This window comes from Dendrobates tinctorius, unplaced genomic scaffold, assembly GCF_039654945.1.
Source record: "Dendrobates tinctorius isolate UK_male_01 unplaced genomic scaffold, ASM3965494v1 ptg000155l, whole genome shotgun sequence".
NCBI lineage: Eukaryota > Metazoa > Chordata > Amphibia > Anura > Dendrobatidae > Dendrobates > Dendrobates tinctorius.
In genome coordinates, this window is record NW_027361822.1 from 7,848,852 (window position 1) to 7,920,940 (window position 72,089).

Consider the following 72,089-nt stretch of genomic DNA (forward strand, 5'->3'; position numbering starts at 1 on the left):
TGTCTTGACCATGTCTACATGCCTAAATGCACTGAGTTGCCGCCATGTGATTGGCTGATTAGAAATTAAGTCTTAACACACAGTTGGACAGGTGTACCTAATAAAGTGGCCAGTGAGTGTATGATGGCATGCTTAAATGAGGAGGGAAAGATACCAGAAGAGAGAGAGAGGTTAAATATTTTAGTTAGGTGAGGAGTGACAGCAGGGGAAAGGGACAGAAGGAGATGTGGCGAAAATGGGTCACTGATGCAAGTGGTTGGGCAAGAAGATGCAAAGATCCTGCTTACTTCTCCTTCTGTGACTGGTTCAAAATCAGAGAGTTAGCTGGATGCAGTGGGGGAGGGAGGACAGTGCATGGTGTTATGATTGAGTCACCGTAGGAGGCAAAAACAGGAATACTAGCTAAGTCCAGAAAACCAGAGAAGTTGGCAGCTATCGGATTGCAGACCCCTGAACCTAACAACAACTAGCAGTAGCCGTGGGGGGTTCCTACGGTGCCCTAGACCCCTCGATCACAGCCGGAGAACTACATAGCCTAAAGACAGAAAGGGAAATCTAAACTGCCCCAGAGCAGACCCCAAAGCAATAGGCAGCCCCCAACATATAATGACGGTGAAGCAAGATGAAAAAACACTCACACAGATAGAAAGATAGGCTGAGCAAATGATGGGGCCCAAGCTAACTAAATAGGACAGAACAGAAAAGCTGCTGTCTGCAATCCGCCAAAACCCTCTCAAAAACAAGAGCCAACAGGCTGATAGGGAAAAATGCCCTGAAGACGCTAGGCTTCAAAAAGACTATATCAGTACTCAGGTATTATCTGAAGACAGAGCAAAAAGGAATTCAGCTCACCCAGCAGGGAAAGGCAGAAATCCAGAAAAACAAGGCAAAACAAAACCAAAACACAAATGCAAAAAGTAGAGCAGAAAACTTAGCTTTTGAGGAGCAGAAATCAGACTGGTCTCCAAGAATCCCTCAGAGTAATCACCCGCAAGGCAGAAGGGCGTCGGCTGCCTTATATCCAGTCAGCAATCCCAGTCACCCAGTCATCATCATTCTGCTCAGGTGCCTTGTAATCAGCCTCACTACCTTCCTTCACCAGAAGAGGGAGTTCATCAGACCTCAATGGTGAAGGGGAAAATGAACTCACAACAGCATGGTATGGTGATTGGGAGATAATTTCCTGTCGAATCTGTTTTTTTCTTTGAAGTAATTGGCCAGATCGTCAGCTCGGAGTTCCGTAGTTGGGGCCTGTACTCTTGGGTTGAGTAGAGAATGAAAAGTGTCAAAGAGACGTTTCGGGTTATTGGACAGTGAGGTGATGAGGGTGTTGAAATAGGTTTGCTTGGAGAGGTGAAGGGCAGTGTTGTATGTTCTAAGCATAAACTTATAATGGATGAAATCTTCGTGTAGATTGGATTTTCTCCAAAGACGTTCGGCGCACCTGGAGCACCGCTGTAGGAAACGTGTTTGCAGGGTGTACCAGGGTTGTTGCCATCTGTGTTGTGGTGTTCTATTTATAGGGGGTGCAAATTCATCCAGGGCACTTTGAAGTGTTTCGTTGTAATGCTTCAGTGCAGAATCAGGACATGAGAGGGAGGAGATAGGGGCCATTGAAGACTGCAAGTTCTTCATAAGTTTCTGGGTGTTAATGGCCTGTATGTTTCTATAAGTATGGACAGTAGGGGTGACCTGAGCAGCCTGGCAGTTCTTGATAGAGAATGAAAGAACCGTACTAGACTATCACTCTGTAAATTTTCCATTTAGCACTTTTCAAAGCAGAACATCTTCAAAACCATCTATAGCTTTTACTATGCCATGCTTAATTCTATCAAAGTTAATTTTTTTTTTAAGGCATAACATTTTTCCTTTTAACCAAAACATAAATATTACGATCATTGGTGCTCCCCCTTCCTTTGAGGAGAGCACTCCCCCGTATGCATCCCAGCTACACCAAGGGTGGGCACTTATTACCCAATTAAGGACTTCAAACTGTCCCTAGGTCATGCAACGGTGCACGACAGTCCCAGCAGTCCATTTAGAAGGATACTCCGGGCCACCTCCTGGCGGCCGATGTTTTGCCAATTAGGTGGGAAATCCACAGCCATGAAGTCCCCGGGATGCTTGAAATATTCTGGGCCTCGAGTGTCCCTGATGCCCCAGACCCAGGAGTCCTTGTCTCTTTTTATGGAGGCTCATACCCCTCAGGGCAGGTGATGACTGCTGCCACATAGCAGCCGCAGGGGCAGTATTCATTGTAATCGGAGACCGGGTCTCCCTTCCGCAGAGCCCGTCCATGTCTGATGGACGCCACATTCAAATATACCTTTTCAGCAGTGGCGAGGTCCCGGATGAATACATACCCTTTTTCCCGGTTCACGTGCACCAGCCTCCCGATGGAACGTGGAACCACCATGCCAGCCTCTCCTTTTTCATGTAGCAGCCCCCAGATCTCCCGCTCCCTGGCCTTCTTTCCTTCGATGACCGCCGCAACCCAGGTCGAGGGTCTGGTATAGGCCGCAGAGTCCGAAGGGCGGGCCGTGGTCAAGGTCGGGGGCGGGGCAGAAGCGGCCACAGGCTCCGGTGGTGAGTAGGCTGCAGCCGGCTTTGACAGCGACGTCGGCGTGGCCGCAGGGGAGGCCACAGCTGGTACCAAGGTGTCCACGGGCTCCGGCAGAGCAACCACAGGTAGGGCCGCAGATGAAGCAGCGGCCGTAATTGCCGGTGAGTCAGACACTGCAGCTGATAGCCCGATTTCAGCTTGACGGGGGGCCACGCCATCGCTCAGAGTGGGAAGCACCACCGCGTAAGGAGGCGGGCGGGGAGGCCGAGGGCCGGTGTCAAGGCCCCGTGGTCTGTCCGCTGCATGGTGCATGGGGACGGGGTTTGCCCGGGGTGTCGCCGGTGGGGCCAGGGACACGCTCACCTTCCCAGCCGTCGCGGCTCCCAGCAGGCTCTCCCACGGCTCCTTTTTCAGCCGTGGATTTTCACCCCACCGTCCGACAGGGCCGGCCTCCAGGCCCGACAGCTCCGCGGGGAGGTTCTCTGGGCAGGTCTCCCGACGAGTCTCCAATTCTTGGCGCCACTGCCATTTCTGGCGTCCGATACCCCGACAGCTGCAGCATCTCATTCCGTCCGAGGTCCAGTAGCTGAATGGCGCCAAACAGCCGCAACAGGTCTCTCCACCCGGGCCACTCCCGTTCTTAGGTGGTGCGGCGGTGGGCTTTTCCACCCATCTTCCAGAGTCCAACATGAGGGGACAGTTCTCTCCAGATGAACACCACTGCCCCCAGGGGCGGATTTGATATAGCCCCTGATCATCCAGTACAATCAGCAATGTCTATATCTCTTTCTTTGGACGCCAAATCACCACAGCCATGTTTTTTTTTTTTAAACAGTACACTTTTCTGCTCCGGTTGTACTTAGTAGAAGCCAGCAATCCACAGTCCAGTTTTAAATTGTAATCCACAGGGAATGGAGAGAGAGAAAAAAAATTCTTCACCCCACACAGCTTGGGGGCCTGTGTTACTTAGTGGCAGGCTTGCCGCTGAAGATGTTGTATTGGCAGCAACGATCCTGCCGACTACGCCAAATGTAGTGTTCGGGCTGAAGGAGGGTGTGATCTAGTGTTGTTGATGCTGATAGGCGGGGAAGGTGTGCTGATCCCACAGAACTGGGGGGGGGGGTGACCCACTTCCTGGCGCCGACAGACTGGAGACTTGAGACAGAAATTGAGTTCAACAGGTCCGTGTTTATTCACCGTTCCATGACGACTTCCAGACTTTGTCACGGGAATTTCACACCTCCCTTCTCACACAGACCCAGGTACCTTCACTTCCTCTGTTTCACGGTCATGGTGTCCTCTGTGGCTCTCCTCACTGTGGCTGCCCTAGGCACTTCCACCACAATGTTTCACCGTCCAGAGTACACCATTACCGGTCACTCACAGACCGTCTCTGTCTGTCGTTGCTGTCTTTTGGGCCACCCCCCGTGACCGTCTCTCCTGTCAGATCCTCTCTGAGGGCCCGCCGCTGCCTTTCACTTCACAGCAGATCCTCCTATCTAGTGAGCTCCCCTGGCTGACTGAACCTTCTGGAACCTTCCCTCAGCCTTTATACTACCTGCACTGGTAGCTCTGCCCACTATCACCTGACAGAGACCTCTGACTGTGACCTTGACCCCTGGCAGTTACACAACCACTTTCTTCCTCGCTCCCCACTGCCCTCTAATGGTCACTCTACAGCACGGCACCCATTTTCTCTTCATCTCAGTGCTTCCATTCCTATACTGAGCTATCCCTCTGCCCCTCACCACAGGCAGATCCATCTGCCAGGTCAACCTCCCCACAACAGTAGAGAGGGAGCCATAGAACATTGTTACCTAAAATATTTTAGAAAAGTGATTCAATGATTACATTACACAGATCGACATTTAGGATAAACTTCAAATTTGGTTTCAGACCACCCCTTTTACCCCTTCAACCGAGGGGCCATTTTCCATTTTCATTTTTTCCTCTCCTTTTTCCAAGAGCCATAATTTTCTTATTTTTTCATCAATATCGCTATATGAGGGCGTGTGTTTTTTGCAGGGCGAGTTGTACTTTTGAATGGCACCATTTATTTTACCATATAGTGTACTGGAAAATGGGTAAAAAAATTCCAAGTGCAGTGAAATTGCAAAAAAAAAAAATGCAGTTCCACAATTGCTTAATGGGTGTTTTTATGTACCATGTCTACTATATGGTAATACTGAAGAAAGAAACACAGAAAACTGAACCGGAGTATAACTTGAGAACATACATGATGTAAAGGCATGTTCACACTGGCCATAGAAACAAGCAAAACCAAAGAAAAGACAATGTGTGCATATACCCTAATGCAGCGATTTCAAATATGTGCATTTTTTTGTTATTTTATTTTCAGTGGGGCAAAAGCGTTTTGGTAGAGGGAGGCATGGTCTGTTGGGGAAGACGCGCCATTTTACCACCTTACTGCACTGGCGGCTTGTTGATGCTCAGACTCCAGGTCGTGGTGTGTGGACGATGCTGCATGGTGGACATGTCTGACGGGTCAGTGCCTGGCAGAAGCCACACTGGAGCTCCCCAGAGGTTTGTAGATGTGTGCCAGAGATAATAGGTTATGCGAAAAAAAAAACCCTGTTTGGAAGAGAAGAACAGACAAATTGCGGCGCAATAAGTGCGTAAACATAATATATGATAGTCTTTGATGGGTGCACAACTTCTTGCACTTACCTGATGGAAGACTAATATGGCTTTAGATCGTGTATGCTCAAAAATTCCTCTAGGATTCTTTTCAATAGACAAGGCTTGCAGCTTGCTTCGGGTGGATCCAAGTGAAAGAGCCAAACACAGGCTCACACAGGACAAGTAAATCAAAAGGAACACATTCAGCCCATGAACGGCAGCACTTTTCAGGACTCGCATCCAAAGTTGATATTTTGAAAGAGATAATTAGTTGGCAATCAGTACTGCCTCCTCTGTGATAAGGATGCAGGACTGTGTCTGCCAACAGGGCCACCGCTCTGCCAGCCATCATTGTGTGTCTGTATGCTTGTGCCAGGCCTGCCATTGCTATTAATGACCCTTGTCCTGGATATTTCTGTGTTGTTCTTGTATGTGCGCTGACATCCTTATGGTTGAACACCTTTTTTTTCTATTTATCTAAATGAAAATGTCCACTATTGTACTCAGTTTTACAGGATAGATATACATCAGTATGAACCCGATTTATGTCAACCGATTTTAAAAATTTACTGTGTGTGGGGGGGGGGGCGCCATTTTGCCATTCGTCTCAGGCAGCAGAGGGGCTAGGTTCACCCCTGCCTTCAGGCGATGCCCCCATATAACAATTTCTTATCCAACTGCTCATAGCAAACTGATTAGCTGTACTGATCTTGGTGTGATGGGACCCAGCAGCTCTGCTATGTCAGGCTGAGGCCCAGCAATCATATGATCTTTGGGTGCAATTGAAGCAGCGGCTGTGATTTTCTTCCATTCTAACGATCAACTGATGACTGATGTGAAAACAGAAAGACTAAAGGCCCCGTCTCACATAGCGAGATCGCTACATGTGACATGTAGCGGCGACCAGGACCCCGCTGCGATGTCGCTGATCGTGCTCGAATGTCCTGGGCCATTTTTTGATCACTGGTGTCCCGCTGGCCAGCGCGCATCGCTGTTTGACACAGATGAGCGACCTCATTAGCGACGCAGAGCTCAGACACGCAGGCGGGAGTCGTCAGAATCACTGCTGTGTGACAAGGTCCCAACGACAGCCAAGGTCGTTATACGGATCGTTGCTGCGTTGTTGGGTAAGTCTGCCTGTTTGACGGCCATGTAGCGATCATGTAGAGACGCACCAGCGATCCTTACCAGGTCGTATCGGTGTCGGGATCGCTGGTGCGTCGCTTAGTGTAACGGTACCCTTAGTTTTTCAAGTAACTGACAGATTCATGAAGTGATGATGCTGCATGAGTCGCACACATGTGTTTGTAATGGAGAGGTCTAACCTTTGAATATGACACTTGTATATTAGCAGGAAAGACTTCTAATGGATATCTTGAATACAAGACTGTCCATTGTCTCTGGCTGTACTTCTTCAGGAGCCAACACTGAACAGGTTATATCTAGAAATTATCCTTAAAGGAGGAACATTCAGATTCAGTGATGAGGACAACATGAGCTCAACAAGGGTTGGGATATACACTGGTCAACACTGAAGTTACGACACCAAGAAGGAAACAAAATAGAGCTGTGAAAATCACAGGATGGATAGACATGTACAGATATTCAAATGATGAAAAAATGTAAAACCTCATTTTCAAAATATCTCGACTTATTCAGCACCATAGACCGAAAGCCCTGCAACATTCTCATCTGCTAGAATTCTGCAGTAGGACAATGAGCACAAACATACAGCCAATGTAATTAACCCCTTCATGACCCAGCCTATTTTGACCTTAATGACCTGGCCATTTTTTGCAATTCTGACCAATGTCCCTTTATGAGGTAATAACTCAGGAACGCTTCAACGCATCCTAGCGATTCCGAGATTGTTTTTTCATGACATATTGGGCTTCATGATAGTGGTATATTTAGGTCAATAATTTTTGTGTTTATTTGTGAAAAAAATGGAAATTTGGCAAAAATTTTGAAAATTTTGCAATTTTCAAATTTTGAATTTTTATTCTGTTAAACCAGAGAGTTATGTGACACAAAATAGTTAATAAATAACATTTCCCACATGTCTACTTTACATCAGCACAATTTTGGAAACAACATTTTTTTTCGTTAGGAAGTTATAAGGGTTAAAAGTTGACCAGCAATTTCTCATTTTTACAACAAAATTTACAAAACCATTTTTTTTAGGGACCACCTCACATTTGAAGTCACTTTGAGGGGTCTATATGGCAGAAAATACCCAAAAGTGTCACCATTCTAAAAACTGCACCCCTCAAGCTACTCAAAACTATATTCAAGAAGATTATTAACCCTTCAGGTGCTTCACAGGAACTAAAGCAACATGGAATGAAAAAATGGACATTTTAATTTTTCCAACCAAAATTTTATTTTAGCATCAGTTTTTTCATTTTCACATGGGTAACAGGATAAAATGTATCCTAAAATTTGTTGGGCAATTTCTCCTGAGTACACTGATACCTCATATGTGGTCATAAACCACTGTTTGGGCGCACGGCAGGGCTCAGAAGGCAAGGAGCGCCATTTTACTTTTTGAATGTAAAATATGCTTGAATGTTTAGCGGTTGCCATGTCTTGTTTTAAGAGTACCTGTGTGCCTAAACATTGGAGCTCCCCCACAAGTGAGCCCATTTTGGAAACTAGACCCTCCAAAGAACTTATCTAGATGCATAGTATGCACTTTGAACCCCCAGGTGCTTCACAAATTGATCTGTAAAAAAAAAAAAGTACTTTTTTTTTCACAAAAATTTTATTTGGCCTCAGTTTTTTCATTTTCACATGGGCAACATGATAAAATGGATCCTAAAATTTGTTGGGCAATTTCTCCTGAGTACATCAATATCTCATATGTGGTCATAAACCACTGTTTGGGCGCACCGCAAGGCCCGGAAGGGAAGGAGCGCCATGTGACTTTTTGATTGGAAAATTAGCTCCAATCGTTAGCGGACACCATGTCGCATTTGGAGAGCCCCTGTGTGCCTAAACATTGGAGCTCCCCCACAAGTGACCCCATTATGGAAACTAGACCCCCGAAGGAACTTATCTAGATGTGTGGTGAGCACTTTGAACCCCCAAGTGCTTCACAGAAGTTTATAACGCAGAGCAGTGAAAATAAAAAAATAATTTTTTTTCCTCAAAAATGATTTTTTAGCCCGCTATTTTTTATTTTCCCAAGGGTAACAGGATAAATTGGACCCCAAAAGTTGTTGTCCAGTTTGTCCTGAGTACACTGGTACCCCATATGTGGGGGAAAACCACTGTTTGAGCGCACGGCATGACTCAGAAGGGAAGGAGCGTCATTTGACTTTTTGAATGGAAAATTAGCTCCAATCGTTAGCGGACACCATGTTGTGTTTGCAGAGCCCCTGTGTGCGTAAACTTTGGAGCTCCCCCACAAATGACCCCATTTTGGAAACTAGACCCCCTAAGGAACTTATCTAGATGCATAGTGAGCACTTTGAACCCCCAGGTGCTACACAGAAGTTTATAACGCAGAGCCGTTAAAATAAAATTTTTTTTCCCTCAAAAAATAAATTTTTAGCCTGTTATTTTTTATTTTCACAAAGGTAACAGGATAAATTGGACCCCAAAAGTTGTTGTCCAGCTTGTCCTGAGTACGCTGGTACCACATATGTGGGGGGGACCACTGTTTGGGCACACGTTGGGGCTCAGAAGGGAAGTAGTGACGTTTTGAAATGCCGACTTGATGGAATGGTCTGTGGGCGTCATGTTATGTTTGCAGAGCCCCTGATGTACCTAAACAGTGGAAACCCCCCACAAATGACCCCATTTTGGAAACTAGATCACCCAAGAAACTAATATAGATGTGTGGTGAGCATGTTGAACCCCCAAGTGCTTCACAGAAGTTTATAACGCAGAGCCGTGAAAATAAAAAAAATTTTTTTTTCCTCAAAAAATTATTTTTAGTCCACTATTTTTTATTTTCACAAGGGTAACAGGATAAATTGGACCCCAAAAGTTGTTGTCCAGTGTGTCCTGAGTACGCTGGTACCCCATAAGTGGGGGGGGACCACTGTTTGGGCACACGTTGGGGCTCGGAAGGGAAGTAGTGACGCTTTGAAATGAAGACTTGATGGAATGGTCTGTGGGCGTCATGCTACATTTGCAGAGCCCCTGATGTACCTAAACAGTGGAAACCCCCCACAAGTGACCCCATTTTGGAAACTATATCACCTAAGGAACTAATCTAGATGTGAGGTCAGCACTTTGAACCCCCAAGTGCTTCACAGAAGTTTATAACGCAGAGCTGTGAAAATAAAAAAATATTTTTTTTTCCTCAAAAAGTGATTTTTAGCCCACTATTTTTTATTTTCACAAGGGTAACAGGATAAATTGGACCCCAAAAGTTGTTGTCCAGGTTGTCCTGAGTACGCTGGTACCCCATATATGGGGGGGACCACTGTTTGGGCACACGTTGGGGCTCGGAAGGGAAGTAGTGACGCTTTGAAATGCCGACTTGATGGAATGGTCTGTGGGCGTCATGTTACGTTTGCAGAGCCCCTGATGTACCTAAACAGTGGAAACCCCCCACAAGTGACCCCATTTTGGAAACTAGACCCCCCAAGGAACTTATCTAGATGTGTGGTGAGCACGTTGAACCCCCAAGTGCTTCACAGAAGTTTATAACGCAGAACCGTGAAAATAAAAAATCTTTTTTTTCCACAAAAATAATTATTTTAGCCCCCATTTTTTTATTTTCCCAAGGGTAACAGGAGAAATTAGACCCCTAAAGTTGTTGTGCAATTTTTCCTGAGTACCCTGATACCCCATAAGTGGGGGTACACCACTGTTTGGGCACACGTCGGGGCTCGAAATGGAGGGAGCACCGTTTGACTTTTTGAACGCAAAATTGGCTGGAATAAATGGTGGCTCCATGTCGCGTTTGGAGAGCCCCTGATGTGCCTAAACAGTGGAAACCCCTCAATTCTATCTCCAACCCTAACGCCAACACACCCCTAACCCTAATCCCAACCCTAATCATAACCCTAACCACAACCCTAATCCCAACACACCCCTAACGAAATCCCAACTCTAACCCTAACCACAAGCCTAACCGTAATCCCAACCCCAACCCTAATCCCAATTCCAACCCTAACCCTAAATTCAACCCTAACCCTAAATTCAACCCTAACCCTTAGTCCAACCCTAACCCTTAGTCCAACCCTAACCCTTAGTCCAACCCTAACCCTTAGTCCAACCCTAACCCTTAGTCCAACCCTAACCCTTAGTCCAACCCTAACCCTTAGTCCAACCCTAACCCCTAGTCCAACCCTAACCCCTAGTCCAACCCTAACCCCTAGTCCAACCCTAACCCTTAGTCCAACCCTAACCCTAACCCTAGCCCTAACCCTAGCCCTGGACCTAACCCTAATGGAAAAAAAAAAAAAAATATTTTATTATTTGTCCCTACCTATGGGGGTGATAAAGGGGGCGGTGATTTACTTTTTATTTATTTTGATCACTATGAAAGTTTATCATAGTGATCAAAATAAATGAATCTGCAGCGTTGCAGATTCGATTCGGCGCACTGCGCATGCGCCTGCCATCTTGCAAGATGGCGGCGCCCATGACGCTGGACGGCAGGACACCGGGACGGATAGCGGGAGATCGGAGGCACAAAGGAGGGTGAGGGGGTGATCGGAGGGTGAGAGGGGATGATCGGAGGGCTTGGGGGGCGGAGAGAAGGCGGGGGGGGCAGATCATGACGGCGGCTGCCGATCGGTGCCGTCAGACGGTGGCGGCAGCCGATCGGTGCCGTCAGTCGGTGTGGGGGGGTCGGGTCTCGGTGTCCAGCCATGTCCGATGCTATTTCAGCATCGGCCATGGCTGGATTGTAATATTTCACCAATTTTCATTGGTGAAATATTACAATCGCTCTGATTGGCAGTTTCACTTTTAACAGCCAATCAGAGCGATCGTAGGCACGTGGGGGCTAAGCCACACCCCCAGGTGTTAACTCTGAAGGGTCCTTTGTGTGCGGGTCGGGTGACCTTTCAGTGACCCCGGTCACCCGACCCGCAGGGGGGCTATTTATAGCATGACGCCTACGTAGGCGTCATAGGTCGTTTGGGCACTGCTTTTCATGACGCCTACGTAGGCGTCATAGGTCGTGAAGGTGTTAAGAAAGATCTACATCATAAAACCCAAGGAGTCCTGGAAGTGATGATATAGAGCCCTGATCTCAACATCATCCTGTCTGTCTGGGAGTACATGAAGAAAGAAATGAATTTGCACAAGTGACATCCACAGAAGATCTGTGGTTAGTTCCGCAAGATGTTTGGAAAAACTTACTTGTAGATTGCCATCAAAAATTATATGTAAGTGAACCTAGAAGAATTGATCTTTTGATGCAATTTTGGAGATAAAGGCGGTCACCAAATATTAATGTGATTTAGTTTTCTTTTTTGTTCATCAACATTGCATTTTGTTAATTGATAGAACATTGTTTTAACACTTCCATTTTTGAAAGCTTCTTACTTTGTAGTATTTTTCCCACCCCTGTCTAAAACTTTTGCAGATTGCTGAATATAAACATAAAATATTTTATACACATGGAGGATATAAAGGTGTGTAAATAGGATTTCATTCGCTTTTCAATAAGGTGGTGTTTATTGGCAATTACATACATTTCCTGATCATCAGTCAATGCTCTAAATTACTTTCCCTTTCTTATGTAACATGTGACTTTACTTGAATTTTAGCGGTCCCTTGATGAATTTGCCAATATAAAGAAAATTTCTCTAACGTCTAGGAAAAAGTTGTTTGTGAGTAAAACATTTTGGACAGGAATATGGCTTCCTCCCTATACGAGTTGATGTGTAACAAGACTCACTTTATTTGTAAAACGCTTACTACATTCTGTCCATGAAAATGTTGTTTTCCCCTGTGTGTGTTCGCTGATGTGAGGGAAGAGTGGAGCGGTTATTAAAACACTAGCTGCTGGCCCGATTCTAAAGCATCGGGCACTCTTAGAATATGGCCAGCGGCAGATTAAAATAAAAAATGTGATATACTTACCATCCGACGGTCCCCGGACTCTGTCCCTCCTCTCCACGCTGCCGGCATCTTCCGTTGCCAGTACTGCTGTACGCCAAAGACCGCTGCTGACATCCTCTCGCGAGAGCGCGACATCATCAGCGGTATTTCGCGCAAAGTAGTACTGGGAACGGAAGATGCCGGCAGCGTGGAGAGGATGGACAGATTTAGGGGGCAGTCGGACGGCGAGTAGATCACTATTTTTTATTTTAGTTCTATTTTTTTACACATTTATGGTACCGAGGGTCCGAAGGAGTCTCTTCTCCTCCGGACCCTGGGTACCCGCTAGCGCCGGGCATCTTCGACTGCGTCGCCGCTGACGCCCGTGCGCCCGGAGATGACCCGCGGCAACCGTCAGGACATCAGCAACTAGCGCCGCTGATCTCCCGACGGCAACGTAGCGGTGGTGTGCGTTCTGCTAATTGCAGACTGCACCTGCTGCTGATTGGTTGCGGCCTGGCGGTCACGACCGATCGGCGCAGCAGGATTTCAGTTACAGACAGACACGATAAGGCGCATATATATATTATATATATATATATATATATATATATATATATATATATATATATTTTAACAACATAGAAAAAGAAGTATGGATGTGCATAGGGATCACCACATAGAAGCCTTTATTATGAATGGCATTGGAATACAGAAAAAGAGACAAACATTTATATGCAGATTAGATGCGTCTATAGTTAATGACCACCTATCCTCATATGCCTGATACATTAGAGTTCACAGGATATCCAGCAAAGAAAATCTTATATACTATACAAAATAGAAGATTAGTTTATACTGACGATTGACAAAGGAATATGAATGATTTGTAATGCCAAGATACAAAAAAAAATAAAAACAAATATTCCTCAATTATAATTAATAAACACTGTAGTGATATGCATGTTAGCGCACAAAGACTTAAGCCCCCATCACACACAGTGATCTCGCTAGCGAGATCGCTGCTGAGTCACGAGTTTTGTGACGCAACAGCGATCTCACCAGCAAGATTGCTGTGTGTGACACTTACCAGCGACCGTTCCCCCCCCCCCCCCCCGGGTATTATCGCTGATCGTCCTCGAATGGCCAGGACATTTTTTTGTTCTCTGGTCTCTCGCTGGCCAGCATGCATCGCTGCGTGTGACAGGCGGGAGACCAGCAATCAGCGAGCTGGTAACCAAGGTAAAAATCGGGTTTCTAAGCGCCGTGCGGCACTTAGAAACCCGATATGTACGTTAGATACCAGCGCGCTGGTGCAGGGAGCTGGTAACCAAGGTACACATCGGGTTTCTAAGTGCTGCACGGCGCATAGAAACCCGATGTGTACCTTGGTTACCAGCTCCCTGCACCAGCGCGCTGGTATCTAACATACACTGCGGGTTACTAAGCGATGTGCGTCGCTTGTTACCCGCGTGTCGCTATCCTGATCGCTGGTGAAGCTGCCTGTTTGGCAGCTCACCAGCGATCATGTAGCGTCACACTAGCGATCCTGACAAGTTCATATCGTTGTCGGGATCGCTGGTGAGTCGCTATGTGTGACGGGGCCCTTAGACTAAGCACAGATAATAATCAAATTAATAAATCAAATAGGGCAAAATAAGTAGAACAAGGAAATTGTGAATGAGGCAAAAGTAGAATGAGGAGAGAAAACCCCACATAAGCTGTTACTTCTTCACGGGTAATAATGAGAAATGGTGTCAGATAATGTCCCTTATATATAAAGATAATAGAATAATAAGGTAAATCATTTAAGTACCAGATGAATGAGGCAGAGGGAGGAAATCAATGGGTTGAATTAGGTCTGAAAATGTGTAATGCGCATGCGTGAACATAAAATATAAAGTTGATTTAGGTTGCAATGTGCAGGCGCAAACACTATATTGATAAAGTTTGAAGGAAACATTTAATGTGTATGCACAAACAAGAAGTGTCAGTAAACTTTCTAGAGTTATAGTGCATGTGTGGAAAACATCAGAAAGAGCTGAGCATGCGCATAAAACATACGAATTGCTCGCGGTTTGCAGATAAGCGGCGCATGCGTGCAAGAATAAGCATACAGAATATGGGAACATTCAGTTGATCTACAGAGCATGCGAGCAAAGTACAATGTGAAATTGACAAAGTCATAAATAAGAGAAGACGGGGCATGCACAGAAGAGCTCTGCGCCACTAATGATTTGTGATCCATAGTGCATGCGAGCAGATTACAAATAGAACATTGATTTGAAGAAAGATATATGTTTAAAGAGGAACACATCAGAGGACAATCAAAAACAAGGAATATATTAGGGAGTATGTTTACACAAAATAAATAAATATATATATGGAACATTCAGTAGATCTAGAGCGCATGCGCATATGATACATTGGTGCCTGGGCAAAAGTAGTAGATAAGTAAGATATAATAATAGATCAGGAAATATAAGGTAAGAAACATATTAATGGCAAAGAGAGAAAGCAAAGGGATCATGACATATCTGAATAATCCAATATATAGTTCAACGTATAATAAATATATAAGGGACATTATAATGGCACATAAATATAAGAAATATTATGGAGGCAAAAACCGATCAAAGAAGGCCCAAATACAGAGATGTAGTTGTTGAAAATAAAAGGAGAATATAAAGGTGTGTAAATTGGATTTAATTCTTTTTCAATAACAGGTGTTTATTGCTAATTACATACATTTCCTGATCATCCCTGGATGCTCTAAATGACTTTCTCGTTCTTATGTAATGTATGACTTTACTTTGACTTTAACAATTTTTAATGAATTTATCAATAAAAAGAAAATTGCTACTTCTCTGATGTTAATGAAAATGTGATTTGTAAAACGTTCTGGACAAAAAAAATTTCCTCCTTATACAAGTTTTCTGATGGGCAACAAGACTTTATTTGTAAAAAGTTTACTACGTTCTGAATGTGAAAAATGTTTTTTTTTTTTTTTTTTTTACTATGTATGAGTTTTCTTATGTGATCCAAGAGTGGAGCTATCATTAAAACATTTCTCACATTATGGACATGAAAATGGTTTCTCCCCTGTGTGAATTCTCTGATGTCTATTCAGGTGTGATTTGCTTATAAAACATGTCCCACATATTGAACATGAAAATGGCTTCTCTCCTGTGTGAGTTCTCTGATGATAAACAAGAGTTCCTTTTTGTGTAAAACATTTCCCACATTTGGAACATGAAAATAGATTCTTCTTTGTGTGCATTCTCTGATGTGATATCAGGTTTGAGTTGTTTGTAAAACATTTCCCACATTCTAAACATGAATATGGTTTCTCTCCTGTGTGAATTCTCTGATGTCTAACCAGGTTTGAGTTGTTTGTAAAACATTTCCCACATTCTGAACATAAATATGATTTCTCCCCTGTGTGAATTCTCTTATGCATAAAAAGATTTTCTTTCCGAGTAAAACATTTCTCACATTCTGAACACAAAAATAGTTTCTCCCCAGAGTGAATTCTCTGATGTCTTACCAAATGTTTTTTGGATATAAAACATTTCCCACATTCTGAACATGAAATTAGTTTCAGGATTTTTTGAAAAGGATCAGTTGAAAGCTTTTTGATATGAAGACTTGGAGTTGGATCCGGGATAATGATCTGCTCTTCACATGAATCTAATGTGACACCATCATCATCGGCTTTCAAATGTGAAAATAACTCATGTTCCTCTGAGCTTCTGCTACAGCCATCTGCCAAGAATAAAATGGATTTATATTTTCTTCAATAACAGGGAATATTTCTTACAATACTATACATTTTAAAGCAATGCTATAGAAGCTTTTCTATATTTATTGGGGTGAAATTCAATTGAGTAGGAGAAAGTTGACATTAATAAATGCAGTAGTATCACTAATGAGGAGGGGGGGCAGATTGGGGCCTTGTGATCTGAGGTGCCCACCTGGAGCCATGCCACTAACTGTATTGCAGTGTGCCCATACACTTAAACTCTGCTGAAAGCGGAGAGACTCGATCTCCCTGCACTGTCTCCTTTCTGCTATGGAGCTCTTAAGTGGCGGGGTCTGGTGCCAGCGAGGGAACAAGGATGAGAGGCGAGTATTGTAATTTTCTTTTTTAAGGGGGTACATTATACTGTAAGGATACCTATGGGAAGTGCATTATACTACATAGAGGCCTATGGGAAGTGCATTATACTACACTAAAGGCAAATAAGCAGTGCTTCATACTGTATGAAGACCATGTCACTAGCTGGAAGAATACAGATCTGCTCTACTGGCCATCAAAGAACCCATGAATATGTTTGGGAAAGCCAGGATTTAGTCCCTCCGGTCACCTGGCTCCACGGAGACATTAGCAGAAACCAGGTTGGGACCCTCCGGAAACCTGACCCCCATGGATATGTTTGGAGAAGTCAGGTTGGGATCATCCAGTCCCCTGGCATGTGTCTCCTCTCTGTGGGTGCCAGTCAAAAGCCGGGTGTCACTGGTGGGGGTAGTGGGCCTTGGAGTCGCTGCTGCTCTAATCCCGGCAAGTCAGCAGAAGGGTGAGACTCTGCAATTTGCACCATCTTCGGTATTTTGCTGTGACTGTTCTATATATGTTGTCTGTTCGGTGGTTAAAAAAAGTATTGCCATACTGCTTTACCCTCACTGTGTTGTCTGAGTAGTATTCTGCCCCCGGGAAAGGAGTGCAGGCGCTCGGTGGAATGAGTCCTGGTCCATGCATTCTCAGGCCAGCGGATGAAAGCACCCACTGAACCCCCGTATCTTCACGATTCTATGAATATATATATATATATATATATATATATATATATATATATATATATATATATATATATATATATATATACACGCACACACAAACCCACACATGTGCTTCTCACAAAATTAGAATATCATCAAAAAGTTCATTTATTTCAGTTCTTCAATACAAATAGTGAAATTCATATTATAATATTATATAGAGTCATTACAGAGTGATCTATTTCAAATGTTTATTTCTGTTAATATTGATGATTATGGCTTACAGCCAATGAAAATCCAAAAGTCATTATCTCAGTAAATTAGAATACTTTATACCACCAGCGTGAAAAATGTTACAATCCAAAATGTAGGCCTACTGAAATGTATGTTCAGTAAATGCACTCAATACTTGGTCGGGGCTCCTTTTGCATCAATTACTGTATCAATGCGGCATGGCATGGAGGTGATCAGCCTGTGGAATTGTTGAGGTGTTATGGAAGCCCAGGTTGCTTTGATAGCAGCCTTCAGCTCATCTGCATTATTGGGTCTGGTGTTTCATCTTCCTTTTGACAATACTCCATATATTATTTATAGGTTTAAGGTCAGACGAGTTTGCTGGCCAATCAAGAACAGTGATACTGTTGTTTTCAAACCAGGAATTGGTACTTTTGGCAGTGTGGACAGGTGTCAAGTCCTGCTGGAGTATGAAATTTCCATCTCGAAAAAGCTTGTCGGCACAGGGAAGCATGAAGTGCTCCAATATTTCCTGGTAGACGGCTGTGCTGACTTTGGTCATGATAAAACACAGTGGAGCTACACCAGTAGATGACATGGCTCTCCAAACCATCACTGATTGTGGAAACTTCACACTAGACCTCAAGCAGCTTGGATTGTGTGCCTCTCCACTCTTCCTCCAGACTCTGGGACCTTGATTTCCAAATGAAATGCAAAGTTTACTTTCATCTGAAAACAATGCTATGGACAACTGAGCAACATTCCAGTTCTTTTTCTCCTTTGCCCAGGTGAGATGCTTCTGGCATTGTCTATTGGTCATGAGTGGCTTGACACAAGGAATTTGACACTTGAAGCCCATGTCCTGGATACGTTTGAGTGTGGTGGCTCTTGAAGCAATAACTCCAGCAGCAGTCCACTCCTTGTGAATCTCCCTCAAGATTTGAATGGTCTTTTCTTAATCCTTTCAAGGCTGCGGTTTTCCCATTTGCTACCACACTTTTTCCTTCCACTTAACTTTCCATTAATACGCTTGGATACAGCACACAGTGAACAGCCAGCTTCTTTAGCAATGACCTTTTGTGGCTTACCCTCCTTGTGGAGTGTGTCAATGACTGCCTTCTGGATATCTGTCAAGTCAGCAGTCATCCCCATGATTGTGAAGCCTACTAAAACAGACTAAGGGACCTTTATAAATACTTAGGAAGCCTTTGCAGGTGTTTTGTGTTAATTATTCTAATTTACTGAGATTATGACTTTTGGGTTTTCATTGGCTGTAAGCCATAATCATCAATATTAACAGAAATAAACACTTGAAATAGATCACTCTGTGTGTAATGAATGCTTATAAAATATGAGTTTCACTTTTTGCATTGAAGAACTGAAATTAACTTTTTGAGATTTTAATTTTGTGAGATGCACCTGTATGAGTGCACAATGCGGTCACCTACAGAACACTGGAGCACTGGCTACAGTTGAAACATGGGCAAGTGCAAATTGTAGCAGATGACGTAATTGGAGTTTAAGCGATCCTATGTCTGCCCTCACTAGTCTGCATAGATTTTTACTTCATTTATATGATGTTAAAAGCGGTACATAATATTTTAGATTCATTTTTTGTAATTTAAGAACTGGAATAAATTAACTTTTTGATGATATTCTAATCTTGTGAGAAGCACGTATGTGTATATATATATATATATATATATATATATATATATATATATATATATATATATATACACACACATACATATATACATACATACATACACACACCCATATGGGGAGTGCTGTATACTGTACAGTGGGTACAGAAAGTATTCAGACCCCTTTAAATTTTTCACTCTTTGTTTCATTGCTGCCATTTGGTAAATTCAAAAAAGTTCATTTTTTTCTCATTAATGTACACTCAGCACCCCATCTTGACTGAAAAAAAAGCAGAAATGTAGAAATTTTTGCAAATTTATTAAAAAAGAAAAACTGAAATATCACATGGTCATAAGTATTCATACCCTTTGCTCAGACACTCATATTTAAGCCACATGCTGTCCATTTCCTTGCGATCCTCCTTGAGATGGTTTTACTCCTTCATTGGAGTCCAGCTGTGTTTAATTAAACTGATAGGACTTGATTTGTAAAGGCACACAAGTGTCCACATACAAGACCTCATGGCTGACAGTGCATGTCAGACTAAATGAGAATCATGAGGTCAAAGGAACTGGCAAAGGAGCTCAGAGACATACAGTAATTGTGGTAAGGCACACATCTGGCCAAGGTTACAAAAGAATTTCTGCAGTACTCAAGATTCCTAAGAGCACAGTGGCCTCCATGATCCTTAAATGGAAGAAGTTTGGGACCACCAGAAGTCTTTCTAGACCTGGCCGTTCAGCCAATCTGAGCAATCGTGGGAGAAGAGCCTTGGTGAGAGAGGTAAAGAAGAACCCCAAGATCACTGTGGCTGAGCTCCACAGATGCTGTAGGGAGATAGGAGAACGTTCCACAAAGTCAACTATCACTGCAGCCCTCGACCTTTCGGGCCTTTATGGCAGAGCGGCCCAACAGAAGCCTCTCCTGAGTGCCAGACATATGAAAGTCTGCATAGAGTTTGCTAAAAAACACATGAAGGGCCTCCCAGACTATGAGAAATAAGATTCTCTGGCCTGAGAGATGAAGATAGAACATGGTGGTGATAATTCTGATCCATATGTGTGGAGAAAACCAGGCACTGCTCATCACCTGCCCAATACAATCCCAACAGTGAAACATGGTGGTGGCAGCATCATGCTATGGGGGTGTTTTTCAGCTGGAGGGACAGGACGACTGGTTGACATTGAAGGAAACATGAATGTGGCCAAGTACAGAGATATCCTGGATAAAAACCTCTTCCAGAGTGCTCTGGACCTCACACTTGGCCGAAGGTTCACCTTTCAACAAGACAATGACCCTAAGAGCAAAGCTAAAATAACAAAGGAGTGGCTTCAGAACAACTCTGTGACCATTCTTGACTGGCCCAGCCAGGGCCCTGACCTAATCCCAATTTAGCATTTCTGGAGAGACCTGAAAATGGCTGTCCACCAACGTTCACCATCCAACCTGATGGAACTGGAGAGGATCTGCAAGGAAGAATGGGAGAGGATTCCCAAATCCAGGTGTGAAAAACTTGTTGCATCATTCCCAAGAAGACTCATGGCTGTACTAGCTCAAAAAGGTGCTTATACTCCATACTGAGCAAAGGGTCTGAATACTTATGACCATGTGATATTTCAGTTTTTCTTTTTTAAGAAATTTGCAAAAATTTCTACATTTCTGTTTTTTTTCAGTCAAGATGGGGTAAAGAGTTTACATTAATGAGAAAAAAATGAACTTTTTAAAATTTACCAAGTGGCTGCAATGAAACAAAGAGTGAAAAATGTAAAGGGGTCTGAATACTTTCCGTACCCACTGTATATAGAAGAGTATGGGGAGTGCATTAAACTGTATGAAGGACTATGGGGAGTGTATTATAATATACAGTGGGTAAAATAAGGATTTGATACACTGCCGATTTTGCAAGTTTTCCCACCTACAAAAATGGAGAAGGCTGTAATATTATCATAGGTACTAGAGTTGAGCGAAACAGGTCGGCCAGATTCATAAGTCACCGACTTATGGCAAAGTCGGGTTTCGCCGACCGAAACCCGACCACAGCGTGAAGTTGGCCATGCAGTCGGCAAAACGAGCGCCAAAGTCGGATTTCCCAGAATGCTTGCACGTGACTTTTCAGCCACTGAGCAAGGACGCACACTGTGGGCAACGAGATGATATGTGAGAGAGAGATCGCGCACTTTAAAAAAGCGGTCCGGCATGTAGGTGTGTTTACTGTTACTCCCTGCCGACTTTGCTACCCCATTGACTTGCATTGGGTTTCGTGTTTCAGTCGGACAATACTTTAGGACTGACAACCATTGAAGTCTACATAGGAATTAGACCTTCAGAAAATGAAATACAACATACCATACAGGGCTGTTTTCAACAAATTTCAAGGATTACATTCATTAACGACTACTATTAAATTAGAACAATATTTTCTGGATAATTCAAACAACTTTTCCAATTAACATTGAAAACTTGTAACTTATTATTTTTGTGTGCCATCATTTTTTTAAAATCACAAGTTTTATTTATCAGTTGTACTATCTCTTTGTTGGCAGGAATACCTGGGGATTGCCAATATCTTGTAATCACAATTTTTGTAGCTAGAAGAACATGTGAGGCATTTACTTTGCCATTGGAGGGAATAAAATGTAGATCTAACAAAAGTAGTGCTAAAGAAGGAGATTTTTTTAATTTTTTGGTGGAATAGAGAAGAGATCAGATGAAAAGTAAATGACCAGGTAGAAGAGATTACTGGACAGCGCCAAAATGTGTAGATTAACCCCTTCCCAATATTTGACATACTATCCCGTCCATGTGCCCTGGGCCTTAATGCCCATGGATGGGATAGTACATCATCACGATCAGCTATCACAGCTCACACCTGTAACTATGTGCCAGGAGCGGTCACGGACCGCTTCCGGCACATTAACCCCCCGACACACTGCAATCAAACATGATCGCAGTGTTCTGGGGGCATAGGGAAGCATCACGCAGGGAGGGGCTCCCTGCGTGCTTCCCTGAGACCCTCAGAACAGTGCGATGTGCTCGCATTGTTCCGAGGGCCTCCTCCCTGCAGGCCCCCGGATCCAAGATGACCGCAGGGTCCTTTCAGGTACTGCAGGGAGTTGGCTTCTCAGTGCCTGCTGAGAGCAGGCACTGAGAAGCCTCCTACACTGCCTGTCAGATCGCTAATCTGACACAGCGCACTGCAAAGTGTCAGATCAGCGATCTGACATTATATAGTGATGGCCCCCCGGGACAATGTAATAAAGTAAAAAAAAAAAAAAAAAAACATGTGTAAAAATAACTTTTAAAAAATTCCCAAGGATAGAAAAAAAATTTCCTAATAAATTCTTTTCTTTTTGTAAATAAAAAAACAATAAAAGTGCACATATTTAGTATCACCGCGTCCATAACGACCCGCCCAATAAAACTGTCCCACTAGTTAACCCCTTTAGTGAACCTCTTAAAAAAAAAAAAAAAGGCAAAAAACAATGCTTTATCATACCGCCGAACAAATGTGCAGTAACATGCGATCAAAAACACGGATATAAATAAACATGGCGCCGCTGAAAACGTCATCTTGTCCCGCAAAAAACGAGCCACCATACAGAGTCATCAGCGAAAAAATAAGGTTATAGGTTGAAAAATAAAGCGATGTAAAATAATTGTTTTTATATAAAATGGTTTTTATTGTATAAAAGCACCAAAACATAAAAAAATGATATAAATGAGGTATCGCTGTCATCGTACTAACCCAAAGAATAAAACTGCTTTATCGATTTTATCAGACGTGGAACAGTGTAAACACTCTCCAAAAAATAAATTCACGAATTGCTGGTTTTTGATCATTCTGCATACCAAAAATCAGAAAAAAAAAGCAATCAAAAAATGTCACGTGCCCGAAAATGGTACCAATAAAAATGTCAACTCATCACACAAAAAATACCACCTCACATGACTCTGTGGGTCAAAATCTGGAAAAATTATAGCTCTCAAAATGTGGTGATGCAAAAAATAATTTTTGCAATAAAAAGCGTCTTTTAGCGTGTGACAGCTGCCAAATATAAAACCAGCCATAAATACTAAATCAAACCCTCCTTTATCACCCCCTTAGTTAGGGAAAAATAATAAAATTAAAAAATGCATTATTTCCATTTTCCCATTAGGGCCAGGGCTAGGGATAGGGTTAGGGCTGAGATTAGGGTTAGGGGTGTGTTGGGTTTAGGGTTGGAGTTAGAATTGGGGGGTTTCCACTGTTAGGCACATAAGGTGCTCTCCAAACGCGACATGGTCTGATCTCAATTCCAGCCAATTCTGCGTTGAAAAAGTCAAACGGTGCTCCTTCCCTTCCAAGCTCGGCCATGCGCCCAAACAGTGGTTTACCCCCACATATGGGGTATCAGCATACTCAGGACAAATTGGACAACAACTTTTGGGGTCCAATTTCTCCTGTTACCCTTGGGAAAATAAAAGTTTGGGGACTAAAAGATTATGTTTGTGGAAAAAATATGATTTTTTTTTTATTTTCACACCCGGGCATTTTAAACTTCTGTGAAGCACTTGGGGGTTCAAAGTGCTCACCACACATCTAGATAAGTTCCTTAGGGTGTCTAGTTTCCAAAATGGTGTCACTTGTGGGGGTTTTCCACTGTATAGGCACATCAGGGGCTCTCCAAAAGCGACATGGCGTCTGATCTCAATTCCAGGCAATTTTGCATTGAAAAAGTCAAACGACGCTCATTCCCTTTTGAGCTAAACCATGCGTTCAATCAGTGATTTACCTCCACATATGGGGTATCAGCGTACTCAGGACAAATTGCACAATAACTTCTGCAGTCCAATTTCTGCTGTTACCCTTGCTAAAATTAAAAAAATGGACCTAAAGTAATTTTTTTGTGAAAAAAAAGTTAAATGTTCATTTTTTTAAACATTCAAAAAATTCCTGTGAAGCACCTGAAGGGTTAATAAACTTCTTGAATGAGGTTTTGAGCACCTTGAGGGGTGAAGTTTTTACAATGGTGTCACTTTTGGGTATCTTCTATCATATAAAGCCTTCAAGGTGACTTCAAATGTGATGTGGTCCCTAAAAAAAAATGGTGTTGTAAAAATGAGAAATCACTGGACAACTTTTAACCCTTATAATTTCCTAACAAAAAAAAATTTGGTTCCAAAATTTTGCCGATGTAAAGTAAACATGTGAGAAATGTTACTTATTAAAGTATTTTGTGTGCCATATCTCTGTGATTTAAAATCATGAAAATTAAAAGTTGGAAAATTTCAAAATTTTCAACAAATTTCCATTTTTTTCACAAATAAATGCAAGTCATAGCAAAGAAATTTTTACCACTAACATGAAGTACAATATGTCACGAGAAAACAATGTCAGAATCACCAGGATCCATGGAAGCATTCCAGAGTTATTATCTCAAAAATGGACAGTGGTCAGAATTGCAATAATTGGCCCGGTCATTAACGTGCAAACCACCCTTGGGGGTTAAGGGGTTAAGGAAGCTTTTTGGCCACAATTACGCCAACAGAGTTGAGTAGAGGAGGGAAAGAGAGTGTGAAGCCTGATTGGGGTGTAATACCATCTTAAAACTGGTTTCATATAGGACTCATGATAAAAGGCCCCTTTATTGGATGAAATATTTGAAGGAGTCAATATTAATCCTGAGTTAACCATTACCTCTGAGGTTGGAAAATGTTGTAATGCGTGGCAAATTTGGAGATATTTATAGAACTTTTATTGGAAGTTTTGAAATCATAATGTAAGGAAGCAAAAGAGGAGGTTAGGACCTTCATACAAATCTTTCACTAGTACAATGCCTCATCTTTAATATGAAAATCTGGTATTAAGAGATCTAAGGTTTCCAATCGAGTTATGGACATAAAGTCTGAGGAGTAAGAACCTTTTCTATGGAATGCTTTCCAACTGGAGATGAAAGAAACCGTTAGAGGAAGAGCATCTATCTTATTAGTTGGAGCAGTTAAAGATGCACTAAATAGAGCTTTTAGATTTTTAGACGCACATTGTAATTCAATTTGAGCCCAATTACAAGTTTTATTTCCATTCCACAATGCTATAACTTGATCTAGTTGGGTAGCTAGATAGTAATCATGAATATTAGAGAGGTTGAGCCCCCCATATTTCTTAAGTCTTTTCATAAGGTGGTTACATAAGTGAGGTCTTTTGTTCGTCCACACAAAAGTGTTTAAGAGTCTGTGGACCTAGTGGAAAAAAGTTCTTGGGAGGGAGACAGGAACAGTGTGAAACAAGTATAATAATTTGGGTAATGAGAACAGCTGAAAAGCTGCAACACGTCCTACCCATAACCTGACGCCAATCAAGAGGACATTCTTTTGTAAATGTAGTAGAACTTCAACTGAGGTGTTTAAAGAGAATCTGTCACCTAAATTTGGTGGGCTATTTAAATGCCTTGTGTCCGGTCTGATGGGGGTGTTTCGTCTCCTTTCCTCCACCCCATCCTTGACCGCCGTCCGCAATATTTTCGGGAATTTGAGCAATTGTCCTCCATAGTCAGCGCGTGCGCAATGCAATCTTGCCTCGCGCAGTATGCTTTGCCCAACTGCGGGCAAAGCCGAAAAGCATTACTGCGCATGCGCCGGTGAACTATGCCCCGAACACAGCAAAATATTTCAGGGACACAGCTCACCGGCGCATGCGCAGTAATGCTTTTCGGCTTTGCCCGCAGTTGCACGCGCTGACTATGGAGGACAACTACTACTTGGGTCTCCTTCATGTGTGTTGCCTGAATTTGGCAGACCTCTCATAGTAACATAGTTTTGAAGGCTGAAGGAAGACTTTATGTCCATCTAGTTTAGCCTATTTTTAGTGCAGCTGTTCTGCATTGTTGATCCTGGGGAAGGCAAAAAACCCACAGAGTAGACGCCAATTTTCTCCATAGGGAAAAAGATCCTTCCCCTAAGCTGGGTCAACCATCTACCTATAATATTATTTTATTCGTAACCTTCTATACTGTTACTCACAAGAAAAGCATCCATTCCTTTCTTAAATTCATTCAGTGAGTTGGCCATCACCACTTCCTCAGGAAGAGAATTCCAGAGCCTCACTGCTCTTACCGTGAAGAACCCTCTTCTATGCTGGTTCAGAAATTGTCTTTCCTCCAAACAAAGAGAATGCCCCCTTGTTCTTGTCACAGTCCTTGGTACAAACAGTTCATTGGAGAGATCTCTGTATTGCCCTCTGATATACTTGTACATATATATTAGGTCTCCCCTAAGTCTTCTCTTTTCTAGAGTAAATAGACATCCACCTGTCACTCATCCACCTGTAACTGATCAATGTTTCAGCTAGAAATACTGGTCCAGGCTCTGTCCCAGGTCCTGTCCCATGCTGCGTAATTATACTATTTGTATTAGGGGTCAATTGATGCCACTTTTCCTGATGTCTGCCCCTAAAATTTAAGCTGTTTGGGAAGCTTTTTTTGCCCCCTTAAGGTGTTGTCTATGCGTTTGGTTTTTCCTCCCATTGAATACAATGGGGTTCAGGTATGTTCAACGAACTGTTGGCTGAACATGTTCATCGAACATTGGGATGTTCATGGAACCAAACAGAACGGAACCTTGAAGTGTTCGCTCATCACTAATCATAACGTAATCAATGGACTCAATAAGCCTCATTCAGACATCGGTGATTTTTCACATATGCATAAATGTTCAGTTGTCATCAGTGTTTTTCATCTCAGTTTCCTCAGTGTTTGGTTAAAGTTTCAGTTTTTACAATCAGGGTTTCAGCAGAGATTTTAATTATGGAAAAAGAAATGGCAAAGCTTCTCCTAACATTTGCAACTCGCGGACATCACATGAACTGAACCCTGTTGCCATCTGTGATTTTCACTAACTCAGACTTGAATGTGTAATTATAGTGCTTTGAAGAAAGCACTATATTGTAATCCGAACGCTGCTAACTTATTATTCACTTGATTTCCGCAATTAATGCGGCCCGAACCGCTACACGCACAGACTCCGTTGAGGTGTCGTTTCGAAGCCAGCGTCCACAAGTGGTGTGCTAAGTATTTTTCGTGTCGATCGGATTTGTAGTTTTTGCGCAATTTGCGTTTGAAAAAACATTTTCCTCAATGCATTTCAATGGGAAAATGTTGCTACAGGGAAAACGTGCCCTGAGGCGATTCAAATGGCATTTAAGCTCATTGATATGCGCAGGCACACCCAGTTACTATGCCAACGCCTACGAACTTTTCATGACCCCTCCAGGACAGAGATTCTGGCAGATAATATCAGCTCTTAAAGTGAAACCCACAGCACAAATGCAAATCTAGCTTCATCACATGGCGCATGCCCCTGAGAATGTGCGCCAAAGTGGATTTAGAAGCTCAGTGCGCCAAACTGGCTCTTAAAGGGCCGACGCGCCAAAGTGATTCTTAAAGGGCCGGCGCGCCAAATCGAAAGCTGAGTGACCCCAGGCTCCAAATCGGAGGCTGATCGACCCTGCCCTCCAAAATCGGACCCAGAGTGGCCCCGCCCACCAAAACGGACCCTGAGGGGCCCAACCCACCAAAACGGACCCTGAGGGGCCTCGCCCACCAAAACGGACCCTGAGGGGCCCCGCCCACCAAAACGGACCCCTGAGGGGCCCCGCCCACCAAATCGGACCCTGAGGGGCCCCGCCCACCAAATCGGACCCAGAGGGGCCCCGGCCACCAAATCGGACCCAGAGGGGCCCCACCCACCAAATCGGACCCAGAGGGGCCCCGCCCACCAAATCGGAGTCAGATGGGGCCCCGCCCACCAAATCGGAGCCAGATGGGGCCCCGCCCACCAAATCAGAGCCAGAGGGGCCCCGCCCACCAAATCAGAGCCAGAGGGGCCCCGCTCACCAAATCGGACCGAGGAGCCCCACCAACAAAATCGGACCCTGAGGGGCCACGCCCACAAAATCGGACCCCGAGGGGCCACGCCCACAAAATCGGACCCCGAGGGGCCACGCCCACAAAATCGGACCCCGAGGGGCCACGCCCACAAAATCGGACCCTGAGGGGCCCCACCCTCAAAATCAGACCCTGAGAGGCCTCGCCCACAAAATCGGAGTCTGAGGGGCCCCGCCCACAAAATTGGACCCTGAGGGGCCCCACCCACAACATCGGACCCTGAGGGGCCCCACCCACAAAATCGGACCCTGAGGGATCCCAGCCACCAATTCAAACCCTGAGGAGCCCAGGCCACAGAATCGGATCTTGAGGGGCCCCACCCACCAAATCAGACCCTGAGAGGCACCCACACTTAAAACGGATCCTGAGTTGAAAGTCTTGCAGGGGCAGCAGGCAAGTCTCTCTTAAAGGGGCAGCCCGGGCACCATTTCAAACCACTATCTGTACTTCCTTCAGGAAATACACATCTAGTTATTATTATTCAGTTGATTTCTGCAAATAATGCGGCCCGAACCGCTACACGCACAGACTCCGTTGAGGTGTCGTTTCGAAGCCAGCGTCCACGAGTGGTGTGTTAAGTATTTTTCGTGTTGATCGGATATGTAGTTTTTGCGCAATTTGCGTTTGAAAAAACATTTTCCTCAATGCATTTCAATGGGAAAATGTTGCCACAGGGAAAACATGCCCTGAGGTGATTCAAATGGCAGTTAAGCTCATTGATATGCGCAGGCACACCCAGTTACTATGCCAACGCCTACGAACTTTTCATGACCCCTCCAGGACAGAGTTTCTGACAGATAATATCAGCTCTTAAAGCGAAAACCACAGCAAAAATGCAAACTAGCTTCATCACATGACGCATGCCCCTGAGAGAGAATGTGCGCCAAAGTGGATTTAGAAGCCCAGTGCGCCAAACTGGCTCTTAAAGGGCCGACGCGCCAAAGTGATTCTTAAAGGGCCGGCGCACCAAAATGAGTCTTAAAGGGCCGGCGCGCCAAATCAAAAGCTGAGTGACCCCAGGCTCCAAATCGGAGGCTGATCGACCCTGGCCTACAAATCGGAGGCTGAGCCACCCTGGCCTACAAATCGGACCCAGAGGGGCCCCGCCCACCAAATCGGACCTAGAGGAGCCCCGCCCACCAAATCGGAGCCAGATGGGGCCCCGCCCACCAAATCGGAGCCAGATGGGGCCCCGCCCACGAAATCGGAGCCAGATGGGGCCCCGCCCACGAAATCGGACCCTGAGGGGCCACGCCCACGAAATCGGACCATGAGGGGCCACGCCCACAAAATCGGACCCTGAGGGGCCACGCCCACAAAATCGGACCCTGAGGGGCCACGCCCACAAAATCAGACCCCGTGGGGCCCCGCCCACAAAATCAGACCCCGAGGGGCCCCGCCCACAAAATCAGACCCTGAGGGGCCTCAACCACAAAATCAGACCCTGAGGGGCCCCGCCCACAAAATTGGACCCTGAGGGGCCCCACCCACAAAATCGGACCCTGAGGGGCCCCACCCACAAAATCGGACCCTGAGGGATCCCAGCCACCAATTCAAACCCTGAGGAGCCCAGGCCACAGAATCGGATCTTGAGGGGCCCCACCCACCAAATCAGACCCTGAGAGGCACCCACACTTAAAACGGATCCTGAGTTGAAAGTCTTGCAGGGTCAGCAGGCAAGTCTCTCTTAAAGGGGCAGCCCGGGCACCATGTCAAACCACTATCTGTACTTCCTTCAGGAAATACACATCTAGTTATTATTATTCAGTTGATTTCTGCAAATAATGCGGCCCGAACCGCTACACGCACAGACTCCGTTGAGGTGTCGTTTCGAAGCCAGCGTCCACGAGTGGTGTGTTAAGTATTTTTCGTGTTGATCGGATATGTAGTTTTTGCGCAATTTGCGTTTGAAAAAACATTTTCCTCAATGCATTTCAATGGGAAAATGTTGCCACAGGGAAAACATGCCCTGAGGTGATTCAAATGGCAGTTAAGCTCATTGATATGCGCAGGCACACCCAGTTACTATGCCAACGCCTACGAACTTTTCATGACCCCTCCAGGACAGAGTTTCTGACAGATAATATCAGCTCTTAAAGCGAAACCCACAGCACAAATGCAAACTAGCTTCATCACATGACGCATGCCCCTGAGAGAGAATGTGCGCCAAAGTGGATTTAGAAGCCCAGTGCGCCAAACTGGCTCTTAAAGGGCCGACGCGCCAAAGTGATTCTTAAAGGGCCGGCGCACCAAAATGAGTCTTAAAGGGCCGGCGCGCCAAATCAAAAGCTGAGTGACCCCAGGTTCCAAATCGGAGGCTGATCGACCCTGGCCTACAAATCGGAGGCTGAGCCACCCTGGCCTACAAATCGGACCCAGAGGGGCCCCGCCCACCAAATCGGACCCAGAGGAGCCCCGCCCACCAAATCGGACCCAGAGGGGCCCCGCCCACCAAATCGGACCCAGAGGGGCCCCGCCCACCAAATCGGACCCAGAGGGGCCCCGCCCACCAAATCGGACCCAGAGGGGCCCCGCCCACCAAATCGGACCCAGAGGGGCCCCGCCCACCAAATCGGACCCAGAGGGGCCCGCCCACCAAATCGGACCCAGAGGGGCCCCGCCCACCAAATCGGACCCAGAGGGGCCCCGCCCACCAAATCAGACCCTGAGGGGCCCCAGAGGCAAAAGTGACCCCTGAGAGGCACCCACAGTTAAAACGGATCCTGAGTTGAAAGTCTTGCAGGGGCAGCAGGCAAGTCTCTCTTAACCCCTTCATGACCAAGCCTATTTTGACCTTAATGACCAGGCCATTTTTTGCAATTCTGACCAGTGTCCCTTTATGAGGTAATAACTCAGGAACGCTTCAACGCATCCTAGCGATTCTGAGATTGTTTTTTCGTGACATATTGGGCTTCATGTTAGTGGTAAATTTAGATCGATAATTTTTGCGTTTATTTGTGAAAAAATCAGAAATTTGGCAAAAATTTAGAAAATTTTGCAATTTTCAAATTTTGAATTTTTATTCTGTTAAGCCACAGAGTTATATGACACAAAATAGTTACTAAATAACATTTCCCACATGTCTACTTTACATGAGCACAATTTTGGAAACAAAATTTTTTTTGTTAGGAAGTTATAAGGGTTAAAATTTGACCAGCGATTTCTCATGTTTACAACAAAATTTAAAAAAACATTTTTTTATGGACCACCTCACATTTGAAGTCACTTTGAGGGGTCTATATGGCAGAAAATACCCAAAAGTAACACCATTCTAAAAACTGCACCCCTCAAGTTACTCAAAACTACATTCAAGAAGATTATTAACCCTTCAGGTGCTTCACAGGAACTAAAGCAATGTGGAAGGAAAAAATGGACATTTTAATTTTTCCAACAAAAATTTTCTTTTAGCATCAATTTATTCATTTTCACATGGGCAACAGGATAAAATGGATGCTAAAATTTGTTGAGCAATTTCTCCTGAGTACACCGATATCTCACATGTGGTCATAAACCACTGTGTCGGCGCACGGCAGGGCTCAGAAAGGAAATAGCGCCATTTGACTTTTTGAATGGAAAATATGCTTCAATATTTAGCGGTTGCCATGTCGCATTTGGAGAGTCCCTGTGTGCCTAAACATTGGAGCTCCCCCACAAGTGACCCCATTTTGGAAACTAGACCCCCCAAGGAACTTATCTAGATGCATAGTGAGCACCTTGAACCCCCAGGTGCTTCACAAATTGATCCGTAAAAAAGAAAAAGTTCTTTTTTTTTCACAAAAATTTTGTTTTAGCCTCAATTTTTTCATTTTCACATGGGCAACAGGATAAAATGGATCCTAAAATTTGTTGGGCAATTTCTCCTGAGCACACCAATACCTCATATGTGGTCATAAACCACTGTTTGGACGCACGGAAGTGCCCGGAAGGGTAGGAGCGCCATTTGACTTTTTGAATGGTAAATTAGCTCCAATTGTTAGTGGTTGCCATGTCGCATTTGGAGAGCCCCTGTGTGCCTAAACATTGGATCTCCCCCACAAGTGACCCCATTTTGGAAACTAGACCCCCCAAGGAACTTATCTAGATGCATAGTGCGCACTTTGAACCCACAGGTGCTTCACAAATTGATCCGTAAAAAAGAAAAAGCACTTTTTTTTCACAAAAATTTTGTTTTAGCCTCAATTTTTTCATTTTCACATGGGCAACAGGATAAAATGGATCCTAAAATTAGTTGGGCAATTTCTCCTGAGCACACCAATACCTAATATGTGGTCATAAACCACTGTTTGGACGCACGGCAGGGCCCGGAAGGGTAGGAGCGCCATTTGACTTTTTGAATGGTAAATTAGCTCCAATTGTTAGTGGTTGCCATGTCGCATTTGGAGAGCCCCTGTGTGCCTAAACATTGGATCTCCCCCACAAGTGACCCCATATTGGAAACTAGACCCCCCAAGGAACTTATCTAGATGCATAGTGCGCACTTTGAACCCACAGGTGCTTCACAAATTGATCCGTAAAAAAGAAAAAGCACTTTTTTTTCACAAAAATTTTGTTTTAGCCTCAATTTTTTCATTTTCACATGGGCAACAGGATAAAATGGATCCTAAAATTAGTTGGGCAATTTCTCCTGAGCACAACAATACCTCATATGTGGTCATAAACCACTGTTTGGACGCACGGCAGGGCCCGGAAGGGTAGGAGCGCCATTTGACTTTTTGAATGGAAAATTAGCTCCAATTCTTAGTGGTTGCCATGTCGCATTTGGAGAGCCCCTGTGTGCCTAAACATTGGAGCTCCCCCACAAGTGACCCCATTTTGGAAACTAGACCCCCTAAGGAACTTATCTAGATGCATAGTGAGCACCTTGAACCCCCAGGTGCTTCACAAATTGATCCGTAAAAAAGAAAAAGTACTTTTTTTTTCACAAAAATTTTGTTTTAGCCTCAATTTTTTCATTTTCACATGGGCAACAGGATAAAATGGATCCTAAAATTTGTTGGGCAATTTCTCCTGAGCACACCAATACCTCATATGTGGTCATAAACCACTGTTTGGACGCACGGCAGGGCCCGGAAGGGTAGGAGCGCCATTTGACTTTTTGAATGGAAAATTAGCTCCAATTCTTAGTGGTTGCCATGTCGCATTTGGAGAGCCCCTGTGTGCCTAAACATTGGAGCTCCCCCACAAGTGACCCCATTTTGGAAACTAGACCCCCCAAGGAACTTATCTAGATGCATAGTGCGCACTTTGAACCCACAGGTGCTTCACAAATTGATCCGTAAAAAAGGAAAAGCACTTTTTTTTCACAAAAATTTTGTTTTAGCCTCAATTTTTTCATTTTCACATGGGCAACAGGATAAAATGGATCCTAAAATTAGTTGGGCAATTTCTCCTGAGCACAACAATACCTCATATGTGGTCATAAACCACTGTTTGGACGCACGGCAGGGCCCGGAAGGGTAGGAGCGCCATTTGACTTTTTGAATGGAAAATTAGCTCCAATTCTTAGCGGTTGCCATGTCGCATTTGGAGAGCCCCTGTGTGCCTAAACATTGGAGCTCCCCCACAAGTGACCCCATTTTGGAAACTAGACCCCCCAAGGAACTTATCTAGATGCATAGTGCGCACTTTGAACCCACAGGTGCTTCACAAATTGATCCATAAAAAAGAAAAAGCACTTTTTTTTCACAAAAATTTTGTTTTAGCCTCAATTTTTTCATTTTCACATGGGCAACAGAATAAAATGGATCCTAAAATTAGTTGGGCAATTTCTCCTGAGCACAACAATACCTCATATGTGGTCATAAACCACTGTTTGGACGCACGGCAGGGCCCGGAAGGGTAGGAGAGCCATTTGACTTTTTTAATAGAAAATTAGCTCCAATCATTAGCGGACACCATGTCGCTTATGGAAAGTATGCAGTGTACGTCAGGTTGGTGTGTGTGGTGTAGTATACACCACACACCCCCCAAACTGATGTACACTATGTCACACACACCAACCTGACACACTACGCCACACATACCAACTTGACACACTATGTCAGGTTGATGTGCGTGGTGTAGTGTATGTCAGGTTTGTGTGCATGGTGTGGTGTAGTGTACGTCAGGTTGGTGTGTGTGGTATAATATACACCAAACACACACCAACCTGGCGTACACTACAGCACACACACCAACCTGACGTACACTACGCCACACACACCAACCTGACACATTACGTCAGGTTGATGTGCGTGGTGTTGTGTATGTCAGGTTGGTCTGCATGGTGTGGTGTAGTGTACGTCAGGTTGGTGTGTGTGGTATAATATACACCAAACACACACCAACCTGGCGTACACTACAGCACGCACACCAACCTGACGTACACTACGCCACACACACCAACCTGACACATTACGTCAGGTTGATGTGCGTGGTGTAGTGTATGTCAGGTTGGTCTGCATGGTGTGGTGTAGTGTACATCAGGTTGGTGTGTGTGGCATAATATACACCAAACACACACCAACCTGGCGTACACTACAGCACACACACCAACCTGACGTACACTACGCCACACACACCAACCTGACACATTAAGTCAGGTTGATGTGCGTGGTGTAGTGTATGTCAGGTTGGTCTGCATGGTGTGGTGTAGTGTACGTCAGGTTGGCGTGTGTGGTATAGTATACACCAAACATACACCAACCTGGCGTACACTACAGCACACACACCAACCTGACGTACACTACGCCACACACACCAACCTGACACATTAAGTCAGGTTGATGTGCGTGGTGTAGTGTATGTCAGGTTGGTCTGCATGGTGTGGTGTAGTGTACGTCAGGTTGGTGTGTGTGGTATAGTATACACCAAACATACACCAACCTGGCGTACACTACAGCACACACACCAACCTGACGTACACTACGCCACACACACCAACCTGACGTACTACGTCAGGTTGATGTGCGTGGTGTAGTGTATGTCAGGTTGGTGTGCATGGTGTGGTGTAGTGTACGTCAGGTTGGTGTGTGTGGTGTAGTATACACCAACTTGGCGTACACTACACCACACACATACCATCCTGCCGTACACTACGCCACACACACCAACCTGACACATTACATCAGGTTGATGCGCGTGGTGTAGTGTATGTCAGGTTGGTCTGCATGGTGTGGTGTAGTGTACGTCAGGTTGGTGTGTGTGGTGTTGTGTATGTCAGGCTGGTGTGGGTGAGTTCTGTTGTGGATGTGTTTAGTCCACGGACGTGTGATGAATTTTGAAACATTCATTCAAACACAGTCCAGGTTTGTCGGGACACGTTTCGCATTGGAAGCGAGTTTCCCTTCTTGTCCCCCTTTTATAGCACACCCGGCACCTTTTTTTTTTTCTCTCCTCACGGGGAAAATGTTGCCCTGGTATCATGCGGGAAACTTGAGTTCCAGGGGTGCTGGGCCGCGCTCCGTCCTCGTCTCCAAAAATCATGGCCTTTATCACCGCCTCCTGGAAGACAAGGAAGGTGTGGTTCTGGCCTGCACATCGTGATAGCACGCATGCGTTATACAGTGCCATTTGTACGATGTGCACAGCCAGTTTTTTGTACCACACCGTCGCCTTCCGCATGGCACTATAGGGCTGGAGGACTTGATCAGAAAGATCAACTCCCCCCATGTGATGGTTGTACGCCAGGACACAGTCCGGTTTGTGGACTGGTGCTGGAGTACCTCGAACGGTGGTGGCCGTGGTGCCGGCGCCATGGATTGTGGTCAAGATAAAGACTTCTCTTTTGTCTTTGCACTTGACAACAAGCATGTTGCCGCTACATTGGGCTCGGCTCTCACCCTTTGGGAGAGGCTGCTCAATTAGCGGCAAAGGGAGACCCCTCTGGTTTCTGCGCACGGTACCGCAAGCGACGGTAGCTCTGGCAGAGAGGGATTGAAATAGTGTGATGCTTGTATAAAAGTTATCAACGTACAGATGGTAACCTTTATCAAGCATTGGGTGGACCAAATCCCACACTATTTTCCCACTCACCCCCAGAGCAGGTGGACATTCTGGGGGCTGGATCTTGAGGTCCTTTCCTTGGTAAACTCTAAAGCTGTGAGTGTACCCTGAGGTACTCTCACACAGCTTGTAGAGTTTTATCCCGTACCTCGCCCTTTTGCTGGGCAGGTACTGACGGAAATGAAGCCTCCCTTTGTAGTGGACGAGGGATTCATCCACACAAATTTCCCTTTCGGGAATGTACACTTCAGCAAACTTGTTGCTGAAGTGTTCGATGACTGGCCGAATTTTGAACAGTCTATCAAAATTCGGGTCATCGCGGGGAAGGCTTTCAGTGTTGTCCCTGAAATGAAGAAATTTATGAATCGCCTCAAAACGTCTGCGACTCATAACCATGCCAAATACTGGAGTTTGATATAAAATATCGGTACTCCAGTATTGGCGAATTTCTGGTTTCTTCACAACCCCCATGTGAAGAACCAGTCCCCAATATTTAATCATTTCTACAGAGTCCACGGGACTCCAAGTAGAGAATGAAGAAATTGGGTGTTGGGCCAAAAATTGTTGGGCGTACAAGTTTGTTTGCTCCACCATGAGACTGACGATTGACTCCGAGAAAAAGACTTTGAAAAAGTCTATTTCCCTGAAGTTGGCAGTCTCAAACTGGATTCCTGGTTGGGGAACGAAATCAGGAATCCGTGGAGCAAAGTTTTCTGGGACGGGGGTCCAGGAGGGAGAACTAGTGCTAGGTTGGGCGTGACTAGCACTAGGTTGGGGGAAACTCACATTTGGCTGTGGGACTTCCTCCAAGGTACCCGACTCTTCCTCCAAGGCCTCCGACTCTTCCTCCCTGGGCCCTGGACGATTTCTCGTCCTGCGACATCTCGGTGGTGGTGAGTATATGTCGCTGGAAGAGGAAGAGTGGGAGGAATAGAGAAAGGTGGGGTCCTCTCTCTCACTATCAGAGGCAATAATTTCATATGCCTCCTCAACTGAGTAGACCCTTTGGGAATGGGATGACTGGGACATTGTGCGTGTGGTGTGTGCGTGTGTAAAAAAGCTTTATTATAGTGTGCGTGTGTATGTGCGAGTGTTTGGTGAAACTTTACTTCAGGAGGTGGCTGTCAGGAGGGAGCTGTCAGGCGTGTGGGGGACAGGAGGGAGCTGTCAGGCGCGCGGGGGGCAGAGGAGATGCAGCAGCAGGGGGGATGATCAACGGGGGCAGAACAGGGCTGAGTAGATGGAGGTGGATATGCAGCAGCAGGGGTTGATCAGGGGGGACAGAAAGGGCTGTCAGGAGCGAGGGAGCAGAAAGGGGCTGAGGATATGGAGGTGGCTATGAAGCAGCAGGGGTTGATCAGGGGGGCAGTGGGTGATCACAGGGGGCAGGTGATCACAGGGGGCAGGAGGTGATCACAGGGGGCAGGAGGTGATCACAGGGGGCAGGAGGGGCCTGTCAGGTGCAAGGGAGCAGGAGGGGGCTGAGGAGATAGATCTGGATATGCAGCAGCAGGGGGGTGATCAGGAGGGCAGGGGGTGATCAGGGGTGATCACTGGGGCTGAGGGATGATCACCGGGGCAGAAAGGGGCTGACAGGCGTGGGGGTCAGAAGGGGGCTGAGGAGATGGAGGTGGATATGCAACAGCAGCAAGGGTTGATCAGGCAGGCAGGGGTTAATCAGGCAGGGGTTAATCAGGGGGCTGAGGGGTGATCACGGGAGGGGGTGATCACGGGAGGGGGGGCGGTCAGGCACAGGAGAAAGGGGCTGAGGAGCTGGCAGCAGAGGTGAGACTATCAGTGGTGCAGGGGCTGATCAGAGGTGCAGGGGTTAATCAGGAGTGCAGGGGGTGGTGATCGGAGGTTAGGGGGATGGAATCAGGCGGTGGGGGAGAGCCGGTATATACTTGGATCGGCGTCAGCGGCGGCGGCAGGAAGCGGCGGCGGCAGGCAGCGGCGGCGATCACGGGGCAGAGCAGCGGTCGGTCACGTCCTTCCTCAGCTTCCACAGACGGGATGAAGCTGAGGAAGGAAGCAGCCATCATTATACTCCGCCCCTCCACATCTGATTGGAGGGCTAGCGTCACATGGACGCTAGCTCCAATCAGATCTGAGGAGGGTGACTAAAAGGTCACTAGGTGCGATCGTATCCCTGGGGGGGCGAAGCCACCCCCCCTGGGGTGAAGTCTAGGTCCCTCTGCAACGGCGGGTCGGGTGACCTTTGATTGAACCCGGTCACCCGACCCGCAGGAGCGCGATCTTCTCATGACGCCACATAGGCGTCACTGGTCGGATTTGTACCGACTTTCATGACGCCTATGTGGCGTCATTGGTCGTGAAGGGGTTAAAGGGGCAGCCCGGGCACCATTTCAAAGCACTATCTGTACTTCCTTCAGGAAATACACATCTAGCTTTGATTTGTGATTCTGATCAAAAACTGATATGACTCTCTTACTTTCTTGCGCACATGTTCCACAACGCAAGTGAAAATGGGGAGAGAAAGACAACAAATAAAGATGTGCATACTCAATATTTTATAGTATGCAAAAGTTTATTGAACAACATGGGACAATTTTAAAAACCCAACCAAATCCAAATATTCTGGGGTGTACCCGGTTACCACATACTGGTACTGTTTGAGGGCACAGTAGGGCTTGGAAGGGTAAGGAGTAAAGGAGCACCATTTGATTATTGGAATGCAAAATTGGCTGGAATAGATGGCGAATGTCATGTCGTGTTTGCAGAACCCCTAATTTGACTGAACAGTGGAAAATCCCTAAAAGTGACCCCCATTTTGGAAACTGCATCCCTCAAAGAACTTTTCTAGAGGTGTGGTGAGGACCTTGAAACCGAATGAATGAAAACTAGCAATTCAGGAATTGGTTTTTGGTATTTGATTGATAAGGCAGCTTTACTCTTCGAGTCAGTACAATTATAGCGATACCTCATGTCACGATCCATTTTTGGATCTGTGGCAGTCTGGCTTTTCATATTAAAACTTTCTTCCTTTCAGGTCATCGGGGGTTAATGTCAATTTTTTCCCCTGCTGGCGTAATTGCATTGCTGCTGGGTTAGCTGATGTGTTGTGACCACTCCCACCACAGTGTTTGTTCAGTTGAGTTTTCATTAACACCTAACCCACGTACACGTCGAACACAAAGCCTAGTTCCCTTCCATTGCAACCTTGCTTTTTTCCCCACTCATGTTGTATGTAACCTTCTCCAGTATTTCACAGCCTTAGGCCCACACCTGTCACTTGTCACTAAGTGAACAATCACTTTACATTTTCTTAGATCGTGTGCATGAACAACACTCTTATACCTAATGATTTTGATGAGCAAATGGGGCCTCCCAATTCCTCACTGGAAAGCACAATTTTATCACAGACGATTTGGAATAGCTAATAGGGTCTCTTGGCTGAACCCCAATATTAGGCCTAATGATTTTGATGAGCAAATAGGGCCTCCCAATTCCTCACTGCAACAGATTTTGCCCAAATGATTTGGATTAGCAAATTGGGCCTACTGACTGAAACACAGTTTTAGCACAATCTAGTTAAATACTGGATGATTAATTTTACACAGGACAGGATCCTATCTAGCTGACAAGTTCACTTTCAGCAGCAGGATCAGCCTCTCTGAGCTGTTACACTGAGAAAATGATGCCAGCAAAACAAGAGGTCCACTTTTTATATGTACAGGGACGTTGACTTCGGCAGCCAATCACAGAAGACCTTGTGTCATGATGTTGTGGATGGTTTCTGCACCCTGACTGGCTGCTGGAATGTACACACATTAAGTCATTAAAGAGAGATTTTAAAGAAATTGCACTCTGCCACTCCTCTGACCTAGGTACACCCTCTCCCCTCATAAAACACGTCCCCCCACTCATCATACAGCACCACTATCCTAGACAAACTGAAAGCAAAAGCATTAGTGCAAACGCGATCTTTTACTGATCTTTGATGGAATTTTGACGACTTTGAGGAAAAATACTTGGGGAATCCGAATGTGCTACGCTTGTGCCAAATTTGAGATTTGCAAACTTTTTCTAACAAGTTCGTTCATCTCTAGTCGCTACTCACCTGTGCTGTTACCTGGAGGAATCTCCTCTTTACACCGCTCATCACCCCTCACATATGTCTCTGCAGTATTAATATGGGGCAGATCTTTACCCTGAAAAAAATATTGTAAAAGTCACAGACAGATAGAGAAGTCACATCTATGATCAGCTCCAGGGCTGCCACTAGGAATTTCGGGGCCCCATACTGGCAAAATTTATGGGGTCCCCCTTGAGACTCTTCCCAGGCTCCACCCCCCCAGTTCCGCCTCCACCCAAGCTCCTCCTCCACCATATGCGAACCTTCCAAAATCCCTCCGCCCTTTCTTGCAAAAACTTCACTTCTGCACCACGCCCTCACCAATCACATATTAACATGATATCACATACATAGCCATCAGCTTTAGTTTTGACCAAAAGATTTTTGAAGCCGCCACCACAAGGCAGACTCTATTGACAGGGCCCTACTCTACTTTAACCTATTAAATATTTGGTAACTTTTTTAACCATTATTGTGCATCCATCTTCAGACAATGACCAGATGATACTGTGTCAGTGCCCATCTAACTCTAACCTACTCCAGCAAGGTGGCAAAGGCAGTCCCTTATATTAGGTTGGTCACATATTACGTCAATGTAATTGTGCCCCCCATGAGACCCCCAGATTCTGTTGCCCCTCCCGTCATGGCTCTTTGGGCACCGCCGCCATGTCACCGGAGACGTCGGAGAGAGTCAGAGAGAGACAGACAGACAGACAGACAGACATTCTACTCACCCTGCTCGCTCGCCGCCACCACCTCGTGACTGGTCTGCCAGTGCCTGCCGTCAGCTCCTCGCCGTCCGCCGTCCCGCTGCCGTCCACGGTCAACGTCTTCTGCTCCCAGTCCGGTCCCACCACGTGGCGAGCTGGCACAGCCTATGGGCGAAGGTCACACAAAATCCCTCATGCTCCATTCAAACATGGCTTTAGGACCCCAACTTCTCAGAAAAGGGCTTTTGGCTGCCAGCTATGTAAGGTGTATGTGCACCCCAAAACATGAGAGATCGCAGACATCAGCACTTCAGACCAGACATGCTTCTGTAGACACGGACTGTGCTAACAAATCGCCAGTGATCAGCACTGACACTTGTATCCGAGGTCCCAGCGGTTAAAGATGACAAGATGAGAAAGGGGCTGCCATGTCCCTGACTAATATGTCCCCACTGCTACAGATCTGATAGTGAACTGCCAATCAGATCAATTTACCTGCATGACATTGACATAGGGGATTTCTTTGTGCTCTAATCAGAAACTGGAAAATCTCCAATGTTCAGCACTGGACCTGTAGTGAGGGTCAGCCCTAAGAGTAAGCGCACGAGCAGCACATTCTATGTGGACTTTCCTCAACAAAATCCATGTGACACGTGTGGATCTTGTCACATACAAGTGACACACTGTGGATTTTAAAATGCGCATTTGCGGGGAATCTCCCACTCGTTTGTATTTACTCACACATCTCCTGGAGAAATATCAATGCATATTTATAAGTATCTAATGTTCCCAGGACTGCACTTATGTTACATTACCATCACAAATCTGTTCTGTCAAAACCCCACAAAAGAGCCCTGACCCTAAAAATGGCACAGAGCGGACTGAGAACCAGTGGGGCTATAAAGCCCTCAGTCAATGTTACACTGCAAAAACACCATCATATGAGAAGTGTGAAGCTTTTATGGGGGAAGGGGGGGGGGAGGAACAAGTTTGCATAAGGTCAAAACCAAAGCAGACTTCTCCACTGCCTTGCACATTGTGAGAATAGAGCAGGTGACTTTATAAGAGCTGTCAAAAGGTGTCCCCCAAAAAATCCCTGAGGTAAGAAAAGACTAGATAATATTACCCCCACCCCTAGCCTATGTCTGAGCCCTGCAGCTAGAGCAGGGGAGGGAGAGGACTGGGGGGGCTTTGTTTACTGTATTGGGAGTCATCTGGGGAAAGTGAAAGACCCCTAGAAGTTGACATCTCATGCTCATAGGGCAACCTGTAACAGTGGGGTAAGTGGGCAGGAGCCAGCTCTGCAGCACAGAATATAGGGTAGGTGAGTGGGAGTCTGCCCTTGTGGGGTACAACACAGGGATTTACCCTAAGGCTCCCCGCCCCACAATGGCACTGCAGCCCCTCAGGGGGAGACAGGTTTATTGAGCTGGACGGAGCCGCTGCCCCACAAAGCCGTGCACTCCCAGCATGAGAGCCGCAGTCATATCGCAGCTGCTGCAGAACTCCTATCTAAAGCACGGTTTCCCTTATCCCTTTCACACGGCCATAAGCACCTGCCGCCTACGTTACATAATAACTTTCAAATGGGGCCCTCCCAATACCAAAATACACACACATCTCCATACACCTCGTACACGCGCGGCTCCGCTCCGTACACCTCGTACACGCGCGGCTCCGCTCCGTACACCTCGTACACGCGCGGCTCCGCTCCGTACACCTCGTACACGCGCGGCTCCGCTCCGTACACCTCGTACACGCGCGGCTCCGCTCCGTACACCTCGTACACGCGCGGCTCCGCTCCGTACACCTCGTACACACGCGGCTCCGCTCCATACACCTCGTACATGCGCGGCTCCACTCCATACACCTCGTACACGCGCGGCTCCGCTCCGCACACCCTGTAAACCCCTCCTGACCCCACACAGAAACTTTACCTCACCCAGCAGTGCACCATGACAACCAGCACAGCAGAGTCCTGCATACATCGAGGCCCCTGATCATGTGACCCGACTCCTCCCCTCCTGTGACCTCATCACATGTCCTGTGCGCACACAGCAGACGGCGCTGGATCGGACCATGATGTATGGGGGGGGGGGGGGGTCCTGCAGGTGCTGCGTCAGGATTTAATAAGAGAAGCCTGAACAAAATGTAGGGGGCACCATACACTTGTAAGGGCTGTCATGCCCTGATGGCGGCCCTGATCAGCTCTAATCCTGCCATCTCCACCATTCTCATTACACAAATATAAAACATATAATACCGTTGGATAAAACAAGACTGAGCACAAGACCTTCACAGGAGATCTCATGACAAATTCTCTCATCTACCTGATGATCTGGGGAAACATTGAGAGATTCTTGGTTACAGTCCTGTGGAAGAAGAGGACGGGGACATCTCTCTGGTGTTGTCTTCTTACTGGATAGAACTGAATAAAACACATACAGGGACTGAATTAATTTTTTGCATACAGATAATTATAGGCCGTGTGTATTTAGTCCTGTCTATTACCTGGTGATGTGAGGGGCTGGGGAACCTCCATCATGACGTCCTTGTACAGATCTTTGTGCCCTTCTAATAATAATAATAATAATCTTTATTTTTATATAGCACTAACATATTCCGCACCGCTTTACAGTTTGCACACATTATCATCATTGTCCCCGATGGGGCTTACAATCTAAATTCCCTTATATTATGTCTTTGGAATGTGGGAGGAAACAGGAGTACCCGGAGAAAACCCACGCAAACTCGGGGAGAACATACAAACTCCTTGCAGATGTTGTCCTTGGTGGGATTTGAACCCAGGACCCCAGGGCTGCAGTGCTAACCACTGAGCCACCATGCTGCCCATATTAGATGCTTCTACTTAATAAAAATAATAATAATAATAATAATAAGAATAATCTTTATTTATATAGCACCAATATATTCCACAGCGCTTTACAGTTTAAGGCTGGGTTCACACGTAGCGGAACTCTCGCGGAAATTACCGCGAGAATTCCGGAATTCTATTCCGCAGGAAAATCGCATTTTAAATTGCCGCGGAAAAACTAGCATTTTGCAAGCGTAATTAGCTTGCAGAATTGCTAGCGTTTTCCAAGCGATCTGTAGCATCGCTTGGAGAACTGATTGACAGGTTGGTCACACTCGTCAAACATAGTGTTTGACGAGTGTGACCAACTTTTTACTATTGAGGCCGCCTATGCAGCATCAGTAGTAAAAGATAAAATGTAAAAAATAATAATAAAAAAAAAATATTGTTATTCTCACCTTCCAACCTCCCGCGCAGCCTTCCCGCCTCTCTCCACGCTCCCGGTCCCAGTAATCCTTTGCGACAATTACCGTGATGACGTCTGTTCTCGCGGGATCGCGACGTCTCGCAGTCATTCGCGATGACGTCGCGCGAATGACCACGAGACTTCGCGATCCCGCGAGAACGGACGTCATCGCTCGCAAAGGCTTACTGGGACCCGGGAGCGTGGAGAGAGGCGGGAAGGCTGCGCGGGAGGTTGGAAGGTGAGAATAACAATATTTTTTATTTTAAATTCTATTTTTTACAGGGATATGGTACCCAAAGCCCGGAGGACAGTTTCCTCTTCTCCGGACCGTGGGTACCATCCGCAATTGTTCTGCTTACTTTTCGCATGGTGTGCACAGCCACATGCGGGAAGTAAGCGGAACAATGCATTCCTATGGGTGCGGGATCGCCGCGATTCCGCAAAATTAATAAGCATGCTGCGTTTTTTACCTCAAAGCAATTCCGCCGCGGTAAAAACCGCAGCATTAGCACAGCATTGCGGAATCCCATAGGAATGCATGGGATGCTTATGTTTCACGGTTAAAACCGCCACGGAAACGCGAAAAAAACGCCACGTGTGAACCCAGCCTAACAGTTTCAAACACAACAGTCATAAGTAACAACATTCGCAATAATACAATAATTAAAGCAAAATGAAACGACCCTGCTCGTGATAACTTACAATCTACAATGGTGGTCCAGCCATCTTGAGGGAGTGGGGGACAGATAGAGATAGTGAATGGGCTACACACACTTACACATAAAATGATTTTGATTAGAGAACGTGATAGGCTGTTCTGAACAAATGTGTTTTGGAGGGAGTGCTTAAAACTGCAAGTTGTGACTGATCCTAATTTCTTGGGGTAGAGCATTCCAGAGGATTGGCACAACACGGGATAAGTCATCGAGTCGGGAGTGGGAGGTACGGATTAGTGCAGAAGTTAGTCAAAAGTCGTTTGCAGAGCGCAGCGATCGGCTAGGCCGACAAACAGAAATGAGGGATGAGATGTAGGGGGTGCTGCACTGTGGACAGCTTTGTGGGTGAGAACAAGTACTTTGAATAGGATCCTATAATGAATGGGCAGCCAATGAAAGGACTGGCGAAGAGCGGACGTGTCCGAATGCCGATTAGATAGATGACCCTGGCGGCTGCGTTAAGGATGTACTGGAGAGGGGAAAGTCGAGTGACGGCGACGCCAATTAATAGAGCATTACAGTAGTCAAGGCAGGAGTGGATCAGGGCGATAGTGAGGGTTTTTGTTGTCTCCATGGTGAGAAAAGGACAGATTCTAGAGATGTTCTTTAGGTATACGTGGCAAAAGCAGGCAAGAGATTGTATATGGGAGGAGAAGGATAGATTGGTGCCAAACATAACACCTAGACAGTGCGCCTGCTGCTGGGGTGTAATTATGGTGCCACCACATAGAGGGAAATGTCAGATTTAGGAATGTTAGTAGACGGCGGGAGCAGAAAAAGTTCAGTTTTTTGAGAGACTGAGTTTCAGATAGAGAGTGGACATGATGTTGGAGACTGCGGACAGACAGTCAGTGGCATTCTGTAGTACAGCGGGGGTAAGGTCGTGTAGAGAGAGAAGAGAAGGGGGCCAAGGACTGAGCCCTGAGGTACCCCAACAGCGAAAGGAAGAGGGGATGAAGTGGAGCCAGTGAACAAAACACTGAAGGAGCGGTCAGAGAGATAGGAAGAGAACCAGGAGAGAGCAGTGTCCTTAATGCCTAGTGACTGGAGCCTAGAGAGTAGATGATGGTGGTCAACATTGTCGAATGCTGCAGAAAGGTCGAGAAGAATGAGCAGAGAGTGGTCACTGATACATTTTGCTGTCAGAAGGGTCATTGGGGGCCATGGACAAATAGACAGTGACATCCTGACACCTTATAACAACCTGACACATATAATATAAAAAATGATGTAATGTGACGTCATTAGAAAGAATCTCTCACCTCTCCAGTAAGCCGGAAGGAGATCCCTTCGATAAGGTGTAAAATCCTCTCTGCCATCTTGTCCCTATCCCTATCCATCCTTGATGGGTCAATCAGGAAAATTCTCTGAAAATCTCCTCTGAGGATCCAATATTTTAGAAACCTGAATGATTTTTTTTTTAAATCATATAAGACTAAAAGCGAATCTAGATTTTCCTGCACAAAAAAGCTGCTTCAAATCCTCACCAAAAATGCATCAAATAACGGGAGAAAAACCATTAAAAAAACTGCAATAATCAAAGAATATTGTTATTGCGTCGTGTGGTGCAGACACTTGCTGGAAACGTGCAGAAAATACCCGACAGCACTTATGCCTCAGCATTACATTTTTATGACTTTTTCATGGGTTAATGGGAAAAAAAAAGTCAATCACGTCAATTTCCCATCACTGTCGATAATCTGATTCTGTGTTGTGCGGTCGTTAAATTTACAGGGACACAAATCTGTCTGTTATTTGCTGATTTTTGATCTTTATTTTTGTAAAGAGCAATAAAAATGTCATTATTGCAATTGTTTCCCATTATTTTTTAGTCATTTTATAGGGAGAATAAAAATCTCTATTTCTTATTTCCCCCCCCGGAATACGGAGAGCTAGAACTGCCCCGATATCTAGAGATGGATTTATTCCAGTACTATCTGCCTGTGTGATGGAGACGACGACACTGCACATTCAGGGAGAAATCCTCCTATACTTATCAGGGAACAGGCCACATGGTCAGGAGCCGAGGGTGTACCGAGCAGAGCCGCGCGTGTATACGAGTAGTGCAGAGCGGGGCCGCGTACGGGGTGCGCAGAGAGGGACCGCGTACGGGGTGCGCAGAGAGGGACCGCGTACGGGGTGCGCAGAGAGGGACCGCGTACGGGGTGCGCAGAGAGGGGCCACGTACGGGGTGCGCAGAGAGGGGCCGCGTACGGGGTGCGCAGAGAGGGGCCGCGCATGGGGTGCGCAGAGAGGGGCCACGTACGGGGTGCGCAGAGAGGGGCCGCGTACGGGGTGCGCAGAGAGGGACCGCGTACGGGGTGCGCAGAGAGGGACCGCGTACGGGGTGCGCAGAGAGGGACCGCGTACGGGGTGCGCAGAGAGGGGCCGCGTACGGGGTGCGCAGAGAGGGGCCGCGTACGGGGTGCGCAGAGAGGGGCCGCGTACGGGGTGCGCAGAGAGGGGCCGCGCATGGGGTGCGCAGAGAGGGGCCACGTACGGGGTGCACAGAGAGGGGCCACGTACGGGGTGCACAGAGAGGGGCCGCGCATGGGGTGCGCAGAGAGGGGCCGCGTACGGGGTGCACAGAGAGGGGCCGCGCATGGGGTGCGCAGGGAGGGGCTGAGTGTGCGTATGACATCTGCTGAGAGGAGCCGTGTGCTCGTATGGCGCAGATTCTTTACTGTACGAGCAGTAAGACTATGGAACTCTCTGCCATATGATGTTGTAATGAGTGATTCCCTACTAAAATTTAAGAAGGGACTGGATGCCTTTCTTGAAAAATATAATATTACAGGGTATATACACTAGTTTCCTTAATATTGCGTTGATCCAGGGAGCTAGTCTGATTGCTGTATATGGAGTCGGGAAGGAATTTTTTTCCCCAATGTGAAGCTCACTGTTTGCCACATGGGTTTTTTTGCCTTCCTCTGGATCAACATGTTAGGATATGGGTTGAACTAGATGAACCTAAAGTCTCCCTTCAGCCTTAAATACTATGTTACTGAGAGGAGCCACGTGGTTGTATGACATCTGCGTATGGCGCAGAGCCTTGTGTGTATGACATGTAAGGAGCGAAGCCATGTGTGCATGACGTATGTATGGGGAGGAGCTATACATGTACGGCGTGTGTACAGAGAGCTGCACATGTATGATGAATAGCCACACATGCACGGTGTGAGAACGGAGCAGAGCTGCACATGTACAAACGGAGCAACACAGATACACCTACTTTGTGTCAGCACTGAGGGGGTTAATGTCCCCTGCCCCCAGTAATGGGGAATCTCCAGCACCTACCTCCACCTGCAGAGCCGCACACCACATATATGGCTGCTCTGTGCGCACAGGACCTGGGATGAGGTCACAGGAGGGGAGGAGTCAGGGGTCACATGATCAGGGGCCTCAGTGTATGATGTGAATGGAGCACATGTACAATGTGTGTTTGGGCAGAGTCACACTAGCGATTAAAAAATCGGTCCGATTTTGATGCAGGAGGGTCGGACGAGTGTAATGTAATTGTCATGCAAGTTTAATGTGTTTTTGTGTGAGTACGATCAGATTTTTCACACCTAGCATCCGATTTACTGTACATCTGAACGCAGTGCGATTGCTTTCAGACACAATGCGACTTTAACATGAGCGCTCACATAGAGCAGTTCCCTGTCATTTACACATCGTTTTAAAACAAAATATTCTTCAGAACACGCATGCTGTATATATTCTATATCTTTATATTGCATAGAGCTATAGATAGAAGATTAGCCGTTAATTCATTTTTCGGCTTCTGTAAAATCAGGATATGAGACATGGTTTACATACGGTAATCACATGCAGAGCATGGGCAATTTTCTGTGCCAGAGAGGGAAAGCCAGCAACTGAGGGCAGATATAAATAGCCTAGAGAGGGACAATGGTTATTGGCCCCCCTGGCTAAAAACATCTGCCCCAAGCCACCCCAGAAAAGGCGCATCTGTAAGATGCGCCAATTTTGGCACTTAGCCTCTCTCTTCCCACTGCCCTGTAGCGGTGGCATATGGGGTAATAAGGGGTTAATGTCACCTTGCTATTGTAAGGTGACATTAAGCCGGGTTAATAGTGGAGATGTGTCAATAAGACACCTATTCATTATTAATCCAATAGTACGAAAGGGTTAAAAAAAAACCCAGACATTAAGAATAAAGTATTTTAATGAAATAATGAAACACATTGGTTTCCCATGTTTATTAAACTCCCAATCCAAGCGAAGCCATTGCTTTTTTAACCCTTTTATACTATTGGATTAATAATTAATAGGTGTCTTATTGACACCTCTCCATTATTAACCGGGCTTAATGTCACCTTACAATAGCAAGGTGATATTAACCCCTTATTGCCCAATATGCCACCCGCTAAGTGCCAGAATTGGCGCATCTTACAGATATGCCTTTTCTGGGGTGGCTGGGGGCAGATATTTTGCTCCGGGGGGGGCCAATACCCATGGTCCCTCTCTAGGCTATTAATATCTGCCCTCAGTCACTGGCTCTCCCTCTCTGGTGCATAAAATTGTGCGGGAGCCCAAGCAATTTTTTATATGATTTAATTCTTTAACCCCTTTCTGCCATGAGACGTACTATCCCATCCATGTGCCCTGGGACTTAATACGCAGGGATGGGATAGTACGTCATAGTGATCAGCGGCGCTCACGTGATTATCACAGCTGACACCCGACACGTTAACCCCTTGTACACCACGATCAAACACGATCGCGGTGTACCGGGGGTTAAAGGGAAGCATCGGCAGGGAGGGGGCTCCCTCCGTGCTTCCCTGAGCCCTCCACGGCAGCACAATGTGCAGCGCTGCTGCTGGGGGCTCTTTCCCTACGGATCCAAGATGGCGACGGGGACCTTCGTGGGCCTGTAGGGAGCTGACTTCCTCACTGCCTGCAAAGTGCAGGCATGAGGAAGTCTGCAGCAGTGACTGTGACAGATCGCTGATCTGTCACAGTGATCTGTGATGTGACAGATCAGCAATCTGTCACAGGACAGTGATGTCCCACCTGGGACAATGTAATAAAGTTAAAAAAAAAGTGTAAAAATAATTTAAAAAAATTCGCTAATTAAATTAGTAAAAAAAAAAAAATATTCCCCAATAAATTCATTTTTTGAAAAAAAAACAAACAAAAACAATAAAAGTACACATATTTGGTATCGCCGCGTCCGTAACGACCCGCCCTATATAACTGTCTCATTAGTTAACCCCTTTAGCGAACCCCTTAAAAAATAAAAATAAAAAACGAAGCAAAAAATAATGATTTGTTATCATATTACCAAACATAAAGTGCAATAGCGCACGATCAAAAGACGCATATAAATATCCATGGTACCGCTGAAAACATCAGCTTGTCCCGCAAAAAACGAGCTGCCATACAGCGTCATCTGCAAAAAAATAAAAAAGTTATAGCTCGCAGAATAACAATAACAATACCAATTTTTTTATATAAAATAGTTTTCATTGCATAAAACCGACAAAACATAAAAAAAGACCTAAATGAGGTATCGCTGTAATCGTACTGACCCAAAGAATAAAACCACTTTATCAATTTTACCGCACGCGGAACGGTGTAAACGTACCCCCCCAAAAGAAATTCATGAAACGCTGGTTTTTCTTCATTCTGCGTCCCAAAAATCGGAATAAAAAGCGATCAAAAAATGTCACGTGCACGAAAATGGTACCAATAAAAACGTCAACTCGTCCCACAAAGAATAAGACCTCACATGACTCGGTGGGTCAAAATACGGAAAAATTATAGCTCTCAATATGCGGTGATGCAAAAACTATTTTTACAATAAAAAGCGTCTTTTAGCATGTGACAGCTGCCAAATATAAAAACCACCATAAATAGTAAATCAAACCCCCCGTTATCACCCCCTCAGTTAGGGAAAAATAGTAAAATAAAAAAATGTATTTATTTCCATTTTCCCATTAGGGTTAGGGTTAGGGCTAGGGTTAGGGTTAGGGCTAGGGTTAGGGCTGAGATTAGGGTTAGGGGTGTGTTGGGGTTAGGGTTAATGTTATAATTGGGGGGTTTCCACTGTTTGGGCACATCAGGGGCTCTCCAAATGCAACATGTGTCTGACCACAATCTTCTTTCATTCTCTATCAAGAACTGCCATGCTGCTCAGGTCACCCCCACTGTCCAGACTTATAGAAACATACAGGCCATTAACACCCAGAAACTTATGAAGAACTTGCAGTCTTCATTGGCCCCTATCTCCTCCCTCTCATGTCCTGATTCTGCATTGAAGCATTACAATGAAACACTTCAAACTGCCCTGGATGAATTTGCACCCCCTATAAATAGAACACCACAACGCAGACGGCGACAACCCTGGCACACGGTGCAAACACGTTTCCTGCAGCGGTGCTCCAGGTGCGCCGAACGTCTGTGGAGAAAATCCAATCTACCCGAAGATTTCATCCATTTTAAGTTTATGCTTAGAACATACAACACTGCCCTTCACCTCTCAAAACAAACCTATTTCAACACCCTCATCACCTCACTGTCCAATAACCCGAAACGTCTCTTTGACACTTTTCATTCTCTACTCAATCCAAGAGTACAGGCCCCAACCACGGAGCTCCGAGCTGATGATCTGGCCAATTACTTCAAAGAAAAAATTGACCAGATCCGACAGGAAATTATCTCCCAATTACCTCATACCATGCACTGTCCTCCCTCCCCCACTGCATCTAACTCACTCTCTGATTTTGAACCAGTCACAGAAGAAGAAGTAAGCAGGCTCCTTGCATCTTCTCGCCCAACTACTTGCACCAGTGACCCATTTCCGTCACAGCTCCTTCAGTCCCTTTCCCCTGCTGTCACCCCTCACCTAACTAAAATATTTAACCTCTCTCTCTCTTCTGGTATCTTTCCCTCCTCATTTAAGCATGCCATCATACATCCACTACTTAAAAAACCATCCCTCGACCAAAACTGTGCCGCTAACTATAGACCTGTCTCTAATCTTCCCTTCATCTCTAAACTCCTGGAACGCCTGGTCCACTCCCGTCTTATCCGCTATCTCTTTGATAACTCTCTTCTCGACCCTCTCCAATCCGGTTTCCGCTCTTTACACTCCACTGAAACTGCCCTCACTAAAGTCTCTAATGATCTGCTAACAGCTAAATCAAATGGTCATTACTCCATGCTAATTCTCTTGGATCTCTCTGCAGCATTCGACACTGTGGATCATCAGCTCCTCCTCACTATGCTCCGTTCCATTGGCCTCAAGGATACCGTTCTCTCCTGGTTCTCCTCCTATCTCTCCGACCGCTCCTTTACTGTATCTTTTGCCAGTTCCTCCTCCTCTCATCTTCCCCTTACTGTTGGGGTCCCCCAAGGATCGGTTCTAGGCCCCCTCCTCTTCTCCTTGTACACTGCCCCTATTGGTCTAACAATCAGTAGATTTGGTTTCCAGTACCATCTCTATGCTGATGACACCCAATTATACGCTTCTTCTCCTGACATCACGCCAGCCTTTCTAGAAAACACCGGCGATTGTCTAAACGCTGTGTCTAATATCATGTCCTCACTATATCTGAAACTGAACCTGTCAAAGACTGAACTCCTGGTGTTTCCTCCCTCTACTAATGTACCTATATCCGACATTGCCATTTCCGTGTGTGGTTCCACTATTACTCCCCAGCAACATGCCCGCTGTCTTGGGGTCATACTTGATTCCGAGCTTTCCTTTGCCCCCCACATTCGATTACTGGCTCGCTCTTGTCATCTGCACCTCAAAAACATTTCTAGAATTCGACCTTTTCTTACCTTTGACTCTGCAAAAACTCTTACTGTTTCTCTTATTCATTCTCGTCTCGACTATTGTAACTCTTTTCTAATCGGTCTCCCTCTTACCAAACTCTCCCCTCTCCAATCTGTCTTGAATGCTGCAGCCAGGATCATATTCCTCACCAATCGTTACACCGATGCCTCTACCTTGTGCCAGTCATTACACTGGCTACCCATCCACTCCAGAATTCAGTATAAACTTATTACCCTCACTCACAAAGCCCTCCATGGCTCAGCACCACCCTACATCTCCTTTCTTGTTTCAGTATACCACCCTACCCGCGCCCTCCGTTCTGCTGATGACCTGAGGTTAGCATCCTCAATAGTCAGAAGCTCCCACTCCCGTCTCCAAGACTTTACACGTGCCGCGCCAATTCTTTGGAATGCACTTCCCAGGTCAATACGATTAGTCCCCAATCCCCACAATTTTAAGCGTGTCCTGAAAACGCATTTATTCAGACTGGCCTATCGCCTCAACACATTAACCTAATCTATCCCTGTGTGGCAGAGCCAAAAGTCTTACCATAACCAAGTTCCCCGCATCATTCTCCCACATGCTTTATGCATCCATTAGCCCTCTGTGTCCGTACTGTCACACACCTAACATTATGGCTGGTCCATACAATCAGGGCAACTGTTACCACCCACCTTTCGTGTCTACCTCTTTCCTCATAGACTGTAAGCTTGCGAGCAGGGCCCTCTTTCCTCTTGGTATTTGCTATAATCTACTGTATGTGATTATTGTTATGCTGTAATGTCTATTGTCTGTACAAATCCCCTCTGAAATGTAAAGTGCTGCGGAATATGTCGGCGCTATAAAAATAAAATTTATTATTATTATTATCTCAATTCCAGCCAATTCTGCGTTGAAAAAGTCAAATGGTGCTCCTTCCCTTCCAAGCTGTGCCATGCGCCCAAACAGTGTTTTACCCCCACATATAGGGTATCAGCATACTCGGGACAAATTGCAAAACAACTTTTGGGGTCCAATTTCTCCTGTTACCCTTAGGAAAATAAAAAATTGGGGGAAAAAATATCATTTTTGTGGAAAAAAATGATTTTTTTATTTTCACGCCCAGGCATTATAAACTTCTGTGAAGCACTTGGGGGTTCAAAGTGCTCACCACACATCTAGATAAGTTCCGTGGGGGGTCTAGTTTCCAAAATGGTGTCACTTGTGGGGAGTTTCAATAGTTTAGGTACATCAGGGGCTCTCCAAACGCACATGACACCCGCAGACCAATCCATCAAAGTCTGCATTCCAAAACGTCGCTACTTCCCTTCCGAGCCCCGAAGTGTCCCCATACCGTAGTTTTCTCCCACATATGAGGTATCAGGGTACTCAGGACAAATTGGACAACAACTTTTGGGGTCCAATTTCTCCTGTTACCCTTGGGAAAATAAAAAAATTGGAGACTAATTGATCATGTTTGTGGAAAACATACGATTTTTTTATTTTCATGCCTGGGCATTATAAACTTCTGTGAAGCCCTTGGGGGTTCAAAGTGCTCACCACACATCTAGATAAGTTCCCTAGGGGGTCTAGTTTCCAAAATGGGGTCATTTGTGGGGGGTTTCCACTGTTTAGGTACATTAGGGGCTCTCCAAAGGCAACATGACACCTGCAGACCATTCCATCAAAGTCTGCAATCCAAAACGTCACTACTTCCCTTCCGAGCCCCGACGTGTGCCCATACAGTAGTATTCTCCCACATATGGGGTGTCAGCGTACTCAGGACAAATTGGTCAACAACGTTTGGGGTCCAATTTCTCCTGTTACCCTTGGGAAAATAAAAAAAATGGGGACTAAAAGATGATGTTTGATGAAAAAATACAATATTTTTATTTTCATGCCCGGTCGCTATAAACTTCTGTGAAGCACTGGGGGGTTCAAAGTGCTCACCACACATCTAGATAAGTTCCGTAGGGGGTCTAGTTTCCAAAATGGGGTAACTTGTGGGGGGTTTCCACTGTTTAGGTACATCAGGGGCTCTCCAAAAGCAACATGACACCCGCAGACCATTCCATCAAAGTCTGCATTCCAAAACGTCACTACTTCCCTTCCGAGCCCTGACGTGTGCCCATACAGTAGTTTTCTCCCACATATGAGGTATCAGCGTACAAATTGGACAATAACTTTTGGGGTCCAAGTTCTCCTTTTACCCTTAGGAAAATAAAAAATTGGGGGCAAAAATATCATTTTTGTGGAAAAAAATGATTTTTTTATTTTCACGCCCAGGCATTATAAACTTCTGTGAAGCACTTGGGGGTTCAAAGTGCTCACCACACATCTAGATAAGTTCCGTGGGGGGTCTAGTTTCCAAAATGGTGTCACTTGTGGGGAGTTTCAATAGTTTAGGTACATCAGGGGCTCTCCAAACGCACATGACACCCGCAGACCAATCCATCAAAGTCTGCATTCCAAAACGTCGCTACTTCCCTTCCGAGCCCCGAAGTGTCCCCATACCGTAGTTTTCTCCCACATATGAGGTATCAGGGTACTCAGGACAAATTGGACAACAACTTTTGGGGTCCAATTTCTCCTGTTACCCTTGGGAAAATAAAAAAATTGGAGACTAATTGATCATGTTTGTGGAAAACATACGATTTTTTTATTTTCATGCCTGGGCATTATAAACTTCTGTGAAGCCCTTGGGGGTTCAAAGTGCTCACCACACATCTAGATAAGTTCCTTAGGGGGTCTAGTTTCCAAAATGGGGTCATTTGTGGGGGGTTTCCACTGTTTAGGTACATTAGGGGCTCTCCAAAGGCAACATGACACCTGCAGACCATTCCATCAAAGTCTGCAATCCAAAACGTCACTACTTCCCTTCCGAGCCCCGACGTGTGCCCATACAGTAGTATTCTCCCACATATGGGGTGTCAGCGTACTCAGGACAAATTGGTCAACAACGTTTGGGGTCCAATTTCTCCTGTTACCCTTGGGAAAATAAAAAAATGGGGACTAAAAGATGATGTTTGTTGAAAAAATACGATATTTTTATTTTCACGCCCGGTCGCTATAAACTTCTGTGAAGCACTGGGGGGTTCAAAGTGCTCACCACACATCTAGATAAGTTCCATAGGGGGTCTAGTTTCCAAAATGGGGTAACTTGTGGGGGGTTTCCACTGTTTAGGTACATCAGGGGCTCTCCAAAAGCAACATGACACCCGCAGACCATTCCATCAAAGTCTGCATTCCAAAACGTCACTACTTCCCTTCCGAGCCCTGACGTGTGCCCATACAGTAGTTTTCTCCCACATATGAGGTATCAGCGTACAAATTGGACAATAACTTTTGGGGTCCAATTTCTCCTTGTACCCTTGGGAAAATAAAAAAATTGGTGACTAAAAGATCATGTTTGTGGAAAAAATACGAGGGGGGGACGCAAGTTATATGAATTAAATTTTACCACTAACATGAAGTTCAATATGTCGCGAGAAAACAATGTCAGAATCACCGGGATCCATAGAAGCGTTTCAGAGTTATTACCTCATAAAGGGACAGTGGTCAGAATTGTAAAAATTGGCCCGGTCATTAACGTGCAAACCACCCTTGGGGCTTAAGGGGTTAATTTAACACCTATAGCAACAAATTTTTACACAGACACATACACTAATAACATTAGTAGTCAGGGACATACTGTATATAAATCTAACTGATATGCACCCGGTCCCTGTCCTGGCGCGGCGCCCAGTCTGCCACTGTTACACCTGGTCCCCGTCCTGGCGCTGCGTCCAGGTCTGCCGCTGCCCTTCGTTATGGGCACTCACCTCGAGCCTCACATGCTGTCCCTAGGCAGCAGCCGGCCTCCTCTGGATCTCATGCTGCTGCTCAGCATTCAGGCCTCCCCTCCCTCCTGCCTCCACCTCCTGGCATCCTGTGAGATCTGTAGTTAAGGCTACTTTCACACATTAGGTTTTCGGCGTCAGGCGCGATCCGGCGTCGTGCCGGAACGCCGGATCCGGCAAATGTTTTGTAAAACCGGATGTGATGGATCCGGTTTTCTGCCGGATCCGTCTTTTTCTTGACAGACAAAAACGGATCCGTCTCATCCGGTTCATCCGTTTTTCGACGGATTACGTCGGATCCGGTTTTTAAAATTGACCCTTGTGGCCTTCCGAACGGGATTGGCTACTGGAAAACTATATATAGCGTGTTCCTACAGCCCTTCTTTGACAGGTTGTAGAGGAGAAAGTGCAGGTTGGAGAGAAGAGCAAGTTACTGGCGAAGATGGATGTTGTCATTGGAAATATTTTGAAGAATTTGGCGGATTTTATAGCGGAGGCGAATCGTTTGAGGGTGATTGTTCTGGAGAAGGAGAGAGCGAGACAGCAGCGCATCAGGCATCGTAGACGACGTTTGTGGATCCACCCCATCACAGCCAAGAGAATGACGCGTGGGGTCTATTCTACACTCTGCATGGACCTTCGACGAAACCCGGATAAATTTTTTGGATATGTTAGGATGAAAATGGAGAATTTTGATTACTTGGTGGAGCGCATTGCACACCTCATAAGAAAAGCGGACACCTATTGCCGGTTCTCTGTTTCACCCGCAGAGCGTCTGATGGTGACTTTAAGGTAAGCCACATTTATTGGATGTGATCGCATCAGAGCACACTTTCACTGCAATCTTGTTGGTGGTAGTTTGTATCTCCAAGTGTTATAGCTCAGTTTTGGTATGTAATGCTGTGATTTAAAATTAATTTATTGTTTTTTAATTCCCCACAGATTTCTTGCAACTGGAGAATCCCTTTCGTCACTGCATTTCCAGTACAGACTCGGGATTTCCACCATATCTGGAATTGTGAAGTACACATGCCGTGCACTGTGGGACTCCTTAGCTGAAGAGTTTTTACCAGAGCCCACAACAGAGAGGTGGATTGAAATTGCTGACAAGTTTCAACAGATATGTCAGTTTCCCAACTGCTTGGGCGCTGTGGACGGGAAACATATCCGCATTGTAAAGCCAGCTGGATCGGGATCGGAATATTTCAATTACAAGAAATATTTTTCAATTGTCCTCATGGCCATCGCTGACGCGGAATACAAATTTATTGCGGTTGATATTGGGGCCTATGGCCGCTCCAATGACTCTCAAGTTTTCAAACTGTCTGCCATGGGGCGTAAACTGTATGGAAACACCTTCCAGTTCCCACCACCTAGACCGCTGCCGCAAACATCTGGTCCACCTATGCCATTTGTCTGTGTAGGGGATGAAGCCTTCCAGCTGTCAGAACACCTTTTGAAACCGTACTCTAGCAGAGGATTGACAAGACCAAAACGCATTTTTAATTACCGCCTCACAAGAGCAAGAAGAATGGTTGAATGTACCTTTGGTATTCTGACAGCCAAATGGCGGGTCCTATTGACTGCGATCAACCTCAAGACAGAAACTGTGGATGAGGTGATCAAAGCGTGCGTGGTACTCCACAATTTTGTTATCTGCAAGGAACCCATTTCCATTGAGGACACCTCTGAAGAAACCACCTTGCAAGATTACCATGACATTACCACTAGAAGTTCTGTGACGGTTTCAGTAATGAGGGACAATTTTGGACTATACTTTATGTCACCTCAAGGCAGAGTACACTGGCAGGATGACAGAGTGTGAAAGATTTGTGCCCTAACCAAACTTGTGTACCTTCTGTACCAACAGTATATACCTTTGCCAACCAAAGTTGGCTATCTTGTCATGGTCTCTATTTTTAGCTTTAGGCCACAGGTGTGTACCTGGTTGTGTTTTATGCAAAGTATTTCACCTTTTAACAAAAGTTGTGTACATTGTTAGGAAATCACCAACAATAAACACAACTTTTTAGGTGAAATACTTTGCTTCAAACACAACCAGGAACACAACTGTGGCAAAAAGCTAAAATTTACCCACAGTTATATACCTAGTTTTGAATACCATTTCACCTTTTAAATACCCTGTATTTAACCTTTTTCGCCGCAGAAAGAAATGACAGACAACCAGTGTAAAATAATTTAACTTTTATTGAAAAATGTTTTTTTTAGTAAACTTTTTTAAAATTTTAATAAACTTGTTTAATAAAGCTTTGAAACCATAAAACTGGTCATTTTTATTTAAATACACACATTATAAATCTGTGTAGTGTGTGGTGGAAATACTGCTGGAGGGGCTGCGGGACACTTCGACACTGGGAGTGTGGAGAGAGGACTGGGATCGTGGTGGGGAAGGAACAGTTAGAGGTGAAGGTGTGGAAAAAACTACAGAATGGGTGGACATGTGGGAAGCAGAAGAGGTGGTGGGTGGTGGAGTGGAGGGTTGGGCAGGGACTGTAGGAGCAGATGATGTTGATGGCAAGTTGTATGGGGAAGGAGTTTGGTACGGGGCAGGTTGCTGGAAGTGGGGAGATGTCTGGTACGGGGCAGGTTGCTGGAAGTGGGGAGATGTCTGGTACGGGGCAGGTTGCTGGAAGTGGGGAGATGTCTGGTACTGGGGAGGTTGCTGGTACTGGGGAGTTTGCAGGTACTGGGGAGGTTGCTGGTACTGGGGAGGTTGCTGGTACTGGGGAGTTTGCAGGTACTGGGGAGGTTGCTGGTACTGGGGAGGTGGATGGTGCTGGGGAGGTGGATGGTGCTGGGGAGGTGGATGGTATGTAATAGGAGGGGGAGGATGGAAAGTGGCTGGAGGGGGTGTAGATGTAATAGGAGGGGGAGGATGGAAAGTGGCTGGAGGGGGTGTAGATGTAATAGGAGGGGGAGGATGGAAAGTGGCTGGAGGGGGTGTAGATGTAATAGGAGGGGGAGGATGGAAAGTGGCTGGAGGGGGTGCAGGTGGAGGAACTACTGTGGTGGGAGGAGGAGGAGGTTGGGAGGTAACTTGCTGGAGAGCAGCGTGGCATGAATGAATTACATGCATCTGCTGGGCAGGAGAGAGCGTTTCCATGCGCTCCACAACAGACCTGAAAAAGGTGTGGTTTGGCGAAGATCTTGCTTCTGAATGCATGGTTTGCAGAAGTGTCTTCACCTCCAGAATGCTGGAGTTGATCTGCTGATAGCCTGCGGAGATTTGCTCTGACAAGACTTTTAGACAGTTCTGGAAAGATGCATTCAGATGCAAGAACTCTGGCGCATAAGTCTTTTCCTGACCCCTCTGCCGCTGCCGCCCAGTACCCGCAGGTGTACTAGAGGTGGCAGGGGCAGAAGGGTGGGGTAAAGGGAAAGCGATCTCCTCACCAGCAGCTTCATGTAATGTAGGCGGCCACGATGCTCCTGTGCTGGTGGATGGGACAGATGGGTCGAATGTGTGGGAAGGCTGGGAAGGTGCAGATGAACCGGGGCGGTCGAAGTGTCCCTCGGTGCCGGTCTCCTCAGGGATCGCCTCAGAAGGGTCCAATCGTGCAGGCTCCCGAGTGCTGCTCACCGTGCTGTGGAATAAAGAGAAAAAAAACCAATTAAAATAGTGACATGGTATGGCCCTGGCTGAAAAAAAAAAGTTACATCTAAACATTTTTTTGTCACATGTGGTGTGTAATATTTACCTTCTGGTGAGCATTGTCTCCCGGAGGAACGACAGGGCTCGTGCGTACTTGTACTTGCTCCTGCGTCCTCCAGATCCACTCGGGGCCCGCATCTCTTTATTGAACTCCTTCTTGAAACGATCCCTCACAGACCGCCACCGCTTCACAATTCTCTCCCCTGAAACGAGAAAGGACAAAGTGGTTAGTATACAACATCAGTGTTTCCCAAACTCCAGTCCTCATGGTCCCCAGGGGTCATGTTTTCTGGATTTCCAAAGTAAATAGAAATCCTGAACACATGATCCGTGGGGACCACGAGGACTGGAGTTCGGGAAACACTGGTTTAAATCAAGCAACCGGTACTGTATATACTTACGCTCTTTAATCTGGGCCCGAGCTTCGAGGTCCTCCCAGCGGTCCACAAGGAGCGAACAGATTTCCTCCCAGAGTCGTCGCGTAACGATCAGGTCAGCGTGGCGGCGGTCAGCCATATTCCAGAGCGGCTCCCTTTCTCTGACGAGATCGATGAGGCGGTCCACATCAATCCCTCCATCCTCACCGTCAGAGTCGGGAGCACGCTGTGAAGGCTGTTAAAGAAAAAGACAAAAATAACATAATTAGCCTCCACAAAAGAAATGAAATATAAAGTGCAAAAAAAACAAAGCAAAAATATTTATACTTACACGCTGGTGACCGCCGCGTTGCTGTCGCCGACGACCCTGGGAGGCACTGCGAGGACCTCTTGGCCGAGCACCAGATTGGGAAGACTAGAGAAGAAAACAAAAAATGTTATGTCTTTGGATGTAGGCATTTGTTTGCTGTGTGTGGTCTGCAGAACATTGTTTTCTATGTGTTGTGTGTAGTGTGATGTTGTGTTTCTGCGTTTGATGCAAAAAACTTACCAATTGTGAGCCCACTCCAAGTGTCTGTCCACCCCTTCCTTCTTCTTCTGGGAGCTCCTCTTCATCTTGTGATTCCTGTTTTGAAATAAAAGGCAATGAATACACATATATTACAGAGATGATGGATTTTGGAAATAAAAACTTACCGTCAAACGCTGACGATGCGAGGGAGGGCTCCCAGAAGATGTGCTGTCTTCCTCATGGCCAGACTCCATGGCTGTGGGTGGTGTTTCTGCTGCTGCCATTGCTGCTGCTGCTGCATCTATTGGGCGGCTGTTGAATAAAGAGAAACAAAGGGCCAATGAATATCTTGATATTCCATAGCCCTAGTTTGGAGGAATGGGGGATTTGATAATTACCGTCTCTCATCTGCTGCTGGACTCCCCTCCCGTTGCTCAGCATGCTGCTCCATTTGGGGTGGTGCTGATGGTGCTGCTGCTGCAGATGTCTGCTGCCTTCTCCTGCTCCTGGTTCTTGGCTTGGGTGGCATGTTGGGTGTGGCTGAGGGTCCCATTGTCTTGCTTTGATATATGTCCTGTGGGCAGAGCTACTGAGCATGCTCAGACCAAAGAAACCGGATCCGGCCGCCGGATCCGGCTGTCGCCGGATCCGGCGCATTGCGGCGCTCATAGGCTTTCACTGTATGAAAAAGCCGGACACGCCGGATCCGGCGTGTCCGGCTTTTTCGCCGGAGACAAAAAACGTTACAGTCTCCGTTTTTTCCAGACGCCAGATCACGTCACATTGCCGGATCCGGCGAAAATCGGATGAAACGCATGGCCATCCGGCTCGATCCCGCTCTAATGCAAGTCAATGGGGGGGAAACCGGATCCGGCATTGCATTTCGCCGGATCCGGTTTTAGTCAAAAGCGCCGGATCGCGCCTGACGCCGAAAACCTGATGTGTGAAAGAGGCCTAAGGCTGTTAGGGCACGCCCGCCCTCCTGCCTTCTTAAAGGGACGGTGTGCATTATTCAAAAAGTGCAATTAACCAATGGCAGTGCACTGGCTATTTCTGGCCCCTCCTCCATAAGGAGAGCGCCGAGTATCTATCATTGCTACATCCGGTTCTCATACTAACCTGTCTGCGCTGTGTCTGCAGTCTCCACAGCATATCAGTATCCTGTGCCTTCTGATTATATCTGCAACCATCTGGGCGAAAGCCATCCTGCTCCACCAACAGCTATCCGTGTCTGAGGACTGTGTGAAGGTCACTGGAACCGACTCCTTACCATCTACCATCTACCTGGATCCAGGACTCGGCTCATTACGACTCTGCTGTAACTACTGTTATCCCTTTTGGTCCTGCTGGGACAGCTGCCATGTGTTCAGGGTCTAACTGGAGGTAGCACCTGTGTCCTCCGGGTATTCCATTCTGGCCCTGTCTGAGGGGCTTTACTACAGGTACCCGGGGCTCACTAGTTACGCCCCCTTCAGAGCCCCCCGGACCGTGGTCCTGAGGTTCCACTTTAAAAATAAAAACGAATGTGAACTTCACCATCTCTGCCTCCGCTTCCATTCGTTACAGATTGCTCCGGCCATGGAATCCGCTGGACCCCAGAGGCTTCCGACTATGGAACTGTGCCAAGAGGTGACCTGCTTATAAGATCAACAGGACAAGATCACGTCTTACCTACATAACCTGTCCACCCGCATAGATTCTCTGCTGAACCCGGCTGCTTATGAATCACCTATCAACACCCAGGTACCTGGTGTCACGGCAAGCATGGGTCCTCGCCTGACGGCTCCTTCCCACTTCCATGGTGACCCCACTCAGTGTCGGGGTTTTTCTCAATCAGTGTACTCTATGTATGGAAGGTGACCTGACGGATGGACGGACTTGTCAGAATAGAGAAGGAAAGGTTTGCACAGTTTAGACAGGTGTCAGTTACTACAGTGGGGAAACAGCTAGGAAAGTGTAGTGGACGTGCAGTACCTTGGGTTGACCATTAGAGGGCAAGGAGGAGTGTGAGCAAAGGACTTGACATCAGCTTAGGGCTTAGGAAACCGTTGGTCATGGGGGGCGGAGTTACAGGGAACCGGGAAAGATATAAATTTGAAGGAGGGTTTCAGAAAGTTCCAGTCCCCAGGGGGAGCTCCAGTGACAGGAGGACTACGACAGTTTGTGCACTGTGAGGGGAACCAAACTAGGGTGACTGAGGAGAGAGAACGTCAGGGGGGTGGTCCTGACAGGAAGATCTGCAGTATAGACGAGGCACGGGGTGAAGGACACCGTATTTGGAACGACGAAGCTGACCAGTAAAGTGCTGATTGTGTACGGGCCTAAGGCGGCCACAGTGACTGAGCTGACAGGATCGTCACAGAGTGAAAAAGGGGCAGTACGTATAAATACGTCCCTGGTGTAAAGTACGGTGTGTGAAGCGGCCCTGGACACGGAGGGCCGTGGGAAAGATATTGCGGTGTGCTGTGAGGGCCGTCAGTCGGATGGTGGAAAATAAACTTGGACCTGTTGCACCCGAAACCTGCCTCATCTTGTGTCTGTATGTCTCTGTGCGGTATACAGAGGGACCACCCCCCAGCCCGGCCCACCGACCCTACACTTCGAAATCTTGGGGCACATGTTTGCTTCTGACCGTGCCAAAGTGGGCTTCATTAATATCAACTGCGAGACTCCCTTTTATTCCAGTCAATACCCTGCTATTTGATTTCACAGCTGTCCACACTGATTCTCGTCTGCAGTTCTCGGTGGGGTAACGCATTGAAGTTCTGGTGCCGATTATAGGAAAAGGACCATGGTCAAGATTGGAAAACCAACTGACGCCAATGCTAACAGTGGCCCACAAGAGTCCAAAAAGATGGAAACATTTTTCACGAAACAAAGTGGCCCTAAGCAAGGGTCATCGCAATTTAAGGACGCAGATGATGACCTAGGGCCAGAGGATATGCAAGAGGATCCTTCTGATTTTTCGGACTCAGATAAACCGATTTCAAGAGGATTCATCAAAAGTATTTTATCCTCAGTCTTGCCTCCTTTGGCGAAAGACTTATCTACAATTAAAAAAGAGATTCAGCAGATAGGGGGCAGAGTGGAGGAGCTGGATGAAGCACATTCAAAATTATCTGCCTTCTATGGGGATCTGAAATCTGGTCTCCTGCAACTAGAGGATCATATCAACTCCCTTTATACTGCGATGGAAGACATCGAAAATAGAAACAGAAGGAACAATCTCAGAATACGGGGAGTCCCAGAAGCCCTGGACCAAGAAAACGTGCCAGCAATTCTCCATGATCTTTTTCTATCGATGCTGGACCCGGAGAAGGGAAAAGGGCTGGTCCTTGAGAGAGCACATAGGGCATTAAAACCCAAGCCCAAACAATCGGAATTCCCAAGAGATATAATTTGTAGAATTTTGGACTTCTGCATGAAAGAAAAGATTTTCAAAAAGGCAAGGTCGCTTGACACCCTGGAGTATAAAGGCTCTAAAATCCGGGTTTTTCAGGACCTGGCACCATCAGCCTTGTCCAAAAGATATCTGCTGAAACCTTTTACAGATGCTCTCAAACAGAGATAATTTCTTTTTCGTTGGCTTTTCCCATTCGGCCTCTTCATCGCCGCAGACAGAAAAAGATTTACTGTTAAGTCATCCCCTGACATTGTCAAGGTGTGTGCACAGAGTTGGACATACAACTGGACCAGATACCGGATCTTCGTCTTGCCCGCACCGAGTTTAGCCTTCCAGACCCGGCACTACAAGAACCTTGGAAAAAAGTAGGAAACTCCAAAGAACAAAGAAACAGATGAAGACAAGCACGGAGACAAAAACCCTCTACTGATTGAATCAATGACTCTTGTTCCTGGACTCTCCTGGCACGCAACCTCTTAGATCAGTGGTCCCCAACCTTTTTTGCACCAGGGACCGGTTTCAAGCAAGACCATTCTTCCATGGCCCGGCAGGGCGGGGATGGAGGTGTGGCAGGGGTGGGGCTTTGGTCATAAGGGGGCGGGGCTATGGACACGGTTGTAGTGTAGCAGTGCATACTTATAATTAAATAACATTTATAATGTGACTCAACTCACCATAGGTTTTGAATAAGTGCTCCATCACCCCCTTCTCCCCATCACTGCCTTCACCCCATCACCCCCTTCTCCCCATCATTGCCTTCACCCCATCACTGTCGTCTCTCCATCATTGCCTTCACCCCATCACTCCCTTCTCCCCATCATTGCCTTCACCCCATCACTCCCTTCTCCCCATCATTGCCTTCACCCCATCACTCCCTTCTCCCCATCATTGCCTTCACCCCATCACTCCCCTCTCCCCATCATTGCCTTCACCCCATCACTGTCGTCTCTCCATCATTGCCTTCACCCCATCACTCCCTTCTCCCCATCATTGCCTTCACCCCATCACTCCCTTCTCCCCATCATTGCCTTCACCCCATCACTGCCATCTCTCCATCATTGCCTTCACCCCATCACTCCCTTCTCCCCATCATTGCCTTCACCCCATCATTGCCTTCACCCCATCACTCCCTTCTCCCCATCATTGCCTTCACCCCATCACTGCTGTCTCCCCATCATTGCCTTCACCCCATCACTTCCCTCTCCCCATCATTGCCTTCACCCCATCACTCCCCTCTCCCCATCATTGCCTTCACCCCATCACTCCCCTCATGGCCTTCTCCTCATGTCCCCATCTCCTCCAGGGCCAGGCTACACACACACACACACACACACACACACACACACACACACACACACACACATACATGTACACACACATTATATATACATACACACACACACCACCTCTCTCCTCTCACCTGTCCGCAGCATCGCCCGCGCTTCCTCGCTCTGACACAGCAGTGGCCGCGCTCCTCTCTGTGTCAGTCAGAGACAGGAAGCGCGGGCGGCGGGCAGGAAGCTGGACGGGTCCTTGCAGCTCCGCTCCTGCTATTCCCTCTTGCAGGCAGCGGAGCTGCTTGGATCGCTCCCTGGCCGCCGCTAAGAACTGCTGCGCGCCGCCCCAGCCCCTGCTACGCCACTGACCGCCCCTGGCTCCCCTTGTGTCCGCGGACCGGCAAGGGCACTGCAGCGGCCCGGTGCTGGGCCGCGGACCGGCGGTTGGGGACCCCTGTCTTAGATGATTCATTAGGATTATCCTGCCTTCACATGGAACAATAGGATAATTTAGTTATGTTTCATTACATTATACCCCCCCCGATGATGCTTATTATGGCATCTGCAATTTCGTTGAGATCAAAAAAAGTTGCTAATTTGGGGAAACCAGCCCCTGTTGTTGATTATATGTTAATGTTTCTGTCTTTTGCTTTTCTTTCTTTCCTTTCACAACTTCTCCCTTGTCCGTCGGCAACTCATCTGTTATCCTGTGGTAGGGGCTGGCTGGGCTAGGGGGGTGGACCACTGCTTACCAGACAAGGCAAAGATGAGACGGAGACAGCTTCCACTTGTAACAGTTCCGGATTTATTTGTCGTCCTCCTGACGACCACCAAACACGCACCGCAGCTTCTTTACACCACTGTATCGCCAGGCCCGGGTACCTATTCTTCAGCTCCAGTCACAGTAACGCACCTCGCGGATCTTTCACTGGGGGCTGTCCTAGACCAATCTACCCCCAGCGCTTCACCTGCCCGAGATCGTCTTCCAATCGGTACCCCCGGGGCCTCGTCTGTCCTGCGGTCCGTCGTGTCAGGGTCTCCCCCCTGGCTGCCTCTTCTCCTTGCCTGTCGTGCAGTCCGTCGGGTCAGGGCCACCCCCTGACTGTCTCTCCTTGGTCCGCCCCCCTGGCCGAGCTCTTCTCACTTTCTCCGTCTTCTTCTGAGCTCCTCCCGGGACTAAAACTCTCCTGGAGCCCCGCCTTCTTCTATTTATCCCCTCTCTCACAGGGGAATTTCCCACCCGGGCTCCTATCTCCCCGCCCCCCATGACTAAGCGGATTCCTAAGCCCTAAGCTGATGTTAAGTCCTGTACCACTCTCCCCTGCCATCTTGTGGTCATTTCACGGTACTGCACTCCCTTTTCTGTCTTTCCCTGCTGTTACCTTTCTAACCTGTCAATCTCTGTCACTAGTGCACAAACCGTCCCCTCCTTCTACCAGTCACGTCTGTCCGTCAAGTCACCTTCCCCACAGTCCCATCCCGAGCCCTGGTATCCATTGACCTGACATGGCAGACCGAATGCAAGAGACAACAATTGCATCATACAACATAAGAGGACTGAACGCACCAGTTAAAAGAGCACACATTAAGAAATTAGGGACTGACATTGCACTCCTGCAAGAGACCCACTTCATCCAGGAAAAGACCCCGTGTTTTGAGAAACACTACTATAACACATGGTTTCACTCATTTTCCTCTTCTAGGAAGGGAAGAGGAGTAGCAATTGCTTTTGCAAAGAATACACACTTTCAGTATCTTGATCAGCTCCATGACAAAGATGGTAGATACATTTTCATAAAGGGAATTTTAGCACATAAATTGGTCACGATAGGTTGTATATATGCCCCTAACGTAAAACAAGACACCTGGTTTTCTAGAATCATGAGAGAGAAAAGTCAATTTACAGAGAGAACTTTGATTTTGGGGGGAGATCTGAATGTCCCTCTTGAGCCGCAAATACCACCACACCATGACCAGACCACATATTACTACCACAGTGACCGAATAATATCACATACTAGGAACAAATACCACTGCACCATGCCCAGACCACATATTACCACCACATTTTGACTGAATACTACAATCTGATCAGTAATAAAAAAACGATACTATCACCATAAGTGGCATTATACACAGGGGATCTGTACTTGGTATGCAGTGTCTGTGTACAGGTAATACAGTGATCAATGGCATTATACACAGGAGCTCTGTATATAGTATACAATGTATAGTGTCAGTGTACAGGTAACACAGTAACTCACCAGTGACGTCTCTAGGTGAAGCCCTTCATCCTTGCTTTTCATCTTTCATCCATCACAGATCGCATCACGTCTTCCAGCCAGGGCTCGTCTCTGCAGGAAATAACACAGTTATCTAGAGCTCCGCTTGCAGAACACATTACTTATTTTTTTCCCAACTTCTACATTACATCACATGAAGAAAAAAGGGCAACATAGTATCACTCTGCACTGTAACAGTACCACCCCCCATTTAAAACAGTATACTCAAAAAATAAAATAAATACATCACTGCAGTAATAATATCCCTTAATTAGCCCCATATGGTAATAATATTCCCCATCCTGGCCCCCCGTGTGTCTCATTCCTGGCTTCAACCATATGTTCTCCCATCCCGCCCTCATGAGTATCTATTGTGCCCCATATGATCTCCCCATCTGTCTCCATCGTATCCGTCCTGCCCCATGATCCTGCACCATGTGTCTCCCATCCTGCCCCCTCCTGTGTCTCACATTCTGCCCCCTCCTGTGCCTCACTGTCACATTCTGCCCCCTCCTGTGCCTCACTGTCACATTCTGCCCCCTCCTGTGTCTCACTGTCACATTCTGCCCCATGTCCATTCTGCCCTCTACTGTGTCTCACTGTCACATTCTGACCCCATCATGTCTTGCATTCTGCCCCATCATGTCTTGCATTCTGCCCCATGTCTGCATTCTGCCCCCATGTCTTGCAATCTGCCCCATATCTTGCATGCTGCCCCCTTCATGTCTTGCATTCTGCCCCCTTCATGTCTTGCAATCTGCCCCCTTCATGTCTTGCAATCTGTCCCATCATGTCTTGCATTCTGCCCCATCATGTCTTGCATTCTGCCCCCATGTCCTGCATTCTGCCCCATGTCTTGCAATCTGCCCCATGTCTGCATTCTGCCCCCTTCATGTCTTGCATTCTGTCCCCATCATGTCTTGCATTCTGCCCCATGTCTTGAAATCTGCCCCATGTCTGCATTCTGCCCCCTTCATGTCTTGCATTCTGTCCCCATCATGTCTTGAAATCTGCTCCATGTCTGCATTCTGCCCCATCATGTCTTGCATTCTGCCCCCATGTCCTGCATTCTGCCCCCATGTCTTGCATTCTGCCTCATCATGTCTGCATTCTGCCCCATCATGTCTTGCAATCTGCCCCATGTCTGCATTCTGCCCCATGTCTGCATTCTGCCCCATCATGTCTTGCATTCTGCCCCCATGTCTTGCATTCTGCCCCATCATGTCTGCATTCTGCCCCATCATGTCTTGCAATCTGCCCCCGTGTCTTGCATTCTGTCCCCATGTCTTGCATTCTGCCCCCATCATGTCTTGTATTCTGCCCCATCATGTCTTGCAATCTGCCCCAATCATGTCTGCATTCTGCCCCCATCTCTGCATTCTGCCCCCATGCCTTGCAATCTGCCCCCATCATGTCTTGCAATCTGCCCCCATGTCTTGCATTCTGCCCCCATCATGTCTGCATTCTGCCCCCATGTCTGTATGTTGCCCCCATGTCTGCATTCTGCCCCATCATGTCTTGCAACCTGCCCCCATGTCTGCAATCTGCCCCCATCATGTCTTGAAATCTGCCCCCATGTCTGCATTCTGCCCCGTGTCTCAGTCTCCCCGGCCCCCCCGGATTGCTGCTTTCAATAAAAATAAAAAAAACAAGTTCTTCTTACCTGGCTGCACTTTAGCGGCGAAGCTCCCTCCACGCAGCTGAAGCGCGTACTCGCCGGCGACTGACAATGACGTCAGACGCCGGTGACGTGCGCACTGCAGCTGACGTCAGATGCCAGCCAGATTTGCGATTACAATCACAGCATGCTGCGACTTTTTTCCAGCCCGATCTTGATCCGATCCAAGCTGGAAAAAAAACGCAGATGAAGATAAAATCATAGAAAAACATTAGTATGAATTCAATCCGATTTTTTTATTGGATTGAATTCGCCTGATTTCATCGCAAGTGAGCATGAGCCCTTTGCACGGAGCTACGTGACCGTGGAGAGGAGTGTGCACAGCGTGTGTACGGAGAGGGGCCACATGTGCACACACCCCGGCCTCACACAGTTACCATTCCATTCTCACGTGGACACATTATTTTCCATGCTGTTCTGTACGGACGCATTACTGTGTAATATAGAAGCTACTGTAGCAGTTTTTTTTGCGTGAGCCAAATATAGAAATGTTTTTTTTGTTTTTACTGTTCATGTTCCAATAAGTAACCAGTTGAATTAATTCTTCTAGTATGTGTCTATGTGCTCTGTATATACTGTACACAGGTGCTTCTCACAAAATTAGAATATCATCAAAAAGTTAATTTATTTCAGTTCTTCAATACAAAAAGTGAAACTCGTATATTATATGGAGTCATTACAGACAGAGTGATCTATTTCATGTGTGTATTTCCGTTCATGTTGATGATTATGGCTTACAGCCAATGAAAACCCAAGAGTCATTATCTCAGTAAATTAGAATACTTTATAACACCAGCTTGAAAAATGATTTTAGAATCCAAAATGTTGGCCTAGTGAAATGTATGTTCAGTAAATGCACAATACTACTCCTTTGGCATTAATTACTGCACCAATGCGGCGTGGCATGGGGGCGATCAGCCTGTGGCACTGCTGAGGTGTTATGGAAGCCCAGGTTGCTTTGATAGCAGCCTTCAGCTCGTCTGCATTGTTGGGGCTAGTGTCTCTCATTTTCCTCTTGACAATACCCCTCTATGGGGTTAAGGTCTGGTGAGCTCTGCTGGTCAATCAGGCACAGTGATACTGTTGTGTGTTATCCAGGTATTGGTACTTTTGGCATTGTGGGCAGGAGCCAAGTCCTGCTGGAGAATGAAATTTCCATCTCCAAAAAGCTTGTCGGCAGAGGGAAGCATGAAGTGCTCTAAAATTTCCTGGTAGACGGCTGCACTGACATTGGTCTTGATAAAACACAGTGGACCTACACTAGCTGATGACATGGCTCCCCAAACCATCACTGATTGTGGAAACTTCACACTAGACCTCAAGCAGCTTGGATTGTGGCCTCTCCACTCTTCCTCCAGACTCTGGGACCTTAATTTCCAAATGAAATGCAAAATTTGCTTTGCTTGTGGAGTGTGTCAATGACTGCCTTCTGGACATCTGTAAAGTCAGCAGTCTTCCCCATGATTGTGGAGCCTACTGAAACAGACTAAATGACCTTTTTAAATGCTTAGGAAGCCTTTGCAGGTGTTTTTTTGTTAATTATTCTAACTTACTGAGATAATGACTTTTGAGTTTTCATTGGCTGTAAGCCATAATCATCAACAATAACAGAAATAAACACCTGAAATAGATCACTCTGTTTGTAATGACTATATATAGTATATGATTTTCTCTTTTTGTATTGAAGAACTAAAATAAATTAACTTTTTGATGATACTCTAATTCTGTGAGAAGCACCTGTATGTGTATCTATGTGCTGTGTGTATACAGCAGGTGAAATAAGTATTGAACACATCATCAATTTTCTAAGTAAATCTATTTCTAAAGGTGCTATTGTCATGACATTCTCACCAGATGTCAGTAGCAACCCATCCAATCGACACAGGGAAAGAAATCAAACCATAGATGTCCATAAATTAAGTTATGCATAATAATGAAAGATGAGATAGGGAATAAGCATTGATCACTCTTACTGAAATGTATTTAACCCCTTTCTGCCATCAGACGTACTATCCCGTCCATGTGCCCTGGGACTTAATTCCCAGGGACGGGATAGTACGTCATAGCGATCAGCGGCGCCCACGTGGTGAGCGCCGCTGATCGCGGCCGGGTGTCAGCTGATTATCACAGCTGACACCCGGCACAATGTGTCAGGAGCGGTCACGGACCGCCCCCCGACACGTTAACCCTTTGTACACCGCGATCAAACACGATCGCGGTGTACCGGGGTTTAAAGGGAAGCATTGGCAGGGAGGGGGCTCCCTCCGTGCTTCCCTGAGCCCCCCACAGCAGCGCAATGTGGGAGCTGACTTCCTCACTGCCTGCAAAGCGCAGGCATGAGGAAGTCTGCAGCAGTGCCTGTGACAGATCGCTGATCTGTCACAGTGATCTGTGATGTGACAGATCAGTGATCTGTCACAGGACAGTGATGTCCCACCTGGGACAATGTAATAAAGTTAAAAAAAAAGAAGTGTACAAATAATTTAAAAAAATCGCTAAATAAATTAGTTAAAAAAAAAAATATTCCCCAATAAATTCATTTTTTGAAAATAAAAAAAAAACAATAAAAGTACACATATTTGGTATCGCCGCGCCTGTAACTACCTGCCCTATAAAACTGTCCCATTAGTTAACCCCTTTAATGAACCCCTTAAAAAATAAAAATAAAAAACGAAGCAAAAAATA

At 46.2% G+C, this 72,089-nt stretch overlaps 1 protein-coding gene across 2 annotated transcripts; it reads right to left on the minus strand.

The window, feature by feature from the left end:
* Nucleotides 1–14,899: 14,899 nt before the first annotated feature.
* Nucleotides 14,900–47,959, minus strand: LOC141050995 (uncharacterized). 2 transcript variants are annotated; one of them, XM_073547772.1, is made up of 6 exons: nt 47,879–47,959; nt 43,096–43,158; nt 42,915–43,012; nt 40,609–40,749; nt 39,860–39,950; nt 14,900–15,979 (listed from the first exon to the last, which is right to left on the minus strand). In XM_073547772.1, the coding sequence occupies exons 2-6, from the start codon at nt 43,127–43,129 to the stop codon at nt 15,291–15,293; spliced, it is 1,053 nt and encodes a 350-aa protein (XP_073403873.1). In that variant the 5' UTR covers nt 43,130–43,158; nt 47,879–47,959; the 3' UTR covers nt 14,900–15,290. The 2 variants fall into 2 exon arrangements, with proteins under 2 accessions (XP_073403873.1, XP_073403874.1); XM_073547773.1 differs by having other exon boundaries at nt 47,814–47,886.
* Nucleotides 47,960–72,089: the final 24,130 nt, after the last annotated feature.

Bases quoted from the DNA above. Each gene is read 5' to 3' on its own strand.
- LOC141050995 (XM_073547772.1), bottom strand. From the start codon at position 43,129: ATGATGGAGGTTCCCCAGCCCCTCACATCACCAG. The intron at 43,013-43,095 runs GTAATAGACAGG...TGTTTTATTCAG, and splicing joins CCAGCCCCTCACATCACCAG to TTCTATCCAGTAAGAAGACA. The intron at 40,750-42,914 runs GTAGATGAGAGA...CTTCGCCCATAG, and splicing joins ATGTTTCCCCAGATCATCAG to GCTGTGCCAGCTCGCCACGT.